The sequence below is a fragment of the Centruroides sculpturatus genome, unplaced genomic scaffold, assembly GCF_000671375.1.
Source record: "Centruroides sculpturatus isolate CEXI.00-Female unplaced genomic scaffold, Cexi_2.0 scaffold288, whole genome shotgun sequence".
NCBI lineage: Eukaryota > Metazoa > Arthropoda > Arachnida > Scorpiones > Buthidae > Centruroides > Centruroides sculpturatus.
The window spans coordinates 451,027-509,110 of NW_019384547.1; the positions used below are offsets into that span (position 1 = coordinate 451,027).

Below are 58,084 nucleotides of genomic sequence, written 5' to 3' on the forward strand. Positions count from 1 at the left end.
TTGCACACAGGAGCGGTTTAACCAAAAGCTACAACTTAAATCGTATGTCTTTATGAATTGTAAGTAATACAAATAATAATTACTAGTTTGTACAATTAATGTAATTGCTTTAAGTATGTTCTATGTAAATTGGCAGTTTGGATAATATTGCTAAGATGACTTTGTGAAATTTTGTTCGGAAAGAAAGGGCGACAACTAATATCGAATGAATTTCGGTGTAATATGCGAATATCAACCACAGGTAAAAACAAATATTGTTAAGATATGTTGTAATTGTCAATCTATTTATTTGAATTTTGTGTAAATTATAAGAAAGCCATATTTAAAAGCCCAGTAGTCAAGCTGCTATCTACGACCCTGTTTGTTCTCCAATGATTATCGTCGACCTTGTTTGTTATCCAAGTTGTATATGAAATATGAAATTGTCCATCCTGTTCGACATCTGTACAATAGTGGTTTGTGTTTTATGGTATGTTTTTAAAAAATTTTTTTAAAAAAACAGTTTATCTACTCGCGTATTTTTGTACAAATTTTCTTATGTTTTATTTTTTATGTCTAGTTGGCTGAAGAGGGGCCAATGCCCGAAACGCGTAATGTAAAAGGCGTCCCAACTGAATAAATAGTCAATAAGTTGCCAAGTGTTGATATATGTCACCTTAGTGTGTCTGCAAAGAAACAGCTTAATAACAACAACACGGTTTCATCAGAATCAAAAAAAAAATATGAAAAGGATTAAAACGGTAAATTCAACAGTTAATTGTTGTCACTAACTAGATACAAAAAAATATAAAGAATGTTTATAGAATAATAAATTTTAAAAAATTTTATTTTTTTTCAACAAAATAAGAAATTATTAAATTACATAAAAGTTTATTAATGAAAGTACCTACAGCATATATACACAATTTATTTGTCATTCTGTTTACATTCATCTTAAAATCAGCCTTTTTCTTCGTTGGACGCGCGAGCAGTGGAAGTGGCTATCAACCTGGCTTGGTAGCTGCTTCCTGCACGCGTGTGTAGAAGCGTCATCTGGTTGTCGCTACACGCTAAACGTTGTTTCTACGGACACACTACAGTGGCTAGAAAATATAGTGTCGAAATCGAGCTTATTTTCTGTCCCTATATTGGAGGTTGCCGCAAGAGGCGCTGCTGTCAATCGTTGTGCTACACTGGCTGTATCATCCTATGTTTATATTGGTTTTAAGTGGGATTTTTAAGCATAGTAAATGTGCTGTAGCCAAGTAAAAGAATTTAGATCGATAATAAATCATATCACTAGCAATCAATTATTATATAGTATTACTTTATTAACATTTATGAAGGAATTCATTTTATTAAAGCTAATTAAGATTCTTATTAAATCAAATAGCCTACACTGTATTGTCTATTTTTACATTACAGCTGTTGAGTGCTGTACAAACAAGTATTATTTAGAGTACAAGAGTAATCTACTCTTGTTATTACCTTATTAACAACAAGGTTTATTCATATTTACTAAAAAAATACAGAATTTATCATATTTTTAATAATAAAATGTAAGTTTTATATGGCTTTGTGAACCTCTTCCACTGTGAGGGCCTAAAATAGAATTTATTAAGCAAATGCCATCAGTTACATAATACTGTATACTGTTCACAGTATTATGTGACATAGTATAAAGCAATATTAAAATTACAATTAAATTCTACACAGTATATAAAATATAAAGGCAGAATGTTACTTTATTGTCCCAATATAAAATTACAAAATTAAGTATGTACAAATAAACGATTATTAGTCTACTGCCAAGTACCCATGCATATACACTTTATATTTGAAAAATCTCTCTTAAAAAATTACAGATTAATATGCATGTAGATTTCTCACCCTTTTCGACAAAAATAAAAGAATTAAAAATTACAGTAGAGTAATATCTATAAATTAGAAATACACAAGTCAGTAAAGTTTCTGTTCAGCCATTTCCTAAGGATTTATTCACTTTACAAGCACAAATTTAATCGCTTTCGATGTTCTTGTAAGTAAGAATATCACGTAGCCAAAGCGAAAGTAGCACTACGATTGACATCAGCGCCACCTTGTCTGTGACGTCACTAACCTCGATGTATGGACCGAACGGTTATAATGGAGGAATATAAGCGCTTTCGACACTATATTTTCTAGCCACTGTAGGACACACCATTTGCTTGAACCGGTTTGTCCGCTTCGCTTGGAAGCGCGTTTACGTACGCGGTCGCTGAATGCTGCCACATAGGACGTAGCCTTTTTTTCCTGGTGTAGTTTCTGATTAGCAAAATCTTTTCGACTCAGATTTTCTCCCTTTGCTAATCAGAAACTACACTATTATAACGATTCTTATTTCTAAACAAGGATAAGTAACCAATATCGGAGCAAAAAAGTATAACAGCAATAACTTAACATAGAAATAAAAATAATTGAAAACCTATAATATTGAACGTTGAATATCACATTAGTTACGAATATTCGTTATAATGACAACTGTAAATTAAAGATTTAATAGTATCTAGTCCTACATATTCTTCATATTCACTATATATCTTTTTAGAATATAAATATAGTAATGAAATGAAAATTTTGAATTAAAAATTATGTAAATGAATTTCGAATCATGAAGCGAAATTTTTCAAAACACTATATAGAAAACTATATAGATGAGCAAAAATAACGAGAAACATTAAGATTATTAGATTCTTTCGTACTTCTAACATTTCCGGTATATTATAATATAGTGTTTGATTTATAAACAAAAAAATTGTACGCCTGTATCCATTGTTCACTGTAACAAAAGCCTCTTTGAAAGTTGTCGATTACTGGATCTCACAATCTAGCAGAGGATGAAAACAAATTTCTGGCAACATTCTCGAAATATAAATTCAAACAGTACAAATGGTGATAAGAAAACCGAATTTTCTCTTAGTTCTACTCAAACTACACGCGTTATTGACTTAGTCTTAATTGTAAAAATTTAATAATACAGATTTTATATGAAGTTTTATATCATTTTTTGATACGTACTTTGACAGTTGTTTGGGATTCTGTTACTAAATCTTTTCACAATCCAGAACATAAGATGAGACCAGATTAGTTTAGATAGTCTATTGACTCATCGTTTAAATGAAACAAACACCTGTCCTGTTGTATTTATTTTAGGCAGAAACGAACGCATGAAAACGATAACATTAAATACATGACATTAGAATACGCCTTCTCTGTCTTGTTATACTGATAAATGACAGATGTAAAGAGTGTAAGGGCTGCAAAAATTTTTCGTTTTCTTACTTTACTATGCTTTCTGTTCTATTTAAATAACATCATTAATTAAAATGCAACATTCATAGTGAAAACTATAAAAAAATCCGGCAACGAGTTGCTTAACTTTTTCGGTATCATTTAAAAATAAACGTAACGCGCTCTGTTATTATTTTTTGTTATAAAATTTTTTTATCATTAATTATTATAAAGTGAAGAAAAGCTGAATTTTTAGTGTAGGAAAAAGTTTTATAAAAATATTGTACATTATAATAACGACTAAATTCGTCTTTAAGCACGAACAACTCCAGACATGCTGTATGAATTCATCAATTTCCTCACCCCTAGACCTCTAATAAAAAATTACTGCCATCAATCCTTCAAATACTTAAACCTTTTTACAATATTTAAAACATTTTCGTCAGAAAGAACGGGAGTTGTCAGTTTCAAATAATATTAAAATAATCCTTTCCTAACATACGCTGTCAACCATATATAAAAAACAACTCGACTTTTTTGCATTGCTCCACGTTTCAAAGTTTCCTGAGTCGAAAAGTATAAACATTTTATAATGTCGTTTTTCGATCTATCGATGGCCATGCTATTCCTTTGTTATATACAACGTATAACAGAACCAAAAAGTACGTATTATGAAAATCAATTGTTTTCTGTATGTTGTCACATTTACTAAAAAATCATAACGTTCAAAATTAAATAACTTTTAGTTATTACGTTTCCGCAGTTAAAAAATAAATAAAAAAAGTTATAATTAAAACAATTAAAACATAATGTTAACTATTTTCATAATTTCCAATTTTCAACAAAGTCATCAATAATTATAATCTATTTAAGAAAGTCTCTATCTTTGAAGAGAAATGCCCTGTCATTAAAATATATGTTTAGGACAATAGAGTTTAAACTTAAACTATTATTAAAAAATCTATAAACAAAATAACTAATACACGTTAATAAGTTTAAAATTTTTACCAAAAGCTGATTTAAATGTGAAAGGATGAAGACCCTTCTCTTCTCTGTATCCACTTAATGCTAGACATCCGCCGAAAAATAATAACTGAAAGAAATAACTGAAGAAGATGCACGTTGCAGCATACAAACAGAATATTCTAATACCCGGAAATGGTGACGTCATGGCAATGCAATAGGCGAAGAAATTCGTTAGAGACGTTATGGTGATGGACACTGCAGCGTTGCGATACGTCTGTTCCATTCGCTTTTCCACGCTGTCACTGCAGTCTGTCACCTTCCAACAAGCCAATACGACAAACGAGTCGTCCACTTCCGTAGCTTTAATATATCAAAGTAATAAAAATAGATAAAGCAAAATTTATCAGTATTTGCAAGTATATTATGGTTTAGCTTACCAAGAATCATGAAAGGAAGGGTGACGTTCCACCTAAGATTTGCTACTCCACAGGCGGATAATAAACCAAACGTCGTGGCTACAGCCAAACCGGCGGACACGACACTAGCTACGCCTAACCAGGGTTTAGATTTTACCCAATTGTTAGTCATATTCGTCACCATGGAGAAAATAGCAACGACGACCACAGCCACGCTAATCAAAGACACTAATTCCTGTGAAATGCGTTTTAGTTCAGAAATGGAAGACTCGATTGGTTCAGGAAATGTTTTAATATGCTCGAAAGTATAATCTCTTAACTTGTTGTAAACTGCTTTTTTCCATTCTTCATTCCACAGCTTCTTACTTGCATTCAATTCGTCTGTCGGATACATTAAACGAACGGCTTTTGCTTCAATTATGTATCCTTTGTCGTCTGTCGTCACCCCTCCTAAATTCGAACAAAGGATTTTGTACGCGTATGTTACAGGATCCATATTAACGGGATACTTCATTTTTAATATTTCATGAATAGTATTTTCGGAGTTGTTTAGCAGATCAATGAGAGTATTTTCTGAACACTTGCCGTCTACACTATTGCACACATCCGAGTAAGCAATATTCTTTCCATCTACAAAAGCTGTGGTATTTTTTACAACCTGATCTACAATTTATATTTCGTCTAAAAATTCTTTGCGTAAAATGTTTCCTTCTCTGTCATTTACTATGTAGATCATTGGAAAAAGCGGGCGTTTAGTAAGTCGTAAAAAATCGAAGCTACCTGAATCGGTATGGAATGTCTTATCTATAAACTGTTTGGCATCAAAATATTTGCCCCTGTCTGCAGTTAAGAGAAAATCGGTGTCGTCATTGGTTTGAATTTTGATAAGTCCGATTGATAATAAACCGGAGAGAATGACAGGAACAATGACAAAATAGAGGGGATATCGACTAATTATTACACCAAGTCGACCAATTACATTGGATACGCTGTTTGTCAGACACGAACATTTTGTTTTCTTCGAAGTGTCGATCCTTCTTACCTAAAAAATTTAAATAGAAATTACTTTACATCCGTATTTCAAACGTTTAGTGTAGGTGAAATGATTTCTACCTGTTTATTCATTGTTATCTTGAAGTTAAAAAATTCTGAACTGCCTTTGCAATATTCACGGAAACTGCTTCACGACGGCGAGCCCTATCAGATCGAATGAAGTACTGTTTACCTTGAAAAGTAAATCAACATAGTGTTAAAATTTTCGAGTAAGTTTACCCTTCTATAAATTGCATTTGTTCTGTATGACGTGATATCATCTATTTGTGGAATGCTTCATTGGTTGACTGTGTTGAAATTTTTCAATTCAAGCAAATCTTTAAGTAGTTTCTGTTATTTTTCCAGCAGAAACTTCTTTTGTCATCAAATTCCAACTTATATTTCTGATTTGGTGAAAAGTAATATACCATTTGTCAAATATAACATTTATACATAATGTTGAAATATTTGGGTTCAGCTATGAGACTACAACAATGGCAAAATTATTTCTCTTGAGCAGACTATGAAGCTATTTTCAGCATATACACATTAGTTAAAGTTAGATTAGGGTAGGTAAAGCTAGGTTAGGTTATATGATGCTGTGTTATGTAATATTATAATATGTTATATTAAGTTAAGTTAAACAAAAACTAAATAAATGATTACGAATCTTGAAAAAAACGTGTTTAGTACAGTGGAACACCCACACTGAGAAATGTCGTTTTTCTCTTTCGGGGATTGCTGCATCACTGTAGCAATTTGTGAGCATGCTGTATACGTAAAATCATGAAACTACTGAAGGGTAAACGGATATTAGTTGCGAAATCCATGAATTTTGCAAGTTTTAAAAATTTGAGGCGCCGAAAATATTCCAGTTCGTTATTGTAGGGTTTAAATTGAAAAAATTACTATTTGAAATACTCGTATATGAAATTTGTTTTGAGGTAAACCGCCTGAAAAATATCGCTTTTTGAGCAATTATTTTTCTCATTGTCCTGGTTTCAGAAGTTTCACTTTATTTATACTGTCTAATATGAAACATGGTGGAACAAAACAGTTGAAGGCTTTACTTATTTTTAAATGTGGTTATTATTTGTTCAATAATTTGTTTACTGTCGATTCGTTGTTTAATTCTCTTTCATTCATGAGAACAAACGAATTTTATTTACACGTGGACCATTTGTTTGTGAATCACAGTTTTAAATATTAAAAAAATATATTTTTATTCTTGATATAGTTTCTAATATTGTATTATTTTTTATTTTAATTTAATAAAAAAGTTCTCAAAACTTTAATTATTTCCCGTTCGTATCGCATGTGTTTTTTCGATGAAAAAAGTCAATTCGGTAGTAGACATTTGAAAAAATAAGGTGGAGATATTTATCATTGTGCATTCTTTTCACGATTGAAGCAAGAGAATTCTATTAATAATAACGACCGTTATCAGTCTTTGAAAAGTTATAATAACAAAGGCAATCTTGAAAAATTTACTACTTTGCTTAAACAATTTTTTTTAATTATAATGATACATCTCTCCGGCTGTGCACCCGAACTTTTATAACCTTTTTCATGTACTGTACAACCGAAAAAAAGAGAAGAAATTAATAAACAAAAATAGTAGAAAAAGGGAACTGTTTATAATTTTAGAACTCAATAAAAGTGATTGACAATAGAAAGTACAGTAGTAGCGCAAGTGTCTTAATTCTGTCGGTAATCTCGGTCAGAGTCGAGATGATGCTAGACTATCCCTATGACTCTTGATTTTAGAACTGATCTCAATTTTGGTTAGTGACAAATTGAAGGAGCAGAAAAGAGGAATCTAACAATTGATATTATATATAAGGATAAAAATTATATAAAAACTCAGAAGTACAAAGACATGCAGCGGATATTTTCATTTTAGTCACCTCATTCCTCCGAGTGTCGTCGTCAAAAGAAATGAGTTCGACGAAGTTTCGGCGTGTACTAGGAAATCTCCATCAGCCATTAACTCGTCGCTGCCCCGGGGTCGCCCGACGGACGAAACTTGCATAGAAAATCAGTACATTCGACGTTCGGGACATTTGATAAATGTTTTTTTCATCCAGCAAATACTCTTTTTATCCGTGTAAGAAACTTTTGTATTAATAAATGGTTTTGTAAGAAACTTTTGTATTTTCTGCCTCCTACCACACCACCCGCATAGTAGAGTGCCACTTGGTCATCCCTGATAAAGGGTTAACTATTTTCTCTCTTCAGGCATACTAACCCTACAACAACGTCAAAGCGAAAATAATTGCCTCATTAGGTGCGGACTTGAGGTTTTTCCGCAGTTATAGCACAAAAACAAGTAAATATCGAACAATATCACACTAATTACACTAAAGAAAGTCTATTATATTACTACTCGATATATATTTTTTCATGTAAAATATTAATTTAAATATATAGCAATCGATATATTAATTATTACTTACCGAATAATTTTACTACCGGTATTACAAAGAATTAAAACAATAGCATTCTACACACGTGTGTGACTCTCTCAAGTGGAACTTATACTGTGTTCAGCAACAATAAAATTACTCGTAGATGACGTAGTTTCGTGGTAACCTTCCACGCAATGTTTTTTATGGCATTAAATTTTAAAAGGTTTTTCCTCGAACTCTTATTAAATGCCATTTTAATAACACCTTTATATTCTTAATTCCGTTCGTACGATAATTTATAATTAGTTTAAAATTAATCACAGAATTAATTTTTAGAAAAATAAATGTTATTTGGCTGAGATTTAAATTTCAAGCCTGCATATTCCACTGTTGTCCTTCTTTCCACGTGCTGACGGATTAGGGGACTAAAGCCTTTGATAACTATTCAAATACTTCGGATTTGAACCGAAAGTCAAGCTGTTTTAATTGTAAGATGCTGACTTTTTATATGAAGCGTAATTTTTGGTAAAACTGATCCGTATGATATTTGGACCTGATACTTTGATACTAAAATACATAAGGTGTGTAATACTCGCGTCATCTCGAGCTTTAATAATTTCAATAATTTATATCACTACTCGTTTTGTAAGTAAATTCGCTAATATGAAATATGAATAAAATTGCAGCATGGAATTAGGACGACGTCACAATAACTATTCGATGGTTTTTATATAATTATCGTACGAAAATTGGGTAGAAAGTTGTATTAACTGCGATAATGTTCAGTGGACACACAGCACTGGATTTATTGCATAATTACGTTGCATTTATCATAGTCACAAACAAACAAATTCTATCGTCTAACATTTACAATTTTTTATGCAATAATAAGCATTTATTTGTATACTGAACGTTTTAGAATATGCATGCCTCAATATTAACTTTATAAATTTTTAATCGAACGTTTACTATTTTAAACTCCTTTATTTAAACATGGAGAAAGTATTATTCTCCTCTATCAAAAGAAAGTTTTCCAGTATAGAATTATTTCCTCCTTTTCAAATGTAACTTTTAATTTATGGTTTGGCACGCTAAAAACCTGTTTTGAAGTTAAGTGTCATTTCAATTTTTATTTTTAAATAACGATTCAAGTTAGTTATACAAGTGAAGGATAAAACTCTAAATTATTTACATATAACTAAATTTTTCCCGATTTTTCGTATTTCTGCAGTTATACATAACAGAGGAAACGTATGCCGATGAGGCAAACAAGAACCTCCAAAACTTTTACATTATTGAAAACTAACGTGAGGAAAATTTTCTACTTCATTGTTTTTAAATTGTCTTCTAGTAGAAACAGGACTTGATTTTCCCTAATCGTGTTTTATCACGCAAACTCGTTTTGAAATCGAAAATGGCTGCATTTTAGTCGTAAATCATCTTTCACTTTAATTATTATTCGTAAGAATTGTAGAAAATTTCTCTGTTTAAACAGAGCATTTTTAAAATATATTTATTTCAAAGAAAATATTTACTTTATAAATTAAAATAATGCTGTACCAACAAAACGATTATACATTTTTTAGTTCAAGAATAGAATCGGCATGTCTTTATTATTAATGAGAGTTTGAAAAAATTTAATTGTAATTTTTAATATACTTTAGAAACAGTCGATTTTTAATTAATACTTATTTCCATTATTTTTTACAAAACGTTTTAATTATTATAAAATGCTTCAGGTTCGATATTTTAAAGTTTTCCGTTTGGACAAGTTTCAAGGTTTGCATCTGCTCACAGAAGAAAGTTAGGACAATTGGGAAATTGCATATTTAGTTTAAATCGAATAATTATTCATTAGATTTACTTACAATAGAATAAAATTACAAGAACCGTGTGTTAATTTATATGTACCTAAGTACGTTACAAGGGGTTTGTTTAAAAGCAACAAAAATTACTGATATTATTTAAGAAGTAAATAATTTAGTAAAAATAACAGGAAATAAAATGCAGAATAAGAGTATTTGAAAAGCAAGTTATAATAACAAAATGTCTCTAAGTTAGTAACTTTACGAAATACTTGTCCTAACTAACTACAGCTATCTCTTGATAATCCGACAGGTATGGGACCAAAGGGGCGTCGGATTACCAAAAGTGTCCGGATTACTGAAAGTGATTACATATTTGGCATTGTTTTGCTAGTAGTAGTCTACAATATTTCCTACTCCAACTGTTCGAACTGAACTGCTCACGGAAAACACGCGAAATGTGTGTCATCGTGTAAGAATTGAGTGGGGAGATTGACGTCGCGACATGCTTCTGTGCAAGCAGACACGTAACGGGGACGGGTACCTTGACGGGAGGTGTGTCGGACTACTGAGCATGTCGGATTAAAAAACGCCGGACTATCAAGGGACAACTGTATAACTTTAACACAATGAAGAAATACATGTTTGCAAGTTTCCTGTACCTGCATAATACAATCACTACATATTTTTTCAGGATCTATTGTTAATCGGCTATTATACGTTAAGATATAATTTTCACAACATTTCAAATGAACAATTAATCGTTTAACATAGTAATTTATATCCATAAGAAAATAATCTACAAGTAGCAGTGGTTTGGGCCATACTGATTACAAAATTAATTTCAGATGTCGATTAAATTAAAATTGCAAATAAAAATTTGTTAAATGGAATTTTTTCAGATCACAAAATAGAACAGTTACATCTTTACTTTGTTAACAGAACAGTTTCATAATTAACGAATGATAACATTTATCAAACGAGGAACCTGAAATAGAAAAGGAAAACCAAGTCGATCTAATAGATTTTCCTATGCCGACGTCCAATTATGTGTGTAATCGTTTGACATTGAATTTAATCTGTAAAGTTTATGATAAGCTATTTTAAATTAGCTTTTATTGTCTAATTTTAAGAGCCATATCCAAAGAAAAATTATTACTCTTATTGTAATTACCGATATTCTAGAAACTCCAAACATTAATCGAAACATGTACGCTGGAATTTTGTTATACAGCATGAAAACTTTTCTAAAATATAAAGCACAAACGATTTCCAGTTTATGTTAGTAAATGATTGCTCATATAGTGTAAGACGGTTGAAATCATCGAATGAAATACTCTTATATAAGTAGAAACAGTTAACTTTTGAAGAAGACGGAAATAAAACTCTCAAGTATACATAATTTGATGCAACGTGCAAAGGTCGTTTATTAAGAAATCGTCTTTCTATGGGATACGCTCGACCTCCCTTCTTGAACACAATTATCGTTGAAGCATACATTAATGGATGCATTTCAATTTGATCAGAGAGAGAAAGTGCAGGGACACCAGATTTAGTAAGTCGAAATATCACACCATTAACATACAAATTAAAAAGCTGTGAGCTCAAAATTTCACCCTATAAAACTTTTATGTCGACACCGAATGAATGAGTTGTTTCAGATAATCTTTTCACTTTTGCAGTGGCTTTAGAATATATATTAATAACAAGATCATGAAACTGCTTATTTATGTTCATACTTTCTAGTAGAGCCCATAAAAATTTATGATTGACAGATTGAAAGTCTACGAAAGCAGTACAAAGTTTATCTCTCTATTTTGCAATTTGAACTGTATCAGGAGGTTTAATGTAAATATTTGATCGTGACAACATTGGCCAAATAGAAAACCTGCTTGCTCCTGACAAAAAAATCTCATATTTAATTATTCATTCTTATAATCTTTTATAAAGCTGAGAACATTTCCCCAATTACAGGATTGTGTTTTCTGTAAACATAAACGTTTGAAGTCTTGTAAATAGTTTTTGTATAAAATATAATATTTATCTGTATTTGACTTTGTAGCCTTCTTAAGTAACTTCCACAAGTTTTTTCAGTTAATGTTACCTTAGGTTTTAAGATGGCGGCGCATCCGGTAATCTGGAATCGGAGCGTTAATTGGTATTCTCGATAGATGGCAGTATCTGATAAAAAGTGTGACGAAATACGAAAATCTGTTGAACATGACGTAAAATTTGATTTGCGTGAATATGCAAAATTTTTGATATGACATAGTAGCTGGATGTTTCCCGTGTAATTATGCGAATTAACTGATAAGGACCCCTATGCTACAGTCTTTCGTTGCATGTTTAGTGTACTATCTCTGTGTTATCTCTAGAATATTTTACTACAAAATTGAATATTTTTCAAATATAATTTATGAAAACAATAGGCTTTATATTTTATGTTAAAATATAGTCGTAACTTTTCCCTGTTTTTCATTTTTTTAGTTTGGTTATGTCGTGAAGAGTTTTGTAGACATAAATTGTAATGAAATTTGGTAAGGTTAATTGAACGTGTAGAAAAAATGCATTTTTTTAAAATTTTGTATAAAACATGAAGTTGATAATGGTTTTAAAATTGCTGTAAAATTAGATGGATAACGTATTGAATCAGTGTGCTTGCTATGAGTGAATACCTATTAATTACACTATTGAAATATTTAATTAAATATACAGGTAACCCCCTTATAACACGGTAGTTACGTTCCAAAAAATTGCCGTGTTATGCGAATCCGTGTTATACGAAACAAAGAACTAATACGAAAAGGAGGGTTAGGTTCCAAAAATTAAAAAAACATGCTAGTATATTTTCATAATTAAGATAAATATCTTCATTAAAATTTTTTTAAGTGATACATATTAATATAAATTAAACAATGTTTTCTTCGTCATCACTAAAAACACTATTAATTAACCGAGAGCGTTTTCTTTTTGGCAAGTTATCCTTATCCTCTGAGCATTTTTCTGCATTATCTTCAGATCCATGCTTTACCTTTTGCAAAATGTATGTAATTTTAGATTGCTTGCTTCTAGTTAAAAGGTCTTTATAAATTTCCTTATATGGTGCTAAGCACTTATGAAGAATAAAGCAAGTATGGAATAAGGGAAAAACATTCGGCAACATCAGAAGCAGAAGCGTCGCGATCTGGCAACATTGAAACAAGTTTCGAGAAGGACCACGTGTATCGACAGAAGGCGAGAAGAGAAAATTTACATACTTAAGTACTAATAGTTCACGAAAATAATAATTTTCGTGAACTATTATTACTTAAGTATGTAAAAATTTATTACATTTCCTGTTGTACGAGGGTTTTACCCAATTCTCGAACCGTGTCAGAGTGAATCCGTGCTATAAAAGTACCGTGTTATACGGGGGATGGTACCAATTCTCGAACCGTGTTAGAGCGAATCCGTGCTATAGAAGTGCCGTGTTATACGGGGGTTACCTGTATATCGTTTTTTGCGCAGTCGCGCGACTAATTCAAATTTAACAAAGTAACGAAGAAGATTAAAAAAGGAGGCTGGTCTCTGTTAAAAAAGAATAAGCACTTTCAAATATATTGTAGCATTAAAACGACGTTTCTGTGAAGATTATTTGCTAATGGATATAAATTATTCTGTTAAACAATTAATTTTTCTTTTGAAATGCTATGAAAATTATATCTGAACGTATAATAGCCGATTGTGCAGGTACAGGAAACTTGAGAAAATGTATTTCTTCATTGTGTTAAATTTATAGTTAGTAAGGACAAGTGTTTCGTAAAGTTAATAACTTAGAAACATTTTATTATTATAATTTGCTTTTCAAATACTGATTATTATTATACATTTTATTTCGTGTTATTTTTACTAAATTGTTTACTTCTTAAATAATATCAGTAATTTTTTTTATTTTTAACCCCTTGTAATGTACTCAGGTTCATATAAATTAATATATGGTTGTTGTAATTTTATTCTATTGTAAGTAAATTTAATAAATATCATTTATAAAGCAGAATTTAATTCAAAAACGATTGATAAATAATTATTTGATTTAAACTAAAAATGCAATTTTCCAATTGTCCTAACTTCCTTCTGTGAGCAGATGCAAAGCTTGAAACTTGTCCTAACGGAAAACTTAAAAATATCGAACCTGAAGCATTTTATAATAATTAAAACGTTTTGTAAAAAATAATGGAAATAAGTATTAATTAAAAATCGACTGTTTCTAAAGTATATTAAAAATTACAATTAAATTTTTTCAAACTCTCATTAATAATAAAGACATGCCGATTCTATTCTTGAACTAAAAAATGTATAATCGTTTTGTTGGTACAGCGTTATTTTAATTTATAAAGTAAATACAATTCTACAATTCTTACAAATAATAAGTAAAGTGAAACTTAAATTAAGACTCAAACGCAGACATTTTCCATTTAAAAACAAGTTTGCGTGATAAAATACGATTAGGGACAAGTCCTGTTTCTGCTAGAAGACAATTTAAAAACAACGAAGTAGAAAATTTTCCTCGCGTTAGTTTTCAATAATGGAAAATAGAACTTTTCCGCCAGGCTCTTTTGAATATTTAAATATTAAAATCTAAAAACTGGTTGGTTATCTTCCTTTGCAACATTTTCTGGCGCCATTTGTTATGATATTATATTATTCAAACGTTTATAATTGTAATGAATATAAAAATGCAAAAGGGTTAATTTTGACGGTAGCGATGGATTTTATTAAAAATTGTAAATCCTAATGACGAGCGAAATAGTCTTTAAGTTCGACCCCACCGGAAATACACACGACCCCCCTTATCTTCTAATTCTTTCGACCTTTAACACCAGAAACTTAACAACACCAATCCCCTAATAAATATACCTTTATGCAAAATTTCAGAAATTTTCGACAAAAAACGTGAGTTATTATCCTGTAAACAGGGTGAACAATATTACGTCTTTCACACACACTAACTTGCATACATACAGAAATAAGCTCTGATTTTTTTTTGCACTTCTCGACGTTTCAAGGCGTTTTGATTCCAAAAATGTAAAAATTTTAGGGGGTCATTTGTTGACCGATTCCAGTACTTTCTCTCTGTTGTATATAACAGCCGGAAAAGTAAAATAGTTATTAATTTATTTATCAGTAATAACGATCAATTTTTCGTTTATCAATTAACATACGTCTTTAAGAAAACAGTAGAAATTTAGCTTGTAATACTGGAATAGGTACGTAAAATATTGCGTTTTTTATTATTATTTTCATTTTAATATTACAAGCATTCGCATTCTTAGTCATTTATTACTTATAGTTCTGTAGAATAATTAAGTAGTTTATTTAAAAGTTATAAGTTTATAAAATATAAGTTTCAATTGTATAAATTTGAATATTATTTTCGTGCCATAAGTCTAATTTCGTGACCGATAGATATCAATAGACTTCCAGATGAAGCAAGAAATTACCCTTTGTTATTCATTTGTTTACTTAGCAAATGCTACTCGATGTCATTTTAAAATTTATTGTTTAATGACAATAGTTTTACAAAATAACTCGAGCTCATCGTAGGATTTTATTAATTTTTATAACTATCTACACTTATAAGCATGAAATTTTGCAGATTAGTTTGTATATTAAGGAAATCAACGGTAATAAGTTTTGGTGGGTACAGGTTGAAGGAAGAGCGGATATTAGGTAGTAACCTCGAGCAAGGTAAAAATTCATAAAATTACTTGTTATTAGCGTTTAAAGTTTATTATAAAATTCATTTTAACCTTTAATTTTTACAAATGTAACTCGCAGATAAATGATTCACGCATGAAGAAATTCCGTATTTTTCTTGAATATCAAAGTATAAAGTAAATTATTTTTTTTTTACAAATTAAAGACGAAATCGCTCTAAAAATATATATTTCAGACGATTACCATTTTCACGGAGTGTTCCAGAAGCCCAAATAGACAAGGATGAACTAACAAGACGTCGTAAGATTTACTATTTCGATTTTAAAGAAGAATTTTTTAATATTAAGTGGTTTTTTTGTGTTTTTAAGGAACTTTTTAAATATAGGCAGTTGTGTATCCTAAAATGGAAGGTCCAGCTGTCTGTACTTTCTTCTAGCACACAGTAAAAATGGTAATTGTCTGAAATATGTATTTTTAGTAAGACTTTGTCCTTAATTTGTAAAAAAAAAATAATATATTCATCCGACGGAAATTCAAATAAAGTAAAGTAATTATTCAGGAAATAAGTTTTACTTTTTAAAGAATTGAAACCATCGTTTGTTCTTTGTTAATCAGATGAAATACAGTAAAACCTCTAAAAGACAGACAATATCAAAAATAAAAAAGTACCTTTCTTTGAAGATTATTTTGTATGCATGTTTATTGAAAAACAAAACTTTGAGGCCCCTCAATTAAAAAGTTGNACGGTTTTTAGCATTTCCTAAGTAAAAAAATCCCGTATTTTTCCCACATCAAAGTATAAAGTACTCATTCAGGAAATAAGTTTTACTTTTTAAAGTATTAAAGCCATCGTTTGTTCTTTGTTAATCATATGAAATACAGTCAAACCTCTAAAAGGCGGACAGTAAGAAAAATAAAAAGTAGCCGTTCTTTGAACATTATTTTGTATGCATATTTATTTAAAAAACAAAACTTTGAGGCCCCTCAATTAAAAGGTTTTTTCATACATTCGTACATCAGATAATATTTTAGTAAATTTTATTTTAATATAAATGTGCAACACTCGGTTAAAACGTTTTTGACAGAAAAAAATAACTGAAACTATTTAAAAAAGAGTAGCTTCAATTGCATAACGTCACACGCAGTCAACCAATGAGACCTAGAACAGTAAGACGATATGACGTCACACAGCGCAATTACAGTTTACAATAGACTGGTTTTCTATTCAGAATTTTTAATACTTGAGGAAAATATTTTTAAAAATGAAAGGTGATTTTTCATTCAATCTGATATAATCGATCGTCGTAAACCTTACGCTGAATATTATTAAAACAATTCAGGAATCTTAATTCAAGATAGCAATGAATAAACAGGTAAAAATCACTCCACTAAACAAAGCATTCAAATGCGCATGTTAAGGTAATTTCTATTTAAACTTTTTAGGTAAGAAGAATCGACACTTCGAAGAAAACGAAATGTTCGTGTCTGACAAACACCGTATCCAGTATAATTGGTCAACTTGGTGTAATAATTAGTCGATATCCCCTTTATTTTGTTATTGCTCCCGTCATTCTTTCTGGTTTATTATCAATTGGACTGATTGGAATTCAAACCAATGACGACACCGATTCTCTCTTAACTGCGGATAGAGGTAAAGTTTTTGATGCCAAACAGTTTATAGATAAGACATTCCATACCAATTCTTAGACGAAATAGAAATTGTAGATCAGGTTGTAAAAAATATCACAGCTTCTGTAGATGGAAAGAACATTGTTTATTCGAACGTGTGCCACATTGAAGATGGCAAGTGTTTAGAAAACACTTTTATTGATCTGCTAAACAATTCCGATAATGCTATTAATGAAATATTAAGGATGAAGTATCCTGTCAATATCGATCCTGTAACATACGCGTACAAAATCCTTTCTCTGAATTTAGGAGGGGTGACGACAAACAACAAAGGATACATAAAGGAAGCAAAAGCCGTTCTTTTATTGTATGTACTAGATGCTTCGAACGAAAATAAGAAAAAGTGGAGTGAAAAATATATCTAGAAAAAACGTTTCGTTATATGTAACGATAAAAAATAAGAAACCTTGTTTTCTGGTTTATTTAATATTGAATTGTCTGCGTAAGGACGCTTTTGTTCAAAGTTTTTTCAAATTTATGTAAATTTAGTTGACCCATATCACGCAATAACAGAGAATTTTGAATAAAGTTATTCGAGAAATGTTTATAATAAGTAGTTTGAATTTAATTGATTTAATAAACGTCGTGTTTTGTTTAGTAAGATCGCATTTAACATTAACGTCACATTAGTATCAACGTCATTATTCTAGTGGATTATGATGTAAAGAGATCAGAATTAAATGGAATTATCGATGTAAATTATACAGTCGACCCTTCCTAAAACGCGGTAAATACGTTCCACTTTATAAGAATTTCACGTTGTAGGAATCCTTAAATACATTAGCCAATCACAGCCCGGCACGTGAGCAGTTTACGGACTAAAGTTGTTTGAAATTATTCGATTCTAGTCGAATTTGACTCAACATTTCCAAAATACATATACTTTTTTGGGAATAATCCGTATAAACTATGCTATAAACATAAAATTGTAAGATTACTTACCCAGTGTGCACCGTTCGACGTCACCATTGCTTAAGCTTGTTTTCGTCGCGGAGCAGCGCACCAAACGGCGGCCGCAATTTCTATTAAGTTATTTTTCTGCGAAAAATTCTTTGACATTTGGAGACATCATTAATAGAAATTAATTTTATGGCCGTTGAATAAGAAATGTTTTTCACAAGAAATGTATAAAATTACAGTACTGTATTAGACTTACGGTACCTAATTTACATACAGTACAGACGATAGTAAACTCAACGTACTCGCCTAAACTCTCCGTAGCGTGGCGCTAGACGGCGGAAAGTATATATATAATTATAATAAAGTTAATATAAATTAAGTTAGTATTGTACAGACGATAATAATACTGTACAGCCGAGAGTAAACTCAACTTACTCGTATAAACTCTCTGTAGGGTGTAAGTAGTTCGGCTGATTGTCTACTATTAGTCGAGATTCGACAAATCCTGTCGCGACACGAGTCGGCGATGACGTTTTACCGCATTTTACGCGTTCCTTTTAGCATTTTTATAGAAATACTGTCGCAATTTTTCGCCGCGTTATAGGAATTTGCGTTATAGGAACCGGCGTTATAGGGGTTTATTGTAAATAACTCCGTTCTGTGAAGCTTCAAAATATAATCATTTAGTCATAATTAATTCTGTCATTCAAATGATAATATAATGAATTTATTCGTGTTGAATATTTCAATTTACGTAGAAGAGGAGAAATTATGTGAAATTTCTGTTTATTTCTTCGTATTAAACAAGGTTTTAACATTACATTGTAAGAAATTACGGAACAAAGTGTTCGATAATTTCTCATAATAGGAATTTTTCCCCTTAACATTTAAGATCACGCGAGCTGACTAGCCTTTGTCACTCGAAAACATCGAGTGGCAAAGACCTAGGGGATAGATTTTAGGAACCAGTGTTGGTGTTATGTGACGGCGTCGTTTACTAAAACGAACCGTGATATGTATATGCGACGATTCGATGCGACGAACAAACGATATAGTGGTTCAATTGTGAATATTATCATCAGCAGTGTTTATAAGAATGTGTTGATGAAACCATCGGATCTTAAAATAATGAAATTTTTGCTACCTCTTCTTGTTTGCCTTTAATACAGGAGAGCCTGTGCTGGGTCATGGAGCAAAGACTTCAATGTTTTTCTATCTTTCCACCACTTTTTTTCAAACACACGTACACCGTTTATAGTGCGTACTTTTTCTTATGTCTTCATCGATGTTGTCCATTTACCTATTTCTGGGTCTAAATTTCGAGCCGATTGATGGATTAATACTCACCTGGCGCCTAGGACAAATTACTGCACTCCAAACTGGGTTAGATGGAGCGTGTAACTTGTGGTGTATCTATTGTTAAATATATAGCAATTCTGCAATTATAAATGTCATATTAATTACATAAAGTTAACAATTTTTAAATTTAAATTTTCAAGTTCAACGTGATATGAAAGCGTGCTCCCGGGCAATCAACCACTGTACGAAATCATTAGAAATCTAACACTTTATGGCATTCTAAAATAAAAATTCCTAAATAAACAATTAAAAAACGCAAGATTTGTCTTTATTATTGTTTCTGTAATAATAATATCGAAACAATATTACATTATCAAATGAATTATATGAATTACTAACTTTGTTTTTCGTTTCAAATTTTCTGTACTTTTATACAGAATTTGATTAATTCAATATATGTTTGTTTCCATACAGTTTCGAATACCTGACAGTGGCTTATATAAATTGCCTTGAAAGAAATGAAAGAATATAAAGCATAGGTTTGTGTTTTTTTAATACTCTTTCCGTCCTATGGGCACTAAGGAAGTCTCTTATAGCAGACACACAATGGGTTTAGCCAGGCCCCACAATGGAGCGACCGGGTTATGAGGGACAGGTCCGACATATCCGAACGGACCACCCCCCGAAAAATTCCTGGAGATCCCTTTGATCATGGGTCCTCCAGAGCGGTAGGCTGCCACCTTAAACGCTCAGCTATCCGGCCGTCTGCGTAAGTGTGCTTAAAACCACTCTTGTATCATTTCCAAACTTTTCTACTTGTAGTTCTCTTTTTAGAGATAGTAAAAACACAAATATAAAATTTATAATTAAACCTTTTGTGTCTAAAGACAATAAATTGTCAAACCAATATTAATATCGCAGTGTTAAGTGGCACAAAGCCGCCTTTTGCCGACATTAGAAGTCGTTAAGTAAGACACTATAAGAATGTGTGACTGTAGGGTGGGCACCTCTTCGATGCTACTTCAGGACGACACCGCTGTGTCCCTTTCGACACAGAGGCAGTGACTGCAAATTGTTGTTGTTAGCGGCCGCAAAGTACAGCTTTGCAAGAGCAAAACGCTATTGAACGGGCGCTAGCACACTCGATAACGACATGGTCCCAGCCGAATTTCTTCGCTGCGGTTAATCCTTCGTTAGCGGAGTGATACATAGCAATTACTTCATTTGAAAAAATTTTGATTCTACAATAAGATTTGGTTTTTGACACTTAAACATAGCTTCATGGATGATTCGTATATCAAACATTCTTCACTGGCATTGCTATAATTCAAAAGAGTATCGAACAGCTTCAAAACAAAACCGAATTAGTGGGGAGGTCTATAACAACGACGTAATACACGGGAATTTCCGAGAAGAGTAAGGAACAAAGCCAACCAGGAAGCATTTTAATCGACTTTGTTCTAGCTTATAATTTGCATCGTAATTTTGAAAAAAAAAATATATTGTTATAAATTTTCCTTTAAAAAATGCAATTAAAATACTTGAAATATTAAATCTATGACGTAAACTCGTGACCCGTAAGGCGTGATGCATTGCAACGTTCGATAAATTCAAATTCGTACGATTCGAATTGCAGCAGCCATCTTGAAAAACAAAAGTTTTCGGTCATTGCTAGTTCTTTTTCTCCATTTTAACATCCTTCCTGCAAATTTAAATAAGGAAAACTTGCGTAACGAAGGTAACTTAATATTTTTTGATTAACAAGATATCAAAATTGAATAACTAGCGAATTAAATAAATTCGGTCGAGCTCCGAGGTGTGGTATTCATAGGTCGATGATAACTTTTCCTCTTGTATTTTAAAATACACTTACTCCTCTATTTGTTTAAATATCTAAGTACTTAAATGACATGAGAAATACCTACGATCTGTGAAACTTTAAACTACAATCATTTTTTTATAGTTGTAACTGTAATTAATTAATTCATTCATTTTAATGATAATATAATTATGAATTTATTTCTGTTCAACGTTTTAATTTACGTAAACATGTAAAAATAATGTATTTTTTCTGAAATTTTCAATAATTTTTTCGCGTTAAACATCGTTTTAACATTACATTGTAAGAAATTCTAATAATTTAAATCGTTCTTTTTATTCCAAATTTTAAGACTTAAAATTAGGCTTAAGCTTAAATTCGAAGGTGACTTATAATCAAAATAATACGGTGTTTGTTTATATACAAATATATAAACATCTAAAGACTTTGAAATATTTAAAACTTATTTTATATTTATTATTTTATTCTATATATAAACACAGATGAAATTTCTGTGTAATTTCTACTACTATAATAAGATAAACCCTACTAACATGACCTTTGACTAATTACTATTATTGTCATTTAATTGCAGAAACAGTGGACGATTGATGTCAGAAGATGGACAAAACTATGACTGATTTCCGCTTCATGAGATCTTATTTATGGGAAGATAAAGAGAACGATTTTCCACTAAAAGATTACTTTGTAGAATTGACTGTAGAAAAAACGGATTATCTTGGACGGAAAATCGGAGAGAAAATACGTCTGAATGAGATATTTTCCATACAATCAGATGGGCGTCCAACTATTTTAATTACAGGAGATCCCGGTTATGGCAAATCTACTCTGTGCCAGAAAATTGTGTACGATTCGCAGAATATATGCAACACTTTTCATTAATTTTTACTATAAATTTAAGGGACTTAGGCGATAGAAGCGTAAAGGATTATATACTGGATGGCCTGAGTACAGACCCGAGAGTCAAAGATCTACAATATTCACGACTGAATTTTTTGGTGATTTTGGATGGTTTCGATGAAATTGCACATAAATCTAAAGTCATAAAATTTCTAAGAGACGAATCTTTAGAAATTTCTCTTCAAATGACAATCCTGGTTACTACTAGACCTCATGTACTGGAAGAAATTAGAGAGGACATGACGATCTGGTTGTCGATAGAAGGATTTACTCGAGAATGTCAGGAAAAATACATTAAAATAATTTTTAAAGACGACGAGGGCAAAGCCAACGAAATATTTCGTAAACTGAATGAAGACGAGTTCTACGCAGAGATAGCTCAATCTCCTCTGATGCTGCATATGTTGTGTTGCCTTCATAAGAATGGAGAAATAGTAAAGCTCAAAACAATGGCTGATTTACATCTCACAATATTTACTCTTATAACTGAACGTTACGTGAGAAAAACTAATCAGAAAGGCAAGTTTAAAACAGGAAAATATTTCGTGGGAGAAAATTTGCTACTCGATTTGGTAAAGAAATCGTCGTGTTCTATCACATCACAAGATTTAAAGGCTTTATTTCCGAAAGAAGATGAACGCAATTTCGTCATTGGATTGGACATTCTTACTGTCGATTCGTTTCATCCATTCGATGATATAATTAACTATCGTTTTGTCCATCGCACATTTGGAGCATTTCTTTCAGCTTTATCCATTTACATCCGGAAATTTTCATCTCTATCTCATATTGGAAATATGGAATTATTATTTTTATTTGGATTTTATAAGGATAAACCTCTCCCCAAAAAGATCTTAAGAGCTATGGAGAATGAAATGTTCGATCTTCAATTCATGCTTCGCGCTCACAAACAAATCAAACTGAAGAAGAATTGGGAACGATTTTGTTCTCTTGCAAAAATAGTATTACATCATCGCGCACATTTTATTTATTTTGAAGAGCTATTGAAATTGTACGAATTGAAAGAATTATATTTATGTTTTCATCAGACCGCAGTCGAAAACGAAGATCGAGAAAGTTACGTAAGTGACATCGTGAAGAACTGGAGTTTGGGGAATAATTGTAAGATTTATCTTATTCTCTCGCTCCACGAAGCACTTTCGGATAATTTGAACGATATCAGAGAACCAGTTTTACGCATTATCAATTTCATTGATGTAATGAGCTCAATTAATTCCAACATTGATTTTATTGGCGTGTGCTATAGGAAGGTTTTTTATTTGCATGATTGTTTCACGAATGTAAATTATAATTTAAATATGTCTAACATCCGGAAATCATTAAATCTAAGCGAAGACGAGCAATTAATTGCTTTGCAATGTTCAAACAGCGAAAGAGAATCCATCACTTGTATTCTATCGTTGTTGCAATACGAAACTTTACTTCATCGCATCAAATTTCAGCGAATCAGTAGATCGATAGACTAAATTGTTAAAGTAAAATAATTGTATTCGTATACAGTACACAGTATAACTCTATTGTTTGAAATTGTTTTTGTTGATTATATTTCGGCGATACAGTGTTGTATATACAATAATTTTGCAGTCAAATAAAGCAAAATTTAATCAAATGTTGTTTTTAATGGCAAAATTTAAAGGGAATTTAATTCTTTTCTATTCCGTGAGTATAAATAAAAACGAAATTAGTATATTTGTTTAAACGGTAAGATAAATACCAGTTTAATGTACTTAATAATGTATTTCAAAAGGCAGTGATTTTAAACTCAATTTCAGTAAAAAATCGGTAATTAATCTGTGGGGAATAATTTCAGATCGGTATGAGATAGTATTTGATCCACTCGTTTTTTCCCGAGTGTGATCCGTGTTTTATATATGTATGTTACTCCACAGTATATATTTTGTCGGATTTATATTGTTATGTTAATTTATTGTTTTAGTTCTAAAATATTCTGCGCTACTTTTAAACACAAAAAATCGAGATTTTATATAATGTAAACAATAAAAATTTCGATTGTTTTCATTAAGCTTATATTATGTATAAAGCAGAAATGTCCAACTCGCAGCCCACTTAATGTTTATATGCGGTCCAATGCACCCTAAATTTTTAAGGTACATTTTATTTCATTTTTGGTAAGATTTGTTGTAAATATTATTCTTGTTTCACTGGATACACTTTGGTGTCGTAATGACGTAATTGGTTATAGAAAATTGTTTTATCCAGATAACTGTTAGGCATGTGGAGAAATACGTACTGTTGTGGACAATTCTTTTTGTGTATGAAAAACATCAGAACAGCTGAAAGAAATATATTAAATGATTCTGATTTAACTAACATTCTTATAATTAAGAGTAGTATCACAAATGCAGATATTGACAATATTATAGGCCTAAAAGAAAGGCGATGTCATTATCCCCATTGAATATATATCTGTTTTGTGTAAGTACAATTTTTTACTGTCAATAATACAGTATCTTTTTGTAATTTTTTATTATTATATGTTTGTTATTAAAATTTAATATTTACTTTTTGGATTTTTCAAAAGCATATATTTATGTATTTATAGGTATCAATGTAGCTTGCTGAATATACGTAAATTTTTAATTTCACAATAAGGTGTGACAATCCTGGTATAATCACCGGTAAGGTTAATAACACCGAAAAGATTGTTCAAGAAAACGGTAAACAATCTTAGAAAACATTAACGGCGAGCAGTTACAATCAACTCTCATCATAAACGAGTAGTTTACATATAAAGCAACGAGTAAAGATACAAATTTATACCTGAAACCATAACGCAACACCATTGACCATAACAAATTTCTACAAACCCTATCAAACGCAGAAGATAAACTAACAAAGAGGCATACGTCCTCTTATGTTTTCTTAAAAAAGTTTTTTGAATAATCGTGTACAAAATAACGTTATCCAATGTAGAATGACTAGACCAGAATCCTTGCTAAATTTCATACAATATATTTTTAGTTCGTAACTATCGAGTCAATCTTCCATACAAAATAGTACAAAAAATTTCCAAACAGAAGATAATCACAGATTCCTTTATAATTACCAGTACGTCTCTTCTTCCATTCTTAAAAATCGGAAAATACTTGTTATCCGATACACCGGTATTTTCTCAGAATAAAAAAAAACTTTTAAAAAAGACTTAAAACCTGTGGTCCGAACATTTTAATATTCCAAAATTCCATTGGGATCCCATGAAGACCTAGAGTTTTATCTGACTTATATTTTTTCAAAACATCATTAAGTTCACCTATAGTAAATCCATTGCTGAAAACTTTATCATACCAATTCCCACGACGATTAAAAATCGAAATATCTTAAAAATAAGGATCCAAACAACCAAATACATTTAAAAAGTGATGAAACCACTGACTAATAGGAATGAAATAAAGATAAACCTTCTTAACGTGTCGAAAATAACTCTAGAAAAGCTTATTGGCTTTACTAAAACAATTCTGAATTTTACCAGGATATAATTTTTTCGCAATGCAAACAATCATTAGAATCATTGCTCTTCCTGAATTATCCCCATGCCTCATTCCTAGCACAAATTAACATCTTACAATCTGAATCGAACCACGAAAAACAATCCTTATGTCTTCTAGTATTAAATGTGAACTTAATGTACAATACAAGCCAAATTAAAAAGAAAATTGCTCAGATCTTCTATTGAATAAAAACTGTTCGAAACACATATTTCTTTTACAGCCAAACTCAATTCATACTTTTTAAATTCATCCCAAAATATTCTATTAATCCCCTGCCTTTTCTATAAAGAAACATACGTTTCGTTGCCACAGGCCAGTCGTAAAATCAACGGGCGATGAAGCCAAGAACAATCCGACGTAAGAGAAACAACATTTTTCAAAATTAACAAAGAAACTATGACCAAATCAATAACAGAACAACCACGTTTAGAGATAAAAGAATATTCACCGGCTTTATCTCTTAAACATCTCCCATTAACAATAATAATATTTAAATCTTCACATAAGTGAAGCTGCTTCCTTAAACAAGAGTAAATAAGTAAGTGTTTCAAATTCCTCTGCTTAAGACAAACAATACCAAAAATATAGAGTTTTTATTGTATGTTTTCTAATATAATCAGAATAGTTTAGACAAAACCCCAACTAAAATATATATAGACTAAATTTTATTTATTATAAACACTTAAACACTTCGAACATTAAATCACAGACAAAAGTATACAATAATAAATTACTGTATATAATATAAAAATATATAAATATTTAATTTAAATTTTAGGTTAAGGTTAAAAATAAGATTTCATGTTTAAATTTTGGGATCGCGTGTCAATAAAATAAGAAAAATAATACCAATAAATAAATAGATATGATAATTTATTAATAAGAATATTCCTTACCTACAAAAACATATTAGTATCAATAATACAACACTAACAACAAGTCTCTCAAGTAATTATTTAAAATGAAATACAGCTAGCCTGTAAATAGAAAGACAATATAAAAAGAGAAACGAATTCATTATATGAGGAATTATCAAAAAACTATCATTTAAATCTTTATACCAATAATTATATGCACTATTATTTATTTTTCCATCTATGTCATAAAAAATTATCAAAAATGATGATAACGAGAAGAAAAGACCAATCCATCATAAATAAATCATCACTTATAAAATTAATTTCGTGATCGTTACAAGTGCCAACAAGATAACGTGTTCAATATATAGAATTCTTACAAAGTAGAAATATCAGGCAAACCTTACTCAAACGATAGTCATCGAAATTAGAATTCCTGATAATTCAGTTTCCTATCCTACTAAATATAAGTTTAATAGGCACGTTTCACCATGAATAAATAAGCTGCTGTACAACGAGGTAAACAAAACATGTTTTTAATGAATTCAATCTTTATACCATCACCATTAACAAAATGAAAACTCCAAATTTCTCAGTCATAAAACAAAGAGGCAAAACCACAGTTTTCAATAGACAAATAATCATTGAAATTACGTAATCTGACATATTTTTTAACTGAATGAATTTATTTATCAATAATCTAACGTAAATTTCCTTATTCATATGATGCATTCGAAATAAACCGTTAGACGAAAAAGGAACACGCAAATATTTTTATTTAGAAACAACTTGAATTGAACAAGCTCTTAAACCGCTATCCGTATTCTTACCATCTCTTCTCAAGACAACAACCTTAGACTTATTCAAATTCAGTACCAAACTATTTTGATGTAAATAAATTGTAAATATATCAGTCAATCTTTGATGCCCAACCACCCAATCAGATAAAATTACAGTAATATCTGCATAAGCATGTATTTTAATTTAGAAAATTTTTGTTTCTGTATCGGTGTTATTAACTCTTCCGGTGATGACCGGAAGAGTTAATAACACCGATAAGATTGTTGAAGGAAATCATAAACAAGACTGGACTTGGAATACAACCTTGCTTAACACCAATGTTAGAAAAAATTAATGGAGAACAGACACTTCAATCTCTTACCATAAGCAAAGAGTTTTCATACTGAGCAACGAGTAAAGATACGAACTTATAACTGAAACCATAACCTAATATCTTTGACCACAACAAAATACTATAAACCCTATCAAATGCGAAGATAAATCAGCAAAATAGCCATTCGGCTTCTTACGTTTGCTTAAAAGAGTTTTTGAATAATCGTGTATGAAACAACGTTATACAATGTAGAATAACTAGACCGGAATTCCACCTGATTTTCATGCAATATACTTTTAACTTGTAACTATCGATTCAATCTTCTATACAGAATAGTATAAACAATTTCGAAACACAAGATGATAACCAGATCCCTCCATAATTACCTGGAACGCAGCTCTTCTTCCATTTTTAAAAATCGAAATTAAGATACTTATCTTCATAGACTTCGGCATTTCCCAGTTTCAAAATACTTTGAGAAAAGATTTAATTGATGTGGTCTCAACGTCTCAATCAATACTAATACTGTACTACCTTACCTGCGATCATTGCTGCGATCTCAGAAGAAACGAAATTCAAGCAAACTCGTTACAATAAAATTTAATTTACATTTTATCATTTTTATTGAATCTTATTATTATTATTTATTTTTATTATTATTCATTTTCACCGGGAAAACATTTCAAAGTGTCGTTTCAATTCTATTTATTTATCGGAGTGCTTGTGGATACACGATATTTTTTCTTTTTCCGTCTGGTGAGTACACGAATAAATCAGAAGTTCATCCGACGCGTGAGCTGGCCACATACAGTTGTACAGTACACAGTCGCCATCACCTCGTTCGTGTCTTTTTTCTACACAAAATTTAAGTAACGCATCAACGACACATTCGCATTATCTTTATCAGATCGAACAAGTACGGTCTATGTATAAACTGCATTAAGTTTTCTTTAGGTGCTACATCCATGTAGTTTCTAGAGTACTGTACATGATAACGCCAGAAGGTCTAAGATTCTACGATGGAAACTGGACTGTATTCGAAATTTTATTCAACCAGAGATAGCTACTACTGTGACGATTTCTTGCAATGTTATAATTGTAAAGGGCACGCAAAATATTACCAGCCTGCAGCGCTCATAATCCTAAATTAGGCACTTTCAACTTTATTTTTACATACATATGTGAGACTAATCGGGGGTAGGATGTTTACGAGGATGTCCCTCTCCTACCACTTACTCGACTCAAGACCTTGAGGTCCGGTCTCGCTTGTCTAAAGGATGGGAAAAAAGGGTTAGGAGAAAGGATCGTTAGATTCTTTCACCTGTCAGGATCTGACACCAATCTATCAATTTATCGCGGATAGATACGCGGATGGATGGGGAATTATCACGAGCGATCTCGTCGAAGACTTCGGTTTGAGTATGGAGTGGAAATTGTCGGAAGAAACGCACACCAATCCAAGTTCATTAATAAAATACCCGTTTATTCCGGTTATTCCGTACATTTATACATAGTTAATTATTTAAGGAGTCGAAGGTACAGATCCCTTGCCTCGGGAATTTCAATCCGTATAGTTCATTTGTCGCGACCCTAACCGCGAGGTTGGAATATTCGAGAGAGAGCTTACATATCATCGCGAGTAGCATAAATACCTCGAGTTGTAGAAGTTGAAGGGTTCAGGACGATCTCGGAGTCCGAATCCTGGGCTCGTAACTATAGTTCGAGTTCAAGTCGTAATCAAAGTCTTTAGAAGACGGTGGCGACGAGAGGCAGGCGATTCACGGGCACACTCACAGTTCAGGAAAAACTTGCCCCCCCTCGGTGGTTTCACAGTTTCTTTTATATGGGGGGATATCTTCTCGAGATCTCTCCCTGTACGTCATAGGTGATGATCTTCTTTGACCAATGGTGGGTGAAGTGACTAAATATGACACAACAGTTAACTCATCTTCTACAGGGAAGTATTGTGGTGGGAAAGGAGTTTTTATGAGCGATTTTTATGAGAAAATTTGTCGATTGTTTTTTCCTTTTTGAGTTAACCCTAACTTTTAATCTAATGAATAAAAATATTCGAATCTTAAATCCGGGCCCTCACACATATAATCGACTAAATTTAGATAAATTTCAATTTTTTTCGCCTAGTTTCCGAAATAATTTGATATGTTTTACAAAACAATAGAAAGTTTTTTGTGTACTTTATATAATTGTTTTCAATTGATAAACATAGTCGTAACAAGCTGCATTATTTCATATCTTTTTATTGTCATTGTTGTAATTTACGACTCGAGAGTATTGAAAGTATATTCAATACCAGGTATATAAAAAGTATATTCAATAAATATTTTAATGAAAATAACCAATTTTCTTTCTATAATGATAACTTTATGTACTTAAATATATTAGATATCTCAGAAAAAGGCGTATGACAGGAATGATTGCCAAGCTGATAAATTTTGTCACATGTTTAGCTTCTCTCGAATGTTGATTTATCGATTGATATACAGTGAATACTATTTGCTAAACAGAACAACGTTTGATAATGACGTCAAAACATACCAGTGTAGCGTTATATTTTTATGCGTACATAAAGAACGTCTACACGCTGTTACGTGGTCAGTTGTGCAGTTTATTACATATAAGGCTCTTTTGAAATAATATTTCTTTAACGGTATTCATTTGTATCTCACATAATCGTTATACTTTTCATTACAGACTTTCTACAAAAGTGAATTTTCCAAGGTAAGAAATCATAATTATTTTCTGATTGCTAAAATATTTATTATAGATTGTAATGACTTTTCTTTTTTACGACAGACATTATGAATTCTTTTGTTGTAGATATAAAACCGAGCGCAGAAAATTACACGAATAATCGATCGATTTCGTGGAAAATTCTGTACCTGAACATGAAAGCTTTAGGTTTAAACATACAAAACAACGGATTATCACTTCACAGTATCGTTGTTTTAATTATACAAAAAATGTTTATCGCTTGGAATTCCTACGTAACAATTTATTATTTTAAGAACAGACATTCGATGGCAAAATTAATAAATTCATCACTTTATATATTGTTTTTAATTATATCACTAATTGCTTTCGCTATATTTATAATTTATAAAAAGACTTTTATTTACAATTTGAAAGAATTGTTTATATTAAGAAATTCGAAACAATTAAATAACAAAAGCGTCATAATATTAATGGCTCTAACCTGGATCCATGCTATAGTTTATATATGCTTCTTTTTCTTCGTTATTTTGCCAAACAATAAGGAAACATTAATTGATGAATATAATGTAAGAACACTTTTCGGAATTACAATCGCGGAAAGTATTTCAATTTTACTTCTAATCGTTATATATACGATGTATCTGGTGTTTCTAACAACACCGCAACACTTTTGTTTCTTATTATTCGTTTCAATCTGCAAGGAATTAGAGATGGAATTTGACGAACTGTCGCGTAAAATAGAGAATTACACACGTGAGGACTTCTGTAAAGAAATTTCTCGTCTCCCCAAGGAATTTATGAAAATCAAGTCAATCGTGGAAATTTTTGAAGAATTTTATTCGAAGTTATTGCTATTGTGGACGATTGTCGCAGGAGGAAGTATTGTTCTGACTGTTTGTTGGTTTTTTGCTTCGTTATCTATTGTAGACACAAATTATAACATTGGAATTTTTGTGTTGAATTCATTTTCGTTCTTTTTATTTACGAATGTGTGTTTCGCCGCTTCTCGTGTTTCTGACGCAGCGAGAAAAATCAGCACAGTAGTCTATAGAAAATCTCTTTCTTGTAATGCTTGCGTGCAAGATTCTGCATACAAATTGTCTATGAGATGCGTTGAAGAAATCCCTCAATTCACGGGATGGAATATATTTTTTGTCAATCGTGCTTTGGTATTAACTATTATTGGAATAGCAATTTCTTACACAATCATAATAACCCAATATTAAAAATAATTTCCAAATATTACACCTATGATATTCGTAATTGTTAATATACTAAATTAATAGCACTTAGGTAGTAAAAGGATAGATTATTAATATGGCAATGAAACATGTAGAAATATTGTCCAGAAATAAAAATGTTAAATAATAATTGTAGTTATTGTCATTTTCATCGTTAATCTTATTTTAACTGAAATTATTTTAATACGAAATTAATTCCAAAATTCAACGTGAATTTTTAAATAATATAAATCATAAACGAGAAACACGCACGTTCAGGATGAATATAATTAAGCTGCTGGTTCTTGTATGATAGATGGATTGTGCCGAAGTTTATTGAACGTCTTAATGAAATCACGGGGAAGAAGTTACANTATAATTGCATATTTACTTTATATGATTGGTTACAACGAAGTCCATCAAAAGGGGTCTGAGCCTAAATTGGGTGAAGTTCCGAAGTCGGATGAGGCGATACGCTGGATCTACCCGGGAGGTCGAATCCGAACGAGTGATCTCAAGAATTTTTCTAGAGCAATCGTCTCTCATTCCTCACTAACCACCCTCACCAATGCGGAACTTAACGAGCTATATATATTTTAGAACACATTTCAATGCGCACGGAGCAAAAAAGAACCAAAAATGGAAGAAACAAACTAATATAATCAACTCCTATTATTTACGGTATTTCGAATTTAGTGTCACACTCGGTTTATTATCTTCTCTCAATTAGTGGCTTTGAATAGTTAATGGTATGTGTCTTGACATATTTAATATCACTTTAATAAAATTTACAAGCGTCTCAAGGAAATTTGTTATATTCACTTATTAAATCGACGCTCTTCTATATTTTCATGCATCATAATCATTTGAAATTCACAGCTTGGTAATTATATGATGCCATTTATTACATGTTTCAATATAAATTGCATAAACAACATCCAGATTATAAAAATAATATTTTTGAAAATATTTTATGTGCAGTCCATATATTATTAAAATATTGAACGATTCGTTTGTTTATACTTAGACGAAATGGAAAGAAACTCATTATTCGTTCAAATATTTGTTTATTCGAAATTATATTTACTTTTCACTTCGTGAATAAGTCTTAAATCTTTCACATTACATGAATTTAAAATTGAATTTAGAAATAGATTGTCGATTCAAATTTCGTAGCGGCATATTTCTTAGCAACAGTGTCTCCAAAGAATTATAGTTTATCACGGGATCAATGGTGTTGTAAGCAAATTAATAAAATCCATAGATTATTGCATACACTTTGCAATTTTTTTAATAATCGTTTTGACAGTCATTCTTTCTAGGGTTCCTCTAACGGGATTCTGGAAATTCCGGCGGATTTTATTATGGACAATATTTTGGGAAATTCTTTTCATTCCGAGAAATCCGGCAAGTTTTTAAAAGTTCACTTTTTTTCTATTTTGCGCTGTTTTTTTCTTTGGTTGAGGAAATTTTGCAAATAGAAAGTATAATTAACTCAAACTGTCGAAATAATCTTGTATTTATTAAATTTTGAGTCCGCTTATTAGTTTTTTAAATTTTTACTTGTTACGACATTGTCAATAATTAATATTTAGTTTACTTGTGACAAGAACCTAAAGACTCTTTACTTGTCAGGACCTGTAATATCTGGAATAATGTGCCCATGTTGTCTTAATTTTTAACTGTGCCCAGTAGCTTCAATAACTGCGTTATGCCAGGTTGTGCAAATTGGGCAAAGATACAAACGAGTACAAAGTCAGCAAGTATGATGTTTTTCACCATAAACCTGATTATTAAAGTCAAACGAACTGCCGAATTATCGGGCTATTAGCTGGATGCCGTTATTAGAGCAGTCCGGTAGATAAATCAAGAATACTTGAGAGCAGACGAAGTACTACAGTCTCGAAAACTAACTACACTATTTTTAATACATATTTTACGCAACATTATAATTATTATTATTTTGGAGGTTGCAGGACTTAATAAAGTATTTAAAAATGAAAAATAATTATATCATTCGATTTCAAGATTTATTTTATATCTTAAAAATAATTATATCTTTAGGTTTTCCGAAATATAATTAGTTATTCCAGTGAACAGATTACTTCTTTCTCAAAATCCCGGGATAAGTAAAAAGAATAAAAAGTTATTTTTACATATCACTAAACCTTCTAAATTCTCTCTGTACAAAATCATGTGATACTTTTCTGTGAAATGTTCAGGATCAAATGTTGCAATATTTTAATTCAGTACTTATAAATATTTTTTAAAAAAGAATTACAATGTAGTAACGAGTGACAAAGTGACGAAAAGCACAGACCATTGGTAATTGACTCTTGGTTCGTATTTGGACAATCGCGTGTCCGTGTGATGTTTACTGGGTTTTCTTGACATATATAAGACCATAATGTAGGCTAGCTTCACTTTCAACTTCTCTCGAGAAGCATCCTCCTTTTCAGATCACCTGTTATAATTCCCCCTCATCCTATCAAATTAAAGATCCTCACGTTTATTGACTTTGATAAAACCCTTTTGCAGAAAATTCAAGTTTTAACCATGGCCCCAGATCAAATTTGAGTGGAAAATGTCAAGAATTTTTCATGGACAATCTCTTCTCGATCCGTTTTTCATTTGCTACCTTCCCCTTGCGTACCTTGCCAAACTCATGATGGGCCTATAAAATAAGCTTATAATATGAAAAAAAACAACACAAAAATTTTTAAAACACTTCTTAAGGCTTTATTACAGATTAAACATTTTATGTGAGATGAATAAGATTTCATTTTTTAATAGATAAAAGCAGTTTTACTAATTAGCTTTGATATTTTCATAAAAATTACTTGTTCAGTGTTTGTCTATCACTTTTAAATTAGTTGAATTATGTCTTCATTGTCTCTGCCATCCTGACAAATATAAAATAACAATCCATAATATAACTTTTCATTAGGGTAATAAAGTTGTGTTGTTCTTCCTTTATTGAAATTAAATTTACATCTACTCTTTATATNCAAACTCATGATGGGCCTATAAAATAAGCTTATAATATGAAAAAAAACAACACAAAAATTTTTAAAACACTTCTTAAGGCTTTATTACAGATTAAGCATTTTATGTGAGATGAATAAGATTTCATTTTTTTTTAATGGATAAAAGCAGTTTTACTAATTAGCTTTGATATTTTCATAAAAATTACTTGTTCAGACAACTTGTTCTGTTAAAAAAAATGTATCAGTCCTCATTCTAAAATCTCAGCATAGGATTATATTTTATGTTAATTTATTGTCGAAACCATCACTAGCCCAATCTCATTTCATAAATAAGACTTACGTGAAAAAGATTCTAAGAAAATTTTTGGAATAATGAAAAACAAAAATAAAACGTTTGTTTAGAACGTATTATAACTAAGTAAAAAAAAAGTGTTAAAACTGTAATCGGGAGATACGAAATATATAAGATGGCGGACAAACACGTGCCATTCCCACAACCAACCGATGCATGGCAAATAATTACTTATTCGCGTGTACAGTATGTGTATGCTCGCCCCATGACAAATATTTTGGCAAATCTTATTTAGTTACGGCAAAGCTATCTGCTGAAGAGGAATGCTTGACAGTAGGTCTTTTATGGGAAATTCGCCCCTATTTAGTTGTTACTACTGTGAAGGAAATTTTCGATCAATCACGTTAGCATTATTGTTTAACGATTCTATTCAATTAATGCAGATTTAAGTTGTAAAACAGAGCTTTTACACTTATTTCATAAGGCAGAACCGAAAAAGACAAATTAAATAAATGTCTATAAAATAAAGTATTATTGTCAACTTTGTACTAACTCGTATCATAGACCAACAAATAAAAAAAATGCAGTAGGAAGATGGGAACAAACAAAAATTATCAATTTTGCTAAACTAAATGGATTTATGAAGAATGCAGTTAATTCAAATATTTCAAACCATTTCAGCAGTTCGCTATTTTTGCAATTCGTTATTTTATCTTTTTCCAGATACATTTTAGTTACGTGACTTTTTTCTTTCATCTTGATGTTCTTGTTTACAGAACATCCCACTTCTCTTTTCATTATAAAACGCTTTCTCAGAAGCATTCTTTCTATTGATTTTAATTTCAGAGTGTTATCGATTAAATGTAACAGTGGTTACTAATGACGTCAACACTTTCTCACTTAATGTATTTTTACGCATAGAAAATAAATAGTCTTTACTGCAAACGTCCGGAAGTTGTTACGACATTGAAGAGCCGGAATTACGCAGTTCCTTAATACAGTTCTCGTCACAGTTGACTTTCAACAGGTAAGGAATAGTTATTGTTTGCGAACGGGCGAAACGTAATAATGTATCGAATTAATTCTTTTTTCAAGAGAGGTATCGTCATGAGTTCTTTGGTGGTAAACGTACGACCAAGTGCAGAACATCAAATAGATCAGCTATCGATATCTTGGAAAATTCTCTTCGTTAATATGAAAATTTTAGGTTTAAACATTCAAGATAAAAGATTGTCACTTCATAGTGTCATTGTGTTAATTATGCAAAAAATTGCTATTGTTTGGCATTGTTATGTAACAATTACTAATCATAAGGATTATAATTCGTTGGGTAATTTGTTAAAGTTATTAATATATATAATATTTGTTATCCTTTCTGCAGTTGCTTTCGATTTATTTATAATTTATAAGAAACGTATTAATTNATGTAACAATTACTAATCATAAGGATTATCATTCGTTGGGTAATATGTTAAAGTTATTAATATATATAATATTTGTTATCCTTTCTGCAGTTGCTTTCGATTTATTTATAATTTATAAGAAACGTATTAATTTTAATTTAGAAGAATTGTTTGATTTAAGAAATTCAAAACAGTTAAATGTCAAAATCGTAATAATATTAACGGCCTTAACATGGATCCATGCCATAGTTTACATATGCTCATTATTTGTTATTCTACCAAAAGAAAAGGAAATATCAATTGGTACATTTAATACAAGAACAATTTTTGGACTTGTCATCACGGAAAATATTTTAATTGCAATTTTATTTGTGTTAGGTATATCTCAGTTATTGTTCTTAATAATGCCACAGCATTTCTGTTTTATATTATTCATTTCAATATGCAAAGAATTAGAAATGGAATTTGTCGAATTGTTGCGTATAATACAGAATTATACGCTCGAAGACTTCGGTAGAGAAATTTCTCATCTTCCCAAAAAATTTATGAAAATCAAGGCAATCGCAGATAATTTTCAAGAATATTATTCGTTGATGTTGTTAATTTGGACAACTGTCGTAGGTGGAAATATTGTTTGTTTCTCTTGTTGACTACTACCTTGTTAACTACTTTAGACAGAAATTGCAGTATTGTGCTTTTCACTTTAAATTCATTTCCTTTCTTCTTATTTATGAATATGTGTTTCGCTGCATCTCGTGTATCTGATGCTGCAAGAAAAATCTCCACAGTCGTCTACACAAAGTCACTTTTTTGTAATGCTTTCGTGCAAGACTCTGCATACAAATTTTCCATAAAATGTCGTGATGAAACTCCTAATTTTACAGGATGGAATATATTTGTTGTCGATCGTGCTTTGGTATTCACTATTATTGGGATAGCAATTTCTTACACAGTCGTAATAACCCAATATCAACAATAATTTACAATTATCATCTGTAACTTTGTCTGTTCTGTGATCTGTAATATTCATAATGAATAACATTCGAATTTTAATTGTATTTAACAGAATGAAAATTTGGGGTGTTCATAGTAAAAAATTAATAAAATAATCAAACACTGAACTTCTTGTTGTTATTTTGATTTACTCCAATAAAAATATTTATAATTCACTCCTGTTTTGTATGTGTAATTTTAAGTCTCTCTTTAAAATATTTTATTTGAATGAAATATTTATTCACGAATATTTGAATGGTAAAGTATTGTTCAGAATTATCTGAAAATAAATTTTACATCATGAACATCATTTTAATACTGAGTAATGACCCAGCACACTAAAGTTCGCAAGAAGAATTTCGGGTTAAAGCTATAAGTTAACCACTTACTATTAATTTAACCTTAAGTACGTGAATGATTAATAATAATTGTTTAATTAATTATGAATGCAATAATACGCGTTTTCGAAAAATGCAAATGGGCAAATGAATACTTTTAATAAAATAAATTCAGATTTGGTAGACTCACCGTATCTTTCAACATGGAGGCAAAGTTTTGTTAGAATTTATTATAATTTTTAAATTTTATTCTATTAGTTTTAAAATAAAATATTCTTCTAAATTGTTTTAACATTTTATAAAATAAAATATTTCCTAAAGGGGAAACCAGTTTATAAATATTATTGTTTGGCCATAAACTGCATGAATATGTGTGACAATGGTCCAGTGGTTTGGCTTTGTTAGGACTCTTGTTTCATGTCTATTATAAGTATGTCCTATATCTGTATTTGTGTAATACCAATAAATAAATAACATTTGAAGACTTAAAAATGTCTAAAACTGTTGCGAATTTATATTTCTTCTATTGGCGTATGTAAAACATACGAATATTCAAATTGATTTGTCCACAGGAAATAAGTTTAATAACCCATTTTTTGGAATACAGGATGGCCAAATGATTATCAGCTTTCTATTTTGGGGACACAAAAACTAATCTAGACGCGTCTATAATCCCTTGGATTTCTTGGCATTTGTCCGTGTCAAATTTGTTGGGTCCCAGCATTCTTATTTTGCACATTGCATATAACCTATGGCAAGCTTGAAGGGCTAATTTAAGCCCCAAGAAAAAAGAGTTAAAAAGTCCTTTTGTAAAAAATCAACATTAAAACATAAACTATTTCATTAAAACATTCTATACGTAAATTTATTTTACAACAATGTTACAGTTATAGAAATTTTTAAAAATACACGCGTAAAACGTAAAACAAAGAAAATTATGCCCACTCTTACACTAGTTACAAATTGTAAAATTCTGTTAATATTTTAAACTATTACACAAAAGCATTAAAAATACATTTAGTGTCATTGAATCTTTTAATGAAAAATAAATTTTTTTCTATAATGTACATTTTGTGTACTTAATTATAATGTGACTACTAGAAGAAAGCGTATGACAAAAATGATTAATGGTTTCCTTAATACTATGTTGAAAATGCATAAGTAAACAAAGCCTGGTGATGAATCTTTAATACTGCTGAATAAACAAGGCAACGAGGTTTATATTTCAATTGGTTTCCATCACCAGCTGTGTATATTTTCCTGGCAACCTGTTAATATAAATTTTCAAGAAATCGCTTAATTTTGCATGATTTAGAACAAAATACGTATACTTGTATTTCTTGCTATATAACTAGATGTTATTACGGAAAATAAGAAACAAATCGAAATAATTTGAACAGATAAAGCTTTCATGGATCACACGTGGTAGTCTTTGTACACTATAAGTACTACGACCCTATTCTATTTCAATTAATATTTGTATTATGTTCATATGCCCACAATGAGAACGACTAGGATAATGAATAACAAGCCCTGAAGTATTTAAGGCAGAAAAAAATTGCTGTAAAAATTCTTGAATTTTTTTCCAGCGATTTTAATTGCAGAAAAAATTCTTTAATCAGAAACGGAAATTTCTAGTATAGTCAAACAAATTGAATAATAAACCGAAAAATAGCAATCTGTTTAATCAGTTTAAAAATGACAAATGCATGGCTACACTGTGTTAGCACCGACCTTGTAGCAGCCAATAAATCACGGTATGTATGTAAGCGCCTCAATGATTTGTCTTTGTAAACGATGTTAAGTAGAATACTCTTACTGTTAAGTGAACTCTTACTCTTCAGCACGTGTGTAAATTCTCTAGGGGTTGTGTTCTGTAACTCCAGCTGTTCGTTATTTATAAAAACTGGAGTAATAGAACAGAATAGAGTATAAAGTACTTTAGGCCGACCATAGAATAAGACGACTGCTGTTATTGGTGACTTGTTACCACTAAACAGCGTAATGTTTAAAATACACTTGATAAGTTCGAGTCTTTCTGCATTTAAGGTGATATGAAAAATAAGCGTGCCAGACGAAAGTGTTGATACTTTGAAAAACTCCTATTTAATGAACTCTCCTGCTAAATTAATTGAAGTTAACGTGTACAGAACATTGTGACTTTCCTTTTTATTACAAAACAGTTTTTCGAAAGGTTTCTTCTTGATTTAAATACCGCAGCTAAGAATTAAATTAATCTGTATTTTGATTGCTAATTAAGTCAAAATTTTTTAGTTTAAAGAATTTTTATGCGTACAAAATAACCACTTAAAATTACGTGTGATTTACTTTAAACTAAAAATCATATTTTACAATAACGACTATTCTAACACTGATAATAAATAATTGTAATGTATTTGCAGTGTATTTTATTACAGCACCTTTAAGAAAAGCACATGTTAACCCATTTTTACACTAAAAAGTACACGTTTTACGCTCAATTTTTAAAAATGTATATTTCATAATTCAGGTTGCTGACCTAAGTATTATTTTGGTAAGTATTATTTTGGTAAATATAATTCCTAAAATGGCTCTTTACGAAAAAAAGGTTGCTGATCCCTGGGATAGGGAAGCCTTGTCTGTGTTGTACTACAGCGCTTTGCGATGGCTATCTCGTGATAATATTTTGTCTGGTATGTTTGAACTGCGACAGGAAATTTACATTTTCTCAAAGAAAAAGATTCCAAGTATGTCGAAAATTTTATGAATGAAGAGGTATTGATAACGTTAGCATAATTATGTGATATTTTTGAAAAACCGAATGCTCTAAATCCTTCCCTGAGGGGAAGCTACATGCACCTTTGAAAGTCGATTGATAAAATTTCAGCTTTCATAAGAAATTAAAACTATGGAAAAGAAAGAAAAATAAATAAATACGGAACAAACTTATTGCAACAGCTTTTCACCTCCAGTGTTGATTTTACTCCACCTATGAAATTTATTTTTGAAGAACATTTATCATAGCTAATCACCTGGTTTGAGAAATATTTTCAAAATGATAATATCGAGAAATTTACATGGATTCAAGATATATTTATTGCTAGTGCTCAATCTAAATTTACTGCTGCAGAAAAAAAATCTTATTAAGCTGTCTTAGTCAATACGTTGAAAACAATATTTAGCAGCATGGAATTAACTGAATTTTGGATATCAGTAAATGATGAAAATTCATTCTGAGTGGTAAAGCTCAGAGAATGTTAATTCCATTTGCGACTTCTTACTTGTGCGAAGCTGAGTTTGTCGCTATGAAAAAACTAAGCATTGCACGAAAATCAATGTGGAGAAGGAAATGAGGATGGCTGTTTCCAGTTTGATTCCAAGATTTGAGAAATTGTGCGATGAACAAAAGGTTCATTCATCCATCTCATTAATTATAATTAATTGAATCTGTTCAATTACATTTATTATTGCAAATACGTATTTTATTTATTTTGTACTTAATGTCCTAACTCTATAATTAAAAAAAAATAAAACAGATGCTATTTCGGTATTTCGCAAATTGTACTTGTTAGCATTTGTCATAGAACGCTTTGGAAAAATCTGGATTTAGCAAGAGTGCTGAGAATCTAAAAAGTTTGGAAACCACTGCACCTGGAGTTGCATGATATTTTTAATTATATATTAGAGGCGTATACTCGGAATTCAGGGGATAAGGAAGAATTTTCATACAATAACACGCAAATTTGAGTGAGACAGTAAAATCCTATTTTATTGTTTTACTCATTTCATAGTTGAAAGGCATTTTCGACAGGTTGCTTACTTAATTCACGAATATTCAGAAATATTTTCTAGTTACAATTTATTTCCTGTTGTAATTTAAATATTTGGCACAGAAGTTGATAAAATAAACTGTATCTTTTAACTCTTTCTGTTTTGTGGTCTCTAAGAAAGCCTTTTTTAGCAAGCCCATTATGGGTTTCGGCCAGACCACAATGAATGAGTAAACAAAATCGTGCTTCCCCACAAACACTAACATACATAAATACACAAATGAAACCCGAAACTTAGCATTTCTCGACGTACGAAGGTCCCCTGAGTCCAAACATGAAAAAATCATGAGCGGTCATTATTTTGCCGATCGTTATACTTTCCTCTATTATAAATATCAGCCGAGAAAGTAAAAAAAACGGTAATAAAAACTACAATAAATTTGATTAAATAAACAATAATTTTTTTAAAGTCATTGTTTTCTCTTTGTATCTTTTAACGAACACTATTTACCCCATTATAATTCCAGAAATATAGTTGAAAGTGTATAAATATTTCATTACTTCCAGCATGAATATTTAGTACTTCACTTCATTCATAAAAACAGCTTCTATATGAACTATTGTTTTATAAATGCGAGTTATTTTTCATTAAAAAAAAAACATTTATTTGATTTTATTAAATCTGTTATGATATAAAATTGCACACAAAAAAATTAGAAATAATTCTCTGCCTCAAATTTTAATGTAAAAACTTTTAAATAAGAATTTCTTACATCGTATATTATAGAATAGATTATTAAAACGTATTAAATTGCATATATAAAATTTTTGCACGGTAAACGTGAATTCAATTTTCAATTTAGAAATCGATGATCGCCTTCGACTACGTAACAGTATTTCCGCTGTTACACTAGTTTCAAGACATTAATATAATGAGCGATACGTGGATCATCAACTGTAAGTTAGAAATATACATTATTAAAATTTGGCATTTATGTATTTTAAACAAGCTGCCAAGATTATTTTCACTTTGATTAGTATTGGAGAACTTGTTCATTGTCAATTACAATTAATACTTATAAGTAATTGTATTTTATATACTGGATGATGGATAAATAATGTATTCATTTTTATAAGATTAGTTTTAAAAATAAAAAAAAAATGTTAATTTTTAAACGTCTCTTTTAAACTAGTTTTCCACTGAGAGCACTAGAACATGAATATTTTTTTTTCGCTGTATTTACAATTTAAAATAACAATAATAATTATAACGTACAAAATGATTTAATAATATTAAAAATATCACGAAGTTTAATACTAATTCTGCTTAAATAAATGAATAGATGACGATCATGATCATGATGATAATAATAATAAAATAATACCAACTTGCATCTGATCTTGCATATTTAGGGGAGATCGGGGCAAGATCGGCATGTTAAGCTTTACTTAAATTTTGTGTAATAAATACTGCTGTAAACTGAAAAAAAAAGCTTTGCATATTGTCTATTGGAATGTTACCTTACTATAGAACTGGTTAAAATCAGTTTGGAAATAAAAATAATTAAAATAATTACAACTTTACAAGAAGAGAGAAATTGACGAAGTTGCCCCGGGTATAGGGGCAAGATCGGCAACTTCTCTCTTTTTGTAAAGTTGTAATTATTTTAATTATTTTTATTAAAGTTGCCCCTGGTATAGGGGCAACAGTAATGGGGCAAGATAGGCACGTATATAAAATTATGTTATTAACAATGTATAAGTTGGAATTCACTATTAAAACAAAGAAATACAAATCCAACACCCATTTAATATTATTACAACGAAATGCAAGTTCAAAGACATATATACATGAATAACAAATGCAAACATGTTTTCATTTATCATCTGTTTGATTTTTATCCTTTGCTTCTAATGTGGCTTTATGTTGCCGATCTTACCCCGCTAGTCATGATTTCGAAACATTAAGTACAACCCTGAGAACAGAATGCCAAGCCACGATCTGGCCACGTGAATAAGTTGAAGTTACATCCTTCTAACAGGAAAAGTAACTTTCGTTATCATGGAATTATAACAAAACCTGCCAATTCAATATAAATGGAAAAAAAATATTATATGGAATTGAACGAAAATGAAAATTTGCTTGATAATTCAACTACGCTTGTTGGAGAACAATAAAAACACTACACTCAACAAGCCACCAATAAAACTCAACTGCCTAACCTATAACCAAAGTCTCCTTTTAATTTGTTTTTAAAAAAAAGCGCTTGACAAACTTGCCCCGCATGCCGAAGTTGCCCCGATCTCCCTTATTTGTTTTGAAATAATTTCAATTAAAAATAATCGTAATGAAAACTTTGTTCTCGATATAAAATAAACAACAATAACGACTATTATTTAATCATTTTATTTCTGATGAATAAACTTTAATTTCTATACGGTCACTGGGCACTGGTATGTGGTAACAAGTTTTTACATGGACAACGAACTGACCAAGCGCAGTTTTCTAAGTTTCTTCATATTTGTAACTACAAAATAGGGGCCATTTTTTCATAAAAGACCTCCCTGCTGAACATTCGCGGCTCGGCAAATCGGCGTATAACAATAAAATCACAAACCACCAGCGATCTTTTTTTCAATTAATTTATTTTAACAGAAATAAATACATAATAAATTCCTAACCACACCGACTAATTATTTTGTTTGTGTCGGAATTACATATATAACAGATTTAATACGTAATAATTATTATTGAAACTGGATGATTACGATAGTGTAAGAAATTGCTATCCCAATAATAGTGAACACCAAAGCACGATCGACAACTAATATGTTCCATCCCGTGAACTGAGGAGTTTCTTGAAGACATTTAATAGATAATTTGAATGCACGATCTTGCACGAGAGCATTACAAGAAAAAGATTTTTTATAGACGATTGTGGATATTTTTCTTGCAGCATCAGATACACGAGCTGCAGCGTTACAAACACACATAAATAAAAAGAACGGAAATATAACCGAAACAAGAATCCCAATAAAATAATATATGTCTGAAATAGTTAAGTTAGAAAAGAACCAGTAAAAAGTAGAAACGATACATACTCCTGAAATAATTGTCGAATTTAACAATATCTTTGAGTAAAATTCTTGAAAATTGTCCACGACTGACGTGATCCTCATGAATTCCTCGGGCAGGTGAGAGATTTCTCTACAGAAGTCTTCACGCGTAAAGTTCTCTATTTTACGCGATAATACGACAAATTCTGTTTTTAATTCTTTACGGATTGAAATAAATAATACGAAACAGAAATCATATGGGATTCTTATAAACACAATATAAATCATTTTTACAACGATTAGAAGTAATAATGAAATGTTTTCCGTAATTGCAATTCCGAAAAATGTTCTTACATTGTATTTATCAATCAGTATTTCCTTTCGGTTTGGTAAAATAACAAATAAAAAGCAGCATATATAAACTATCTCATTAATCCAGGTTAGAACCATTAAAATTATTATGCTTCTGACATTTAACTGTTTTGAATGTCTTAAAGCAAACAATTGTTTCAAAGTGCAAACAAGATTCCTTTTGAAAATTGTAAATAAATCGATAGTAATTACTGACATGATTAGAAATAATATAAAAATTAATGAATTTAATAATGTTTTCATTGAATGATTATTCTTAAAATTTGAAATTGTCATATAGCAACGCCAAATAATATAGAATTTTTGTATAATTGACATTAATATACTATGAATGGATACATTTTTGTTTTGAATGTTTAAACCTAAAATGTTCATATTTACGAAGAGAATTTTCCACGAAGTCGATAGTTGATCATTCTGATCTACTCTTGGTTGTACGTTTATCACCACAGAACTCATGACGATACTTCTCTTTAAAAAATTCATACCAATGTATTATTAACTTTATACGTTCGAAAACAATAACTATTACTTACCTTCTTGAACTTACTTTGGAATTTGAAAAGTGGAAACAAATGAATTAAGTTTAAACAAGATACAAGTTAATGTCGTCAAACAAATATTAACACGAGTGTTCTTGCCGAAATAGGAAGGAATGTGTAAAGCTGCACAGTTACCACGCTTCAATGAGGTGACAATTGGCAGACATCTGCGATGAACACGTCAGTTTGATGCGTGCTGAACTTGGACGTTTCTGACGTCATTTAGAATCGCTGTACTATTTAGCAGTACATGTTTACTTTGGTAGTAAAATAAATTACTCCACGCCTCTCGAGAAAGCGTTCTCTAATGAAAAAAAAAAAACGTTTGTATCCCACTCACAGGCTGAATATTCGGCATAATTCTTTATTCGAATATATTATAATCTATTGTAGATATATTATTATATATTGTACTAATTGATAGAATATAAACCACTCAACTTCATTTTTTGAAATGACAACAGTTTATTTGTAAATTTAAAAAATAAAATAATTATTTTAACATTTAAATTTCGAATAATCTCGTATTGTTTTGTCCTACGGTAGTTAATAATATTGTATTGTGATATTAAATTTCAATACTTTTCTGTTTATCAATACATTATTGACCACTACGTAATATTCAGACACATGCAAGATCATTCTATAATTTGAGTTAATTGAGGTAAAGTTAGTCCTTGTAAAAAGTTCTGAAACAATGTGAATAATTTTACAAACTCGAATAATAATAATCACCAAACTACGGACCGCGGGACAGATCCGGCCAGCGAGGTTAGTTATTGCAGCTTGCCAGCACTGTGCTTAAATATAATAATTTATATGGAAATATCGTAGATTGTAGATCTGATTTTTGACAGTAATATAATATTTTTTTTTTTTTTTTTTTGAAAATCAGTGAAATGAAAAATTACAAAGAATTTAATCAATATATATATATGTATATATATATATATAAATGGACGTGTGTGCGTGTTTCCCTCTTCAGCCAAAACTACACATCGCACATGAATGGTGTTTGTAGCCCCAAGTCTCCCACCGTGCTGCATGGTGGTCGCGTCTCGATAGCTATAACAGTGTGGGAGATATGGGGGTTGAAAGTGGTTGACTTGGAAAATGTGTAACAATGGAAGTGTCAACAAATATAAATGTTAACAATGGAAGTGTTGAGTAACAAAGAATGTGTTAAGATAAAGCTTCATGCAAGATTTGCAGGCCAAGATGCGGTTTTGTTGCGTTTTTGTGCGATATGGAACATATTTTTAGACTCATGTAAATATTTTCTAATTAGTCTGGAAATGGGGAACTTAATTTTTGCATTTTATGAAAACGGGTAAGATTGGCTATAATGTAATCTTAATCTTAAATGCTTTCGAATAGTCGAAAATGTTTTGGAGTAGTCGAAGACCGTTATGTAAGAGTAGTGGGGGTGGCTTTTGGAGACGTGTGACGCACATGCTTCAGTTGATTTTTCATTAGTAAAAGTGTACGAATAACAGAAAAACAGTAGAAAGTGAAAAGTGAATAGTGAAGTGTGAAAAGTAAAAATATAAAAAACAACGCCAAAACGTAAGAAAGAATTTCTGCACTCTCGAGTCATATCTCAAAGGCAAAAGATGGCTCAGAAAAATGAAACCAATGAAAAAAGTACATCTAACATTGTTACGAGAAACAGAAATAATGAGACAGAAGAGCAACTTGAATATTATAGGAAAACACATGAATCAGAGAAAGGCTATGTAGAGGAAGAAAAACAGTCTTTTATATATATATATAAACTATATTACATATAAATGTACGAACAAATAAAAACCCAGCAATACGAGTACTTGCAGTTAGTATTTTAATACAATTTTCATTATTGATTTTTCTAAATATCTGATATATTATTTGTGAGTTATCTGTTTATTGTGTTTCATTTTGTTCCATTCATAATATTTCCCATTTTACACTGTCTGTGCAGTAAGTAAATAAAACACAAATTTTTAATTAAAATTTCCATTTACTTGTTGACAACAAACGAAATGTCATTAATTGATTTCGAATTGTCACGAGAAATGTTTGGAAATTAATAGTTTTGAAATCGATTAAAAGTTACGTTTGGACGCTATTGTCATTGTCGATATTGAAGAATATAAGGTTTTGTATTCCTGAAAAAAATATTTTGGCAATTTATAGACTCTTTTGATAATCTTATATAGCGAAAGAAAATGTTTTATATTTTTATAATTCATAAAATACGATTAATTGAGTAATTAACGCGATATACCGGCATATTTACTCTATATAATTGGCTACAATTACACTCATCACTAGCAGTCTGACTGGCAAAGGAGTCAAACGTCATAGATAGATGAGTCGATAGGATGGATATTTCTAAAGCAATCGTGCCCTGTCTCTCACTAACCACCCGCTCTATTGTGGGACTAGACGAGTTAAACATATTTTTACAAAAGCCTCTTAATGCCCACAGAGCAAGAAAGAGCAAAAATGGAAAACCCACAGTAATATATTTAATTAGTATTATTTATAGCCGGAGTCGGCAACTAATCGACAGTGTTGTGCCAAACCAAATTTATAGTTTATTCCGGGTGTCAACATGATTCTACTGAATCAATGCTTTTATATATTTTAGTAGCTCTTTATTATGTGAAATGTACAGCTCGGTAATTATTTTTTTCATTTACTAGTAGTTTTCACACTTAATTTGCATGAAGAGCATCCAGATTATATAAATAATATTTTTTGAAATATTTTATGCGCAGACAGTATATTATTAAAATATTAAACCAGATGTTTGTTTATATTTACACAAACTGAAAAGAAATTCATTATTCGTTCTAATATTTATTTATTCCAAATTATATTTACTTTCCACTTTCTAAATGAGTTTTAAAACTTTCACGTTGTTTAATTTAAAATTAAATTTAGAAATAGATTGTCGATTTAAATTTCGCAGCTGGATATTTCTTCGCAACAGTGTCCCCAGAAATATAGTTTATCACAGGATCAATCGTATTGTACGCGAATCAATAGATTATTGCATACACTTCGTCAAAACAGCTCTCAGAAAATTTCCCGTCATTGCTTTTATACGAGATCTTGAGATTATTCTCCGTAAAATGCTTACGATCAAATTATGTAACATTTTAATAAAGTACTTTGAAATATTTAAAAAAACAAAGTGGCAACCAGTGGCCTAATTGTTAAAACCATTGAACTTGGTACTCGGTGCTGTGTTCGAGCCTGATCAACGCGCTGGCCATGTAGAGTTCTCTGAGTTTTCTTTGTATTTTCAGCACCTAATTAGTAAACAGTATTTCATAGAAAGTCCTCTCGGAGTATTGCCTACATGTTGCGTTACTGTATGAATATAAAGCAACCAAAGCACCATGGTATTTTTTCTAAGTAAAACCACTTTTTTCTAATTTGTTTATCCAGTTACCATGTGTGTCGCTAAGTTGTGCTCGTAACTAATATCACGGAAATGTATAGTTTTTTCTTTATCTTATATGGACACTAAAATAGCCCTTTTCCATATCCCTCGTGGGTTCGACTAATTAAATATGGAAGCGGCCAAGTGATAGTGGGTCTTACATATTTATGCCAGATCTTGATTAAAATTTTCTAAAAAATTGCTCACCCGAATCGATTGCAGATTGCCCAAAACACTGGACTGATGCCTTCATTGCTTTGACTTTCTCACCATAGACAAACACTACATCCACATCTATTATTAACTTTTCTGTGATGAGATGTTATCGTCTGCTATTATTGCATTTGGTATATGTATTGAAATTTCGTATGTTAAATGTAACTTTTTGTGTAAGATATCAGCAGAACAGTAATAATACCTTGTATAGTTGAGTTTCTCTAGTTCCTAACTAAAGGAAACAATAATTTGTATAATATGTATTTTATTTTTAATAACTTTAAAATGTTTTCTAGTTGCTTCGGGAACAAATTGTCTTTACTCATACATCACAGTGTTATTATTTTAAAAACTGTGAACTTATGAGAATAGGGAAAGTATAATTTGCATGACTCGTGTATGACTTATTTTCTTTCGCACAAATGAAAGTTGCCTGTGTTTATTCGTATATGCAAGTTACATAAGTGTTGCTTTTACAAATATTCTGTTAATTGTTACGTATTCTCTTGTGTATTCAAAAATCTATACTATCGTCAATACGTATATTTACTGGTTTATTGTTTTTCATTTCTTGTTACTTTTTCGGTGTTATATACAAAAGAATAAAAATTATGGCGATCGGTAAAAAATTTACTCCTTCTCAAGATTTTTTCCATTTTGAATTTAGGGGACCTTAATACGTCGGTAAATTCAACAAAATTCTTATTTTTTTTATTTATTTATAGATGTTTCTGTGCTTGTGGGGAGGGGATACGATTTTTGTTCATCCTGTTTGATGTTTAATAACTCCTGCACTTTTTGACAAAAAGTTCTGAAATTCGGTATGGCTGTTTGATTATTAGAGGACTTGATGCTGTTAAATTTTAATGATTAAAGATCGACAGAGTGGAGAGATAGAGGAGTCATGTATCATATCTCGAATGGACTTTTCTCGTTATGAAAATTTAGTTTTTTTTTTATAAAACCCATCCCTACCATGAAAATTAAGCTTTTTGCAATTTAAGAGTAGTTAAAAATATGAAAGTTTTTTAAAAATAGAATATTTTAACAGATTACATCACCAAAAGTTGCCGGGAAAGTTGAGCAACTTGCTGCTGGCTTTTTAAAATAAAGTAATCATGTAACTTTCGGGTGTTTTAATATTATCTTGAATTAGAACATTAGATAAATGTTGAGATTTATTATGAAATCCATACAAACATATTTTGGAAAAGTTTAAAACACTCTAAAATATATAAATTACGTAAATCTACTTTTATACTTTTCAACAGCCATCTCATCTCTTGTGACGTTTTATAACGTCATCGCACATTTATACTCTGAATATTACATAACGTATTTCTTCGATCTATTTCATGAATTGTACTAACATGTAAGAAATAATACATAGCACGGTATGTCAAAGGTTGCATTACTTTATTAACTACTTCAAGCCATTATTACTTCAAGCCATTTTAACTGACACATTTTATAACATTGTGCATTGTTGTCATGGGTTTTTTAGTTGTAAATCTTTAACTGATAAGAATTATGAAATAAGTCTTATTTGAGTTTTTTCGTCCGATGGCGACATAGTTAATTTGAAGACATAGTTTTTCCCAAAAAAGGAACTGTTTTTAAAAATGTTTGTATTTTTAATTGGAAGTTTTCTTTGGAAGTGTTGGAAGTTTAATTGGAAGTGTTTTTAAAGGACCTTTTAACGTTTTGGCGGTTACTAGTTTAAAAAGAAAGGTCAGTCTCCAAAATTGTATTGTCTGGAACACAAAACTAATAAATAGTGATTTCTTTTTCGGGAAAAATTATGTCTTCAAATTATTAAAATTACTTTCAATTATTTCCATTAAATTGTAACTTACAGAAGAAGACGATTTTGCTTCTTCTCTTCTCTTACGTGCCGCCAGATCCGAAATAATATGTACTATCACGTCGACAGTATTTTCCACGGTTACTTCTTTCCGATTAGGTAAACCTTCCATTTCATACTCACAACCTAGACAGTAAAAGTTAACACAATAAACAGAGACATTCGTAAATCTTTCTTTGCCTGAATTCAAAAATTATATAGTAATTTTAAAAAAAGAAACAAACCAAACCCCAAACAGATTACACCAAATAAACACATAAAATTGTTATTCTAGAAAGAAATTCTGAAACTTTATTGTATAGCAAATCAACAGAAATATAAATTGAAATAAAGAAATATCAATTAATAACTGCTTAGAAATATCTTATTTTAAATGTGATATAAAAGCATAAATATTGCATTGTGATTTCACTTTATTAATTGTGTAGAAAAAGCAAATTGTTTCAATCATAAAGTTAACTGAAAATGTAATATTAGTGAAAAGTTATTCTTATACTTAGTAAATGGATATTTATTAGCGTATACTCAGAAGCTTACTTTATCTTCATTGATACAATTTAATAAAAAGTCAAAATAAATTGTGAATTAAATATTCCGTTTGTAGAAAAACTTAAAAAATGTAAACAATCAAATGTTTATTTACATTTTTATACTTGTGAACCAACGATAAAAAATAAAGGGAAATAAATGGATAACTTTAACAAATTAAAAGTAATTGCCACATTTGTTACTCTTTCGTTACAAGATTTTTCTTAGAAATCAGCAATGTTTGCATATATCTAGTGGTGAAGATCGTTTTGTTTGCTGTATTCAGCAATATCGATAAATAATGTAATAGACCAAAACATTTTGTAAATATAAAATATAGCATTGTTCAATGAAATAAACCTAAAATGTATTCAAAATCAAGTCGTAAGTATACATTAAACACTGATACATTAGCCTATAGATTACAGTTGTTACAACTTTTTATGAGATTATTTTAAATTAACAATAGATTTTTATTTTATTTTTCAATATCTTATCTTATTACAAAAATGTTGATGTAATTTTTGTTTGCATTTTTTTATTATGCAGAAATGTAAAAATAAAATAATAAATTGTTATTCATTTGCAGAAAATAAATTTAACGTTCGAATTGTCTCCAGAAGAAAATGACTGCAAAGTTCAATATCGTTAATGACACTAAGAAATAGCTGATTGTAATATTTATGTTCTTGATAATTGCTGTTTACAATAAATGACAGTTTCTGGTTAGAAAGTATTTAGTAACTTAAAGTTAAGTATGAAAGTATTCTTGGCGCTTGTTAACAGCTAGCTTTTACTGCTCTTCTCTATTGGGAAATTCGGGCTAAATGCACGATTTTTTAATGATTGTTTAATTGGAAATATTTTCAATGTATTTTCGAAATTATAAAATTTCAGGAATATTCCAACAAATTTTTGAACGTAAAACAGAGAAGAGAAAACGCGTTACTTCAGCTCGAAAACAACCACAATTACATTTGTTTATTAATGTGATTAAAATCTAATCACAGCAAATGTGATGAATTTATATTAGATTTTTGTGGATCGTTCGTATTCAAGTGAGAGAATAAATTCCTTATCAACATATAACTTGGGTATAAAACTTTTGAAACATTTGGTAAAAAATTATTATTAATTTTATGTTTTTGTTTTTATTGCGAATTCGTTATAAAAAAGTTAATATAATTATACAATAAAAATATAGTTTAACTTACAAGAAATATTCATTTTTTAAAACCAAATTCGCATTCGATATCTATTTAATTTTATGCTTTTGTTTTTATTGCAAACACGTTATAAAAGAGTTAATATAATTATACAATAAAAATATAGTTTAACTTACTAGACATATTCATCTTTTAAAACCAAATTCGCATTCTATATCTATTTAATCCAACAAATCGCATCGACAATCGCCGAAAATGTATTGTTAATATTTATTGTTTACGCAACAATGAGAAACCTGCTTACCGAATGATGACGCGTGCTAAGCGTATGTGAAGTCATTTTATTTCTGAATTTACTCCTTGTCGCCATTTTATCGATAATGTGTCAACCCGATTGGCGTAGTGTAAATTTGTTTCATCCAAATTTTTATTTAAAAACTCTGGATGTGTCACAGCAATTTTTACATCACTATATTCATTGCATTAATACAATGAGCAAAGTTCTGTCCTGTTTTTCAAATTCGATAGCAAAATCGGCTAATTCTTTTCTGTTTGGAATCTTTACGTAATCATTTGCCAATAGCTTGACAAGTTTCATTACTTTTTGTGCAAACAGTCGATCTACCCATTCGAAATGCAAAAGCTTGGGAAAGTTTTCAATCTTCACCTCCTAAATATCTAAAATTATCGAACATATTTTTACTAAAATTATATTTTTTTCTCTGTCGTTATGGTTTTTTTCTTCCTTTAGATTTTCTCCTTTTTATAAATATTAAACGCACGTGAAGACAGTTATATGAATTGTTGTGTTTCTTTAATTCTCTAGTTTTTGATTATTAAGTTAAATGAACTTTCCGCGTGTGATCTGAATAAAGTTAGCGCTGGAAATTCCTTCAAAGCTATAAATGTTATAGCAGCAGACAACCCTTAAACAGAAACAAGTAGAATGGCAGACCTGACATGTGAGGAAATTGCTCATAATCCGCATGAAACAAAATTGTTTTATTTTCTAAGTTATAATTCTATCGAAATAATGAAAACTAATTTTATAATAATTATTTTTTAAAGGTGTAAATCTGAAAAATACAACACAACAATGCACATTGGTGTAAAAAGTGTTATTTAAAATGGCGGCATATTGATTATTTATTAAATAAATTTTTTCGGAGTCAATGAAAAAGAATTTGAATAATGTAACACTATTCTATCAGGAATTAGAATTACTTCCTCGATTCTCTGCATTCGTCAAAAGTGTATTATATTTGTTTATAACAAAAACTATTGAATATGGATTGAAGTAAAAGTTAAGATTGGTTAATATATATTTTTTACTTCTGCAGGATTTTTCACTCGTTAAAGTTATTATTACATCCATTATTACACTATTACATTATTATTATTATATGTTTATTAATTTGTGTATTGTGTGCGCAGTATTGGCTGTATAGTAACTTGCAGCTAAGGCGAAACTGATTTTTGTTGTTATGAAATATATATTTCATGCTCGGTTTACGTACGAAGACCTGGTCACAGAAACTGGATTTAACATAAGTGGAAAAATACTCAAAAAATACAATTTTTTATGTACCAAAATACAAAAAACAATTTGTACATAACAACACTAAGTCTATTCGTGTTACGTAATGACTCATTTGTTACTAAGTACAGGAAGTACTTAGTAACAAATGAGTCATTAATTAATGATGTGAAAAAAAAGTAAAATATAAATGACATGATGACTGAAAGATATCGAAACGTCCTCAGGCCATTCTCAGTTATCAAACGTGGTAAAAAAAAAGCATAACAGAAAACATGTTTTTGACAAGATGGCTTACAGAAAAGCTGTACCAGCGCTGAAAAACGGCGTGTCGTCGATTAAGAGGATTAGTTTGAAGGGGAGAGTGCATCGGTGTTTGAAACTATTCAAATAAGCAATTATAAGCCATCTTCGAACTTTTGCATCCTTCGACGTAAAAATACAATAGATATGATTTTTTATTTTCTACTTTTACGCTGTGATGAAAACATTTCGAGTTTTATGCAATGTCCTCGCATGTGTATATTGTTTCTCATATTGTCTTACTAAATCCAGTCAACGTAATAATTAATGTAACGATTTTTATTGTAATATGTAAATTATTGAATTCATTATTAAAACACTAATTAAGAATATTTATATTAAAATATACTTAATTTTAGGGATTTTTAAAATCGAAACTAATATTAGAGAAGTGCCTGAAAATACCTATTTCGTTTTCCATTGCCTATTTTAGCAACAAATACCTCCAGTTTGCATATTTACAGATATGTTTCAAAATTCCTCACTTTTATTGATGTACAATATGTTTATTAATAATGTTTTCATTTGTATTAATTACAGTGTGACTTTATGTGTCCATAAACCCTAAAACATGCATGTTACTATGAATCTAAAATAGGCAAAATAAAATATAGATTTTCTTATTTTCATTCTTGTTAATAAAATCGTTTCTACAATTACAAAGATTATATAAACATATGAAAACACGGTTAAAAGTGTGAAAAACCAAATATTGCTTTATATTTTCAGTAGCAACGTGTTTATTTTCATCCAGGTTTCGAGTTAAGTAACAACACAAATGTTTGGAAATTAAATGAATGGAATTAATGAATGTAATATTACCACGTGATATTCTCAACGCGCTCCAGTTGTTACTCAAGTGGATATGAAAGCTCTTTCGTGTTGCCGTTGTATATTTGAAGTTGGCAAGATTTTCTGAATCAATTTCTACTGCAAGAGAAAATTGCAACTTGTCTTCTTGTATAATGGCTCGAGCTTAAGTAAAACATCAGATTCTGAGTTTTCTCAAACACAGATTTGAAGTTTACTTCGGATTGCCTATCGGTGTAATACGTATTTACTTTATCTTTTTCGTCTTAATAGTTTTGGATTTGAACTAAATACAACACACAGTAGTGATGGATAATATCGTCAAATCTGTAACCGATAATGTGTAATAATTGATAACAGATTATGCCAAATTGTGCAAATTGGAAAAGATTATAAAAGAATACGAAGTCTGCAAGTATAAAGTTTTTCTTCATAAACCAGATTATTAAAGCGAAACGAACTGCCGAAAGATCGGGCTATAAGCTCAATGGCGTATTAAAGCAGCCAGGATAAGACAAATCAAGACAGTAAAAGAAGAACTGTAACGCAATAATAATAATGATGATGTTAATTGATAATGTTAATTCAAAAAGAAATTATCACTAATTTGTGTTGAAGAGTTTGTATTCTAAATTTAAAATATGATTAAAAATTGCAGCACGGTATTGTGCCATTGTCACATTAAATATTAATTAATGAAAACTTAAGAGTTAACTTGTGTTTAGTTAGAATAATCATAGATGACTTAACCACTTCTAATTAACATAAAGTTTTTTAATACAACGTATCAATAGGTACAATCGCTTGTATGTTATAGCATATAAACAAATGACTTTGCTACAGATGAAATATAAGATGGAACTACGCATAAAACATTCTTTGAAATCGGAAACAAAAGTAATTTTCATTATTTCTGATGAAAACAAAAAATCATCGTTCATACACCGACATCAATAGCCGTTAACATTCAGGGGTTAATACTATATATAAAATTTGGTATATTAATTATATCCTAATTATGAAGATCCAGAAGTTGTATTCATTATTCAATATTTCATAAAATTGCGGATCACACTATTTTAAAATTACAGGCATACGCCTGTAATTTTAAAATAGTGTAAAATTTTATATATATATTTTTCTGTTATGGTGTATCTGGTATAATATTCAAAATAAAGTAAACTTTTGACACACGAATAGCTTAGTAGTTTAAAAATTTATTGTGAAAATATAATTATAATTGATCTGATGTACATTGTCATAGTAAAATAATTAGCACTACAAATGTGAAAATATTTTACTGAACTCTAATTAAACAAGTACAATACTCATATTAATAGACGCCATTTAACACTACAGATATTCTATACTTTGTTCAACCGTTTGTTCTTCAATTTAATTCAAACATATTTTTAAATGTTTTTATACTTTTTATATATATATATATTGTGGAAAAGAAATTCTTTTATTATTAACAAGATATTGCTATTATAATTGTATGTAATAGTTAGTTTATGAACTAAGAAACAAATATAATTTAATCAACAGCTTCATCTTTATTAGCCCGTTGCTCCATCAAAATTCTGGAGTGCAAGTAATTGTTGTAGTTTACTATCTCCAAGCAGTATGAAATATCTACTATGATGCTGTTACAAATCATATAAACCAGTACAATATTCTCATGCAAAACAAATAATGATAATTTTTAAACGTCTAGAATACTGTAAATCGTAAAAGCAACTTTAAGAAATATTGAATTCTATTTAGATATGCCCATTTTCAAAAATTGAATTTACTCGAAAATTACATAAATTGTACGTTATATGTTTAGGCTTTTAATTACTCATACATTTATAAATAATAACATCTACGTGCACCCACAGAATGTGGATTCTCTGCTGTTTTGGCATCCTCTTGTAAATAACGAAGTTATCGAGATGATTGTAGGAATAACAAACAATGCGTGAAATGTAGCTTGCAGTACAATTACGAAAACGATTTTAACGAAAGTTGTATATACAAATATATTATAATAAGCGATGATTAACAATACTAATCCAGTAGATATTGCCCCTTGAATTAACGGAAAACCTACGTGACATAAACTATCCTTTAACTTTTCTTCATTCGTTGGCTGTGATGAATTGATGAAACAATAGCATATGTGAGTAGGATAATTGACACAAAATCCGATGCAAAGAGTCAAGATAATCAGAGACACGATATCCAAATTGACTGCCCATAAAGACATGAATCCGATCGTCTGCACTGTTATGGACACGACACAGATAGCGACGATAAGAGCACAATGCAAATTGGGTATTAAAGACACAAAAATGCCAAAGATTAACAGGGAAGTGATCCAGAACAGCTGAATCGTTATCTGTTTGATAACGACTCCTTGTTCGACCATAGGTGTTATTACTGTATGGAGTACAACGGAAAATGGTGCTTCTTCGGCTATTTTCGATAAATCGTTTAATAGATTGAATTCGGTTACTCTATTCGAAACATCTTTCGCTAAGAATAAAAAGCGACTGGCGACAATATCAGTGTAATTGTGATTAAAAATGATGTCATTCTTAAATTGTTTGGCTCCTGTGAATTTTAAGAAAATATTTTTAAGTGCATCCATAAAATCTTCCTTCTGAGACAGATCGTAACCCCTTAAAGAATACTTCGAAATGGGATGATTTTGGAATTTCTTATAATATTTTAACCAAGAAAGTTCGTACTCCTTTCCGGCTATATTTTCAATTGTGTGAAATTTTTGCATGAAATCATTAACTGACTCCTGAACTCGTGGATTAGAATAATCTAAAGTTTCGTTAATTACGAC

The 58,084-nt window shown here is 30.3% G+C and overlaps 3 protein-coding genes across 4 annotated transcripts in view; 1 reads left to right on the plus strand and 2 right to left on the minus strand.

The window, feature by feature from the left end:
* Nucleotides 1–4,190: 4,190 nt before the first annotated feature.
* Nucleotides 4,191–5,756, minus strand: LOC111623532 (patched domain-containing protein 3-like). Its single transcript, XM_023366136.1, has 5 exons — nucleotides 5,745–5,756; nucleotides 5,412–5,673; nucleotides 4,653–5,294; nucleotides 4,258–4,575; nucleotides 4,191–4,210 (listed from the first exon to the last, which is right to left on the minus strand). The coding sequence occupies exons 1-5, from the start codon at nucleotides 5,754–5,756 to the stop codon at nucleotides 4,191–4,193; spliced, it is 1,254 nt and encodes a 417-aa protein (XP_023221904.1).
* A 14,388-nt stretch (nucleotides 5,757–20,144) lies between these two features.
* On the plus strand, nucleotides 20,145–23,811 carry LOC111623551. Of its 2 annotated transcripts, none has more exons than XM_023366166.1 (2): nucleotides 20,145–20,230; nucleotides 21,876–23,811. In XM_023366166.1, the coding sequence occupies exon 2, from the start codon at nucleotides 22,165–22,167 to the stop codon at nucleotides 23,686–23,688; it is 1,524 nt and encodes a 507-aa protein (XP_023221934.1). In that variant the 5' UTR covers nucleotides 20,145–20,230; nucleotides 21,876–22,164; the 3' UTR covers nucleotides 23,689–23,811. The 2 variants fall into 2 exon arrangements, with proteins under 2 accessions (XP_023221934.1, XP_023221932.1); XM_023366164.1 differs by lacking the exon at nucleotides 20,145–20,230 and adding an exon at nucleotides 21,067–21,199.
* A 33,301-nt stretch (nucleotides 23,812–57,112) lies between these two features.
* Nucleotides 57,113–58,084, minus strand: part of LOC111623533 (patched domain-containing protein 3-like) — a 4,495-nt gene continuing 3,523 nt past the window's right edge. The window contains exon 5 of the mRNA XM_023366137.1: nucleotides 57,113–58,062. Coding sequence (XP_023221905.1) covers nucleotides 57,113–58,062 — 950 coding nt within the window. The remainder of the gene's footprint in view (nucleotides 58,063–58,084) is intronic.

Coding starts and splice junctions, on each gene's coding strand:
- LOC111623532 (XM_023366136.1), bottom strand. Junction 5,295..5,411: donor GACATTCCATACCGATTCAG/GTAGCTTCGATT, acceptor TATAAATTGTAG/ATCAGGTTGTAAAAAATACC. Junction 4,576..4,652: donor CCTTCCTTTCATGATTCTTG/GTAAGCTAAACC, acceptor GATATATTAAAG/CTACGGAAGTGGACGACTCG.
- LOC111623551 (XM_023366166.1), top strand. CDS start 22,165: ATGCAACACTTTTCATTAATTTTTACTATAAATTTAAGGGACTTAGGC.